Genomic DNA, 70,262 nt, shown 5'->3' with positions numbered 1-70,262 from the left:
AATTTAATTATGTAGATAATATTTTTATATATTTAAATCTATTAAAAAATAGTAAGCTCTTAATTGGACGGGTCAGGTTATATTGGGCGGGTTGATAATTATTTTCAACCCGCCCAATGTAACAATTGGGCGGTTTAATTTTTTGTTGGTTTATTCGGATTGTGTTTTTTGGGGGTTTTTTTAGGTTGGTTTGAGCGGATTATTCGGGTTGTAAAAATTTCTGCACAGCCCTAGTGTGTATGCTTGGTTCCATTTATTACTGTTAACCATGCTGTTATATTCTGTGAATTGTGAATATGTTTTCTTGCTGAGTCTTTTGGCTCACGAGTGCTTTGTGGTGCAGGTAAGGGTGAGGAGAAACTTGGTCAGCCATGAGTTGGAGGGCGATAGCGGTGATGTGTACATATGCAGTCCGCTTGACCGTCACGACCAAGATATCACAGGGGAGCTAGGGTTGGACCCTGTTTTGCCGCTTAGGCCCGCTTATTTTGTAGTCTCTGGGTTGTAACCAACTTTAAAACTTGTATTTTGGGATTCCATGTAATGACTAAAGTTTTGTTTAATGAAAATGTTTATGTCTTGACCAAAATTTTAAGGGAAATTTGAGTTTTTATGCTTAATGAGGTGTCCTAAATCAAAAAAATGTTCGACCTTCTAATAATTTTAAAAAAATGCCAAATCTTTTGACAATACCCAAAATACCCCTCCCATAATTTTTCCCATCCACTTTCTTTTATTTCTTCCCTCTCTCTCCCTTAACCCATTCCTCTCAACTCTCTCTCTAGAAAAAAATTCATGAGTAAAGTAAAATATAAGAGAACTCAATGTAATAGCAAGTATTTCTTACTTAGGATACTAAAATACTGTATTTCGAACAGATCTGGGCATGTTTTAGGACCCAAAAATCATGCTTAGATCTGTTTGAAAATGTAGTATTTTAATGCCCTAAGTGAGGAATACTTGTCGTTACATTGAGTTTTATTATATTTTACCTTACCCATGGATTTTTTTTCTAGAAAGGGAGAGAGAGAGGGAGGAAAGAAGATGAAGTGGATGGGAAAAATTATGAGAGGGGTATTTTGGGTATTGTAAAAAAATTGGCATTTTTTTTAAATGATTTAAATGCCTAGTATTTTTTTTTACTTAGAACCCCTCATTAAGCATAAAAAAAAAATATTCCCAATTTTAAATACTTGAACCCTTAGTGGCTTAATCACATGTTTTAGTCCAAATGACTTGTTTAGCAAGTCCAACACTAATATAAACACATGTGGTAAAAGACCCTAATTAGCATGGCGTTACAACCATGACCGAGGTTTCTCAGAAGAACTAGAGTCAAACCCTATTTTGCTGCTTAGGTCGGCTCGTTGTAATTTTTTTTAATAGTAATTAACCTTTTTAAATGTTAGTTTGGGATCCCATATATGGAAGTAAACGTTTTAGTGAAACAATTATACATTTTTACCAAACATTTTAACCCTAAATCATTAAACATGTTTAGTTACACAGTTATGGCCAAATGACTCGTTTAGCGAGTCTAGAACTTTTTAAAATACACAGTATAACAATCCTTGATTAGGAGGGTGTTAGAATCACCATGCTTTTTATTTCCATTTATTCTTCTTTTATTCCATTTTTTATCTTCTTCAATCAACATTTTCTCCCCAGTAATCGGTTACCACTATCAAAACAATTTTTTTTTTTTTTTGTGGTAGTAATCGTATGCCACTGTCAATTTTTTTTAGTGATGTGCAGTAACTAACCACAACTATAATAAAAATCAGTTTTATTTTTTAAGTGGTGTTGTAGTAACTGGTTACAACTATAAAATAATTTTGATTATCAAAATACCAACTGAATTGTAACTGGTTATTTAGTGAGATTTGGAAAAAAAAAATGATATGAGAAAAATAAACTAAATTGATCGTGAAGGTAACTGGTTACAGCTAAATCTGAAAAAAATAAATATGAAAAAAAGAACTAGTTGTGATTGTAATTGGTTACTTAGACAGTTAGGCAGACCTGGAAACAAATAGGATCCAAACAAAATAATCTAAACTTATCTTAATCGTAACTGGTTATGTTTACTGAGTTTTTCGGAAACGAATACAAACAGAATAATAAAAAGATAAGAACTGTAGAAGTGCTGAAATATAACTAAACAAACAGTGTTTTTACGTGGTTCAGGCGTTAACAAACCCTAGTCCACGAGTCGATGTTATTATACTTGGAAAGGATTACAGTAAGATGGCTGGTGTACAGGAACTTCACACACTCCCAGTGTTTCTCTCGGGTTCTCTTGAAGAAGATGAAGCTAGAGAGATTTTTGTAGAGTTTTCGCTATGTGATCTGTTGGTCCTCTCCTCCATTGTAAAATGAGGGGGTATTTATAGCTAGGGTTTTGGATTAGGGTTTTTCTCTACGTCCATGAGCCTTATTTACACCAGCCATAAATAGGGGATACAATTACTGTAGTCGCATGGCTACAAGACTCTATGTGGGTATATTTACGTGAAAGTATGGGGAATAGACAAAGTCAGCCGTCTTTTCCAAGTTGTCAGCGAAACAGTAGGCGAAAAGGTACCCTTAGGCGTGCTGGGATGTGCGCGGCTTTGACCTGTCGGGCGTGTCAGGCGGGATCCTGTGTCAGGTGGATATCATTCCAAATACGCCTCCTCCATGATTCGACCGCTTGGTTTTGTTTCGTGCGAGGCACGAAACTGTTTCCGCGAAGACCACTCGAAGAGCTTCTCCTGGAAGGGGCTTCCCCGAAGGATACCCCTTCGGGAGTCCGGGAGAGTTGACGAGTTTCCGTGTCGTGTTTGCTTGGAAGAGTAACCCGGACACTAAACGGGAGAGGCGAAGCCTTTCTGTCCATCCGCGAGCTCTGGTCACCTACCGTGAAAGACATTGGTAATTCTGCTTCCCCGAGGATATCGATCTAAACGCTATCCGGAAATCTGGATAACAGGTTACAACTAAGTTTGAAAAAAAACCAGATCCAAAGAAAAAAAAACCAATCACCATTGTACCTAGATACTTAGTCAGGTGCGAAAACAAAATCAGATATAAACAAAAAAATCTAACTTAATCGTTATTATAACTAGTTACAACTAGGTCTAAAAAAATCAAATTTGAATAAAATAAATCAGACACCATTGTACCCGGTTACTTAAACAAATATGGAAAAAAAAACATAAATCAAAATAGATCGTAACTATAATTGGTTACAATTATGTTTAGAAAAAAAAAATTAAATACGAAGTGCAAAATCAGATGTGAAAAAGAAAAAAAAAAAACAAAGATAATAAGAATAAAATGAGATCTAAAGAAGAAGAAGAAGAACTAGAGGGGTGGAATTACCATATTTAAAAATAAAATTCAAAACTTAATATATTTTGTATAGTTATTTTTTTCTTATAAATATAGAAAGTATATTTATTTTTCTCATATTTATGTAAATTTCTTTTTTTGGTGAAGGAGATGTATTCTCTATAAAAACTTTTGCTTGTTTCTCTGTGATTGTTGATAAGTTCAATAATATAGAACTACAAGGATGGCTAGTGGAGAACCACGGCTGCCTTGAAGTATTAGTTGTCCAATACAAAATTTGATATTTTTATAATAATTATATATAAATTGATATTTTTCTAAATTTGAGTGAAAAAACAATATTTTTCTAAAATTTGAACCTTTTTTACTTGGACCCTAAGACTGGCCCTGGCCTGTCTAATGATATCAAAAGCCATCCATTTCCATTTGTTCAAGCTACAGAGTCACAAATTTTTGCTCAACAAACGTGTCCACTACGCAGTCCCATTTGGACAAATTTGAAATTATTTATAGTGTGTTAATTTATGGATTGGTGGAAAATGTGAATAGGAAATTTATATCATAGGACTCACAAGCTTTTATTTTATTGGGGCAAAACCTTAAATAATTATATAAAACATATAAATTAAGAAGTAAAATGTACAATATATATGTAATGTAGAGGGGGCTAATTACCATGAGTAATGATATGTGTACCTAAAATATACACTCAAACATTACACACAGTGATGTGGTAGTTTGGCCTAGCCAATCACATTTATTAAAATTGGGACCCACTATTTTAAAAAGCAGTGATACGTCACTGTGTGTAATGTTTAGGTGCATATTTTAGATACATATATCATTACTCAATTAGTATACATGTACAAGTAAATGATTAAAGTATCTATACAATATTAAATGTATAAAAGAAAATTAAAAATTTGATAGAGGCAGCCCCCCTTCTAGTCTCCATATAGACAAAATGTTAAATAGTTGCAAAATTGGTTTTATGTTTAAAGATGTTTAAAATCTTAAAATTATTGTAATATTATATTATGGATTAAAAAAAACTATTAATTTACAATATATTATTACTATTAGAAAATATATTCAGTTGAAAAAATATTAGTTATGAGATTTTCTTTTTATAGGATTTTTTTTTTTTGTTGAGGTTTATATAGAGATTGAAGGCCTTTATTGCTAGAGCCATTAAAACTGTATAAATGTTTGTGCATGGTAGCATGATACAAGAATTACTTAGAGGAATAAATATTTAAAAACACTTTTGTTTTAACAGTTCAGGAATGTTGTTAGATGTGAACCTTCAAAGCTCAAAAGTTCTTTCAAATTTTATTTAACTTACATTTAATTTCTAGTTTCTTGAAAGAAGATTATAAAATAAAAACCTAATCCAACATGTTTCAATAGCTTTACAAGCCTATATTACCTGAACAATATCAATAACCAATTGTAAGAGATTTTACTTTTGTAACTTATTTAGTTTCAAGTCATGATTTTATATAGGTGACAATACTTATAAAATTAGTCTTCATAATTAATGTTAATACAAGAAACATGAAAGAGATTATAGAGATTTGGTTTGATGAAGGAGATTTTAACCAAATTTAGGGGTACGTATAATAATTGGCTATTTGCATCCCTCATTTTTTTTCCACATTTTTTATTAATTAATTATTATTAAATATATAATTTTAGAAGAATTCTCCTATAGGAGCTTCATTTTAAGTCATACCGGTAGGACTCTCAGTGTTCTCAACCCGTGAACAGTTTTCGGCGCGATTTTTTTTATGACCGTGTATATTGTAGCTATTTAGAGCATCCTGCAAATTTTCAGAAAATTCTGAATAGTTTATAATACCGAAAACTAGGTTCAAACATGTTGTTGCACGCGTGACTAATTTTTTTTATGCGAGTGGAAAACAACATGTTTGAACCTAGTTTTCGGTACTGTAAACTATTCGGAATTTTTTGAAAATTTGCAGGATGCTCTAAATAGCTACAATATACATGGTCTTAAAAAAAAGTCGTGCCGAAAACTGTTTACGGGTCGAGAAACACTGAGAGCTCTACCGGTAGGGCTTAAAGTGAAGCTCCTATAGAAGAATTGTCCTATAATTTTAATATATTGACATAATTGTCCTTCTTAAATATTAAGAATAATACAAATTCTTGATGATCCATTCTATTTCTTGATGGATCTGGTTTATCCTAAGGAATTCCCTTTCAAATTCTGTCTCGCCAGCTGGGTCAGGTATTTTTCTTATAGCTTTAACAGCCCTAACCATGCTTGGGCTCATGGTGCTAATTTATGAAAATAAACCATCAAAAATCATTATTCCACGTGTACAAAACATAACATAAAGTGAGTTATACTTACTTGGTAACGAGTTGGTCTCCTTTTTAGCTGGCGTGTGTATTTCATGAGAACGTTCGAGACCAATATAGTCGTAGCTCTGATTGCCATTTTATTGAAAAATAACATAAAGTAGAGGGGATCCCAGTTTTACAATAAAAAGATGTCTTTAAAACCAAAATCCAACAACATTTATTTAAAGAGATAAAAATGCTAATAAAGAAAAAAAAAAAAACCACAAGTCTTAGATCTTCCAGCAACTATACGACCCTCACGAATACACCAACAACTATCCAGGTCCAACTCGCCACCGACCATCTATCTCTTTAATTACCTTGATCTGCACAATTTCACTATAAGGAGTGAGCTTCTAAGCCCAATAAGGCAAATGCATTCATAACAAACATAATAGTTCATAATACCATAAAACTATATAATTGATATAATAACAATATTTTATAAAGAAACATTATCATACCAATCTATACAAACTTGCATTCCTAATCATAAACTTAATATTAGTCATAATGATAATAGCTAAAATAACAAATCAGTCAAGTATAGATAAAATGTTTATAAAGGGTTTTGGGCATTCGAGCCCTCCGAACATCGCTTAGGTCCGTCATACAATTTTGGACATCACTTAGGTCCATCATACAATCTTGGACTTCACTTAGGTCTAGCCACACTTATCTTCTTGTACCTGAAACGTTAGGATCATAACATTTACTTAAGATCATAATATAGTTCTATCTAATTTTTCTTATCTTGAGTGTGGAGAAAGAGAGTAGAGAGATTGCTTGTAAATACTAGTGAGTTGTGTCTAATACCTTATTCATAAAAATTAATGAAAAAAATTAGAATCTATAATAGTAACTAAATTCCATAATCTAAAACCTCATAGAAACCATACCTTCACCCTAGAAATGATCTTAATCTCCCGAGCCTCCGAGAACAACGGCTATCTTCAAAACAACTCGAGTTTGAACTTTAATATGCTTATGGTATTTCAGCTATATAAATGATTATTTGGGCTTGATATATTTCGGTCAAGTGAGGGATTTATGATGGTGATGGCGACGATGCTAGGTTTCAACTTAAAAGAAAAAGAAGAAGATGAATTGGAACACCACTAGTGTCCTTTGGAGGTTTCGACTATATGGGGATTTGTGAGAAAAATGGAAAAACTTTGAGATAGCACAATATTGCTTAGAAATTTTGAAAATATGAGAGTGCTTGGAAGCTTTGAGTGTGTAAAAAATGAAGAGCTATAAGGCTCTATTTATAGGTTGTAACCCTTAACCCATTTCCTTAACTTTCTCCACCATCCTTCAACAAGTTTTGTAAAATTTAAATCTTCCTCTCCCTTGGTGGTTTCGGCCAGCCCTTCCTCTACCCTAGTCAAGTGCTACAACTCCTCCCTAGTGCCACATAGCCTCCAATGAACCAAGATGAAGTCAATGTCCAAGTCTTTGCTCCTAAATAGCCTCCACGCCTATGACTTACTCTTTTCAAATTCAAATTTGGTCATTTCAAGTTCAACCAACACACTACTTTCTCCACTTAGTTTTTGTAACGCCCTAAACTCCAGGGACAGTTACGGTGTGCATTTTAAACAGTGCTAAACTCGCTAATCGAGTCATTTGGCCATAATCGTGTAACTAAGTATGATTAATGGTTTAGGGACTAAATTTTTTGGTTAAGATATAACGTTTCACTAAAACATTTACTGTATACATTGGGATCCCAAAAATATAATTTAAAGGTTCATTACAAGAAAATATTTACAACCAGCCGATCTAAGCGACAAAATAGGGTTTAACCCTAGTTGCTCTTTCAACCCTCGGCTGTGGCGGTCGAGCAGCCACATATGTACACATCATCACCTAAGCTCTCAAACTCAAGGATGGTCAAGCTTTCTTTTGCCTTTACTTGCACCACATAGCACCTGTGAGCCGAAGCCCAGCAAGAAAACTCAATATGCTCATGATCAGTAATATCATGTCAACAAATTATAAAGTGCATGCCTAGAAATAACAGCCTTAATCACACATGCAAATAAGTTCAAGTAATGATGGGGTATCCAGGATAAGGAATCCTGCCTTTCTGAGTGGATGACTATCAAGTCAATCCTAATTAGATAAGTGATTTAACACTGGTGGTTCCGATAACCATGCTAGGCTTATAACCCTAAATAGAAGATTGACAGTTGTAAGAGTCACTAAGGTGGGTTCCGTTCCCTTTACAAATAAGTGATCATTTCACTAGCTTAAACAAGATAGGTATCTGATGAGGTAGTCACCAACATAAACCTACCGAGTGACCATAGAGTCACTACCGTGGGATTCCGTTCCCTTAGCCATGTGACAAAACAGTCACCTAGGCCTTTGGCCTTGGCTCTGAGTAACTAGTCATAGACTAGACAAGCGCTTATAATTTTCATCAAACTTAGGGTCGGTCAAGCATTAATGCTCCATATGAGTCATTCAATGCAGATGTCGATTAGATCTAATCTTTTATCGGCTCTGCGTTCATGACGCTTATGCCGTTTCTGACTCTTAGGCCAGTAACGCGCGACCAGTGTCGGTTATGACTAATCAGTGCCACACACAAGTAAGCAATGCTACCAGGCATATATCATATGTTAAATATCTGAATATAGGGCATTCAACATGCTCACTTAACAATTGCTAGCATAGTTAGGATCATGCACAACCACAGAGACTCAATCTCTGATCAATCTCACATTTAACATTCACGGCATGCCCTAACCACATGTTTCTCGTGCATCACATGCATCACATTTCAACACTTGACATGCCTCAATAATAACCATGCATGTCATATACGGGGTGCAGTTTTCTTACATTTGGTCTAAGCACAGGTTACCAATAAACGAGCCACAAGCACGATCCTTATTCCAAGCCTCTAGTGATAACCTAGTCACAACCATAAACGGTGATTCAATGAGTTCAAGTTCTAAAACCCAATCCCGGAACCAAGACCTAGCCTCCGGGACATTGAATCCCACCAAACTAGGTAGTAGGAACGATCCCGAGGCCTAAGGTTTGAGTTCCCATGATCAAAACATCACTTCGGCCACAAAAGGCCCTCAAGCGCTGCGGCCCCAACTTACTAAGCCGTGACCCCCAGCCATAACAGAGGTGCCAGCATCAGGCACCAGCACCAAGCGCCGCGACCCCCAAACCCTTCAGCTCCACCACCCACCTGCAACAAGCTCGGGCCGCGGCCCCACCTCGTAACCCAGCCAAAACCACGATTTCTCCATTTTAAAACCTTCTAAAAACCTACCCAAACATCTCCAAATCCCAAAATCAAAGTTCCCAAACATCCCCATGATCCCAAGCCAACAAAACCTAAGCTCAAATCATCGAAAAACTCATCAAAATACAAAATCCAATTCAAGCTTAAAAACATAGAACTTAAAACTTGGATTACCTTCGATTAAGTCGTTTCCCAACTAAATCCTCCAGCTAATAAGCTTCTAATCTTCCCTAGGATCACTATGCCTTGATCCTCGCTTGAATCCGAGTCCTAGAACTCAAGTTTCCTTCGAAAACGGGACCGGGAGACGAAAATGGAACTTTGAGGGAGAGAGAACTTACTGAACGTTCTTTTTATTTCTTAACAGGTTACTTCAAGCTTAAGTAGCCTCAAACAAATCCTAACGCTCGGGGTCCCAAAAACGTCCCTGGGGGAAAAATAGTCAAAACCTCCAGAATTTCTCCCTGATCTTACTAACTCCCAATTTATCATCAAATACTTATTCCCATTACCCAATAACCCGGTAATGTGCTAAATACCCCTTGACTCACTCCGAGTCAAGAATAAATCCCGTTGTGACTATCCCACTAGCTTACCTCCTAGGATCGTCTCGTGCTGAGTAACCCTAGCATAACCAAATAATAATAAAGCACCACACACACATATCACATATATGCCAAATATGCCCGAAATGGCCAAAATATGAAAATCATTGAATTAATCAGAAATGGGTTCACATGCATATTTAATACACCTAAACATGCATATTATCATTTAATAGCATAATAAATCAATTATAGCCCTCCCGGCCTCCTAATCAAGGTCCTAAACTTTATTAGGGAATTTTGGGGCATTACAGTTTTGACTCCCATAAACATAGCTTTCTAGTCTCCACTTAACAAGCTTTCATTGACACACCGTTACTTAATTCAAACTAGTTCCCACACCACCTATACTTGGTCTCCAACCAAGTAAAACTTAATTCCTCACTACAAGCTTTTCATGCCACCTATAATTTAATTTTTGAAAAGAATTCAACTAGCTATTATTATATTTTAATATAATGTTTGATTGATTAAATAAGTGTTACAAAAAGTGATTATTTAATCTAGTGGGAGAATGTTATATTATTTTATATAATATAATATTAGATTAAATAATGTGACAAAATGTGATTTGTCACACCTTGTAACATATTATTGAGAGTCACAAAATTGGACACATGTGTGTGTCCAAATGTGACATATTTTGGAGTTACAAAATCAGTTACAAATTTGTAACTCCCAAATATTACCCAATAATGTGTAGATTTGATATTACACATTTTGATTTGAATTTCTTAAAGCCATATGTGAAATATGGCTGTTAGAGATGTGATTTTAGCTCCCATAATGTGTATGGAAGTTACAAAATCAAGTGGGAATGAATTTGGAACGTTTTGGCAAAGTTGGAAAATTTGTTGCTGAAAAAACGTCTTAGGCCGCGGCCTGAGTTTTTCAGGCCGCGGCCCAAGAGGCAAAAATAGGCAAAAACACACCGTGGGCCGCGGCTCGTGTTTTTCAGGTCGCGGCCTGAGCGGCTAACAGCATTTTCCAACTTCGGTTTTCATCCAATTTTGAATGTTTCCAACAGCCAAGTAACTCCCAAATCTCTATTTTAATTTCATAAAACATCCAATTAATCATTGGTAACAGCCATGGGGGTTGGTGGAATTTGAAATTCAAAGGGTGTCTCAAAACTCTATAAATAGGAGCCTAATGCTCACTTGTAAGACACACCATTTTTCATCCACAAAGCACTTGGCTGAAAATACACCTTGAGGCTTGATAATTCCAGAGAGCTATTTCCTAGAGAGATCCCTTAGTGCTTAGAGAATAGGGGGAAATAAGCTTTTGGACAAAGGTCTTGAACCTTGTTCAAGTTGGTGATCCCCACTACTCTACACTTTGGTTGTGTGAGAGTTTGTTTGTGTTTTCATTCTTTTGTTCTTCTTATTTACTTGTATTGTTATAGTATTGAGTTTGTAATCTTCTTCTTCTACATCTTTTTATTTACTTGTATTTTGAGCAATTGAGTTGTAATATTTATTTAATCAATTACCTTGTCTATTGTAATTTTTGCATAGAGTTGTATATTGGTTTTTCCATATTTCCATTGAGCAATAATATATATTCTCTAATAGCTATTCCTCAGTGAATTTCGGCCATGCTTAGTAATTCAAATAATTAGGACTTAAATTAATGCAACATGTACACAACATCTATCTTTAATAACATATGTACATGTTTTACAATTTCTTATTTTCTTAAAAAAGACTATATACTAATTTAATCATATGCTTCTAAGTTTCATAAAGTAAATAAAAACTCCATAAATACTAACCATAATAATTATAATTATCCATATTATAATTATTTACCAAGTCATAAAATCATAGTTTATAATAAAAATATTCTAAAGCAATCCTTCTAATTCCACCACGCAAGTATAAACTATAACTTAAAAAAAAACTTAAGGTCATAATTAAAGAGCTTATAAGAAAATAATAACCTTGGTTATTACACATAGGGTTGCATGAGCTTGCATTTGAAGTTGAAATGAGTTGCATGAATTGTGTAAAGATGAAATTTGCAAATGATAGTATTTTAAAGTTGCTTTAAGTTGCATGGGGTTTCGTTGGACTTGTATTTGAGGTTGTAGTGGGTTGCATAAGTCACATAAAGATGAAATCAACATATGAGTTTTTAAGCTGCCATGGTTGCATTAAGTTGCATGAGCTTGCATTTGAGGTTGTAGTGAGTTGCATGAGTTTCATAAGGATGAAATTAGAATATGCATTTTTAAGTTGCATTAGATTGCATTTGAGATTGCAGTGAGTTGTTTTAGGTTGCAATTGAGGTTGCTTTGGGTTGCATGAGTTACATAAAGATGAAATTAGCATATGAGTTTTTAAGTTACATGCATGGGCTTACATTTGAGATTACAGTGAGTTGCTTTAGATTATATTGAGCTTGCATTTGCAAATAAATTTTTTTAAGTTATTTTATGTTGCATAGGGTTGCTTTAGGTTGTATGGGGTTGCATTGGACTTACATTTGAGGTTGCAATGAGTTGCATTTGATTGCATAGGCTTGCATTTGAGGTTGCAGTGGGTTGTATTTGGTTGCATAGGCTTGCATTTGAGGTTGTAGTGAGTTACTTGAGGTTGCATTAGTTTGCATGAGCTTGCACTGCATGTGATGTTGTATTTGAGGTTACATTGGGTTACACTTGCATTTGAGGTTGTAGTATGTTCTTTCAAAATGATTTAGGTTGCACTGGGCTTGCATTTAAGGTTGATTTAAATTGTATTGGGCTTGCATTTGAAATTGCATTTGGTTTGTATTTGAAATTGCACTGGGGTTGAATGGCTTGATGTGTTGCCATATGTTGATTTAGGTTGCAGTAAGTTACTTGAGTTGCATAAGAATGAAATTTGACAAATGATTTTTTAAAATTTGCTTTAGGTTGCACTGGACTTGCATTTAAGGTTGCAATAAGTTGCATAAGGATGAAATTTGAAAATTAATTTTTAAAGTTGCTTTAGATTGCCTTGAGTTGCTTTAGGTTGCATAGGGTTGCATTAGGCTTGTTTTTTAGGTTGTTTGGGGTTGCATTAGGCTAACCCAATGCATCAGTCAGCAATAAAAAAACGATTTCTACGGTACCAAATGAGTAATTATCTCCAATGATCACATTTTTATTATTATTCTAACACTTGATGGCATGAAAATATTGAGATGTTACTACTTATAAATACTTTTGATGACTGTGATCGTGATCACTACTAACATGATCATGACTATTTGGGTTAAGAACTTGATGAAACAACACTTCTTGAGGCTCAATTAGCTTTGAGTTATTATTTAGCGACATACCCTTTCTCAACTACCCTCTAGCAGCCAACTCAGTCTTCTTCATACTAATTATTTTAAGGGAAAATACCAGTTTGGCCCCTGTATTTTTTCCAAATACACGATCGACCCATGTGTTTTACAAAATGGATCAAAATAGTACCTTATACTAATTTTTTGTAAAAAAAATTCAAATATAATATTTCATTCTCAGTCATCGACCACTTTCTTCACTTCTCTGAACCCGTTGCATCACTAACAACCCGAGAATTGATCTTATAATTGAAAATAGTTTAACCAAAATTGGGTCTAAGGTACTATTTTGATCCATTTTGTAAAACATAGGGTCCAAATTGTCATTTAACAAAATATAGGGGTCGATCGCGTATTTGGAAAAAATACAGGGGCCAAAATGGTATTTGCCCTTATTTTAATAAGAACAAGTTTATAATTTTTATTTTTTCAAAATTTTAATTATCTTATATATCTTATAAGTTTGATGATCCTGTAATACTGATTAAGAAAACAAAGATAGCTTACATGAATGTGTTTTATTATTATATATTGTTGAGCCATCTTTTATATCGGATACCCAAAGCTTCAGTGAGCATGAGGGAGGTGTGAGTTAGTTATTAGTTGGGTTTGTTATTACTGATCATTGTAACGGCCCGAGATTCTCAGGCAGTCTGTTAGACTACTGTTACTTGTAATCTCTTTCTATAAATAACATTGGCTTACCTCTCTAATGTGATATAGAAAGAGCTCTTCACTATCTCAAAACTTATTCTCTTTTTGTTATTCTATCTTGGTACCAGAGCCATAAGAATGGCATCCTCCAATTCGTCTTCCTCTGCTCAGGCAACTTCATCGACTCCGGCAGGTCCTTCCTCTGCGACTCGCCTGATGAATTCCTTTTTCACCCCGTCGCTGAGTTCAGTCATATTTGTCAAGCTTGATCGCCATAACTACATTGTTTGGCGATCTCAGGTTGTTCCAGCGATTCGTAGTTACGACCTTGGAGTTTACGTTTTCGAGACCAAACCTGTTCCTCCAGAGATGGTGAAAATCACCGATGAGAAAGGGGAGCTGGTGACCATCAAGAATCCGAAGTACTCTCTGTGGATCCGAGAAGATCAACTGCTCTTGAGTTGGCTTCGTTCGTCTCTTTCCCCTCCGATCTTGGCTCAGGTTATGCGCTACAAATCAAGCAATGAGATCTGGCAATCTCAGGAGCATTTATTCTATCCTCGGAGCAAAGTTCGATTGATGTAGCTCCGCACTCAACTGCAGACAACCAAGAAATGATCCATGACCATCTCAGAATATGTATCATAAATGGAGAGCACTGCTGATACTCTCTCACTGACTGGCTGTCAGATCTCTGAAGATGATCTGATAATGCATCTCCTTCAGGGACTTCCTGTGGAATATGATGCGACTATTTCAAGCATCCTCACGCAGCAGTCCGGCTCTTTGAACCTCCAAGAGGTCCAATCTCTTCTCCTAAGTCAAGAAAATCGGTTGGAGATGTGGTCTGCTACTCAGACGCTGCACATTTCCATTCCCTTGGAAAACTTTGCCCAAGCAAGTCCCCGAGGTCGAGGCTATTCCAACAATCATGGTCAGAATTCCAATGGTCATGCCATAGGTGGTCGATCTAACAATCGTGGTCGAGGATATGGACGCAGCAGCAACAAATCTAAGTCGATCTGTCAAATCTGTGGAAAGGTTGGGCACACTGCCATTGTGTGTTGGTATCGCAATGAAGAAGGCAACCAACACCAAACCTCCCCCACCTCCCAATTTGCTCAGACCAAGTCTGTCTTCATCGCCTCTCCGGAGACTGTTGCCGATCCTGCATGGGATGCAGACAGTGGAGCTTCAGAAGACATAACTGCTGATATCAACAATCTCAAGGTCACTACTGACTACCATGGCCATGAACAATTGATGATTGGCAATGGTAAGCTTAATCCAATCACACATACTGGTAGTACTTCTTTTCCTTCAAATTTTCATAGTTGTCATCTATATCTCAAAAATGTATTGTGTGTGCCTAATATCAAGAAGAGCCTTATTAGTATTTCTAAACTAACTTCTGAAAATAATGTGTTTGTGGAATTTCATTCCAACAATTGTTATGTGAAGGACAACGCAACCAAAGCTCTACTTCTGGTAGGACAGCTTAAAGATGGACTATACCAATTGTTCCCCGCTGGTTCCAGTTCAAGGAAAACCCCAATGTCAAGTCTAGGTTCCTCTACTTGTAATAATTCTGTCTGTTTTACATCAGTCAAAGTTGTACTTGTATTTGTCATAGGCGTTTAGGACATCCCAATCCCAAAGTCTTGAGTCAATTGTCTTCTCAATTGAATGGATGTAAAACTTCACACAAATCAAATAAAGACTTGTTTTGCTCTTCTTGTCAACTTGGCAAGAGACATGTACTACCATTTTCACTGTCAAACAATAAAAGCACTCAACCACTCCAATTAGTTTATTCTAACTTGTGGGGACCAGCCCCTATTCCCTCAAATGATGGCTATAGGTATTATATACAATTCTTGGATGATTATTTTAGATTTACCTAGATATATCCTCTCACAACCAAGTTAGAAGCACTATCCATGTTTAAAGTTCTTAAACTTTATGTGGAAAAACAATTTGGTGCACCTATTAGAATGTTTCAAAGTGACTAGGGAGGGGAATATAGAACTTTTACCATTTTTATCCCAAAATGGTATTGCGTTTTGAAAGCCATGTTCACATGTCCATCAACAAAATGGGCATGTAGAACGCAAACACAGACACATAGTCGAGTTTGGTCTAACTCTCCTTGCCCAAGCCTCTATGCCACTAAGTTTTTGGTGGGAAGCTTTTCATACATCGGTTTATATCATAAATCAGTTACCTACCCCAATACTCAAAGTCCAGTCTCCATTTTTCAAACTTTTGCATACTCAATCTAACTACAAGTTTCTTAAGGCCTTTGGCTCTTCATGTTATCCACATCTTCGACTACATAATAGAAACAAACTTTAGTTTAAGTCTTCCTTATGTCTATCTGTAGGATACAATAATGGCCACAAAGGGTACAAGTGTCTTCACCCCTCTGGCCGTGTATATATCACTAGAAATTGCACCTTTGATGAACACTCATTTCCATATACACAACTATTTCCCAATGAGTCAACCAGCCATATGTCAAGTCACGTGTCCCCCAATCCTTCACTCAAATTTACTTTGTCCTCTCCAAGTAACACATGGTCTTCACCAACAACTCATACCAGTTCTACGTCCATCTTAGCTATTCCAGAAGTATCTCCACCTGTAGCAGCCACGTCAACACCACCACATACATCTGCTGCCACACAAGACTCATCTCCTATAGCTGCCACGTTTACACCTGCTCATGAAAATTCAGGTCAACTCTCTTCAGAGTCAGCAAATAATACAAGTGCACCAATTTTGGTTGAGCATGTGTCACATGCCTCACCACGTGTCTCTCATTCAACTTCACCTGTTGCTCCAACAATAATTCCACCACATTATAGGCCTACTTCAGCATCAACACATCAGATGCAAACACGAATTAAAGCTGGTGTTGCAAAGCCAAAAGCTCTTCTGAGTTCCAAGCATCCACTGTTGATAGAAGATGGTCCTCGAGAACCTTCCACAGTTAAGCAAGCTCTACAAAGTCCCATTTGGAAACAAGCTATGCTCCATGAATATGAAGCTCTAATAAAAAATGGCACGTGGTCCCTGGTGTCTCCTCCTCAAGGCAATGTTGCAGTAGGCAATAAATGGATTTTCAAGACTAAATACAATCCTGATGGTACAATACACAAGCACAAGGCTCGCCTAGTTGCAAAAGGGTTCCATCAAACTCCGGGGATTGATTTTTATATTACTTACAGTCAAGTGATAAAACCAGCCACCATTAGAATTGTTTTGACAACAACAATTCATTTTGGATGGAAGATACAACAACTTGATGTTAACAATGCATTCCTCAATGGTATGCTACAAGAAACAGTGTATATGGTTCAGCTGGCAGGATTTGTGAGCTCTACACATCCAAACCATGTTTGCAAACTCCACAAGGCAATTTACGGGCTCAAACAAGCTCCAAGGGCCTAGTTTGAGAGACTCAAGTCCACTCTACTTGGTTGGGGATTCAAGAATTCGAAAGCTGATGTATCTCTTTTCATTTATAGTAACAACTCTCAACTCATATTTCTTCTTGTCTATGTAGATGATCTACTAGTCACAGGAACGAGTCATACTCTTATACAAAAGCTGGTAACTGACTTGAATGGAGAATTTTCCTTAAAGGAGCTGGGTCCTATTCACTACTTCCTTGGAATAGAAGCATTTCGAGACTCTACTGGGTTGTATCCATCTTAGTCCAAGTACATCTCGGATCTTCTCTACAAAGTCAAAATGATAGAAGCAAAAGGTTGTTCAACTCCAGCAGCACCCCTGTCTTAGAGTGAAGGGGAATCAATGGAGGATCCTAGTATCTATCGGAGCACCATCAGAGCTCTTCAATACTTGACCATTACCAGGCCTGACATTTCTTACATTGTATCTAAGTTGAGCCAATTTTTACAAGATCCTATTGTCACTCATTGGAAAGCTTATAAAAGAGTACTTAGATATCTAAAAGACACTATTACTTATGGTATCTATTTCAGACCTGGAAACTCATGCACACTCACTCTACAGGGCTTTACTGATGCAGATTGGGCTAGCTGTCCAGATGATAGAAAGTCAACAGGAGCCTATTGCATGTATTTGGGTTTGAACTTAGTATCGTGGAGCTCCAAGAAACAACATGTCATTGCTCGTTCGAGTACCGAATTAGAGTACCATGCATTGGCTAACGCTGCTACTGAAATGGTTTGGCTCAAAGCTCTGCTGAAGGAAATGAATATACCAGTTCAACGGCCACCAATTATTTGGTGTGATAACATTGGAGCTGCATTACTAGCTGCCAACCTAGTTTATCATGCTTGTACTAAGAACATAGAGATAGATGTGCATTTTGTGAGAGATATGGTTCTGAAAAAATTGATTGACATTCAATATGTGCCAACACAAGACCAAGTGGCAGATGTTCTCACTGAAGGGCTATCTGTGGAGAGGTTTCTAAAGTTCAGGAACAAGCTTAAGGTGGTGAGTTCACCTTTTCGCTTGAGGGAGAATGTTGAGCCATCTTTTATATCAGATTCCCAAAGCTTCAGTGAGCATGAGAGAGGCGTGAGTTAGTTGGGTTTGTTATTATTGATCATTGTAATGGCCCGAGATTCTTCGGCAGTCTATTAGACTACTGTTACTTGTAACTCTTTCTATAAATAACATTGGCTCACCTTTCTGATGTGATACAGAGAGTTCTTCACTATCTCAAAACTTCTTCTCCTTTTTTTATTCTATCTTATATACATATATGTTTATATTGTTGCTTGTACAATATCAAATATTTTTATAATTAGAACTTTATACATTTATTTTGGCTGCATCTTTTCCTTTATACAAAAAGTTGAAGTTGTATATTATTATTTGACATGCAAATGTAGTAATCTAAATGAAGATGACTTATTAGAGGTAATAACTCTTTTTTTTATACGTGTGTGTGTATATATATATCTTTGTATGTGAATGTTTTCATTCATTTATGTATAAAAAATACATTATTTTCTTTTTAATGATTGACATGCAAGAGAAGAAGGAAGTGTCGTGGGAGAGAGGTTTTACCGTATAAACCGTACTAGTAAAAAAATATTTTAGTTTAACATATTAATGAAATAAATATATATATATAAATAAAATTGAAATAAAATAAAACATAACATAAAAGTGTAAAAGAAAGACAGATTACTGTATTTATAGCAATTTCTTTAATTTTTTTTAAACAATAATATTTTTTTTTTCATTGAGAGTGCTAAATATATTTTAATTTTATTTAAATAATAAATTATAATGGTGAAAAACTAAAAAAATAAAATTATTTACTAATGGAAAATTTTGTACTAAAAATATTTAAGAAGTATGTGAAAAGAAATTTTAAGAATTTAAAGATTTCACGAGTACGTTTTGCTCTCTCTCAGCTCCTTGAGCTGGTGCCATGGCGAAGAAGGGTAAGGTTCTGGTGAAATCGGTAGGGAAGAAGAAGAAGAAACGAGGGCCGTCCTCGTCGAATATGGTAAAAAAAATGAAATCAATGGCTGAAGTACTCGGTGTGGGGGCTATTGATTTCTCTGATGGAGAGCTGGGGAATGGGACAGAGCCTCCTTCTCCATTGCCGTTGATACATGAGAATGAAGATCTGGTGCTTTCTCTGGAGGCGACGCTGGTGAGCTTGCAAAGACAGGACGATATTAGGCAAAGCTTTTCAAATTTCCTTTCTGCATCGCATCGTTGTGCTAAGGAAGTTAGTGAAGGTAAGAGTCCAACTCCTCCGGTGCTCAGATCTGGTTCTGTAGTTCAAAATCTGAGTGTTAAATTTGGTAATTCTGAGGTGATTTCTGAGGGGAAACAGGGGATTAAGATTGAATTAGAGGATATTGAAGAGGGGGTTAATTTTTGGAATTCTTCTCTTGTTGGCTATGTGTTGGGAGCAAATCCCCCTTTGTCTGTTCTGGAGGGTTTTGCTAGAAGGGTATGGAGAAACATAGGAGTTGATAAGGTGGGTGCAATCTCTCCTGGCGTTTTCATCATTCGTTTTGATACAATTGAAAATAGAGATGCAGTGCTGGAAGGAGGATTTGTTTTCTTTGATAAGAAACCAGTCATACTCAAGCCTTGGGATGCTAATTCGGATTTTAAGAAGGAGAATGTTTGCAAGGTCCCTACATGGATTCAACTCACTGATTTAGATTTGAAGTACTGGGGTGAACGCTCACTTTTCAAGATTGTTAGTCAATTGGGCAAGCCTTTAATGGTAGATCAAATTACTAAGAACCGAGAGAAGTTGAACTTTGCAAGAATTCTAATTGAGGTTTCAATTGATCAGGAGTTTCCTGAGATGATTAGATTTGAAAATGAGTTGGGGTATAATGTCTCTGTTAGTGTGCACTATGAGTGGGTTCCTGCTTATTGCAGGCATTGTAAAGGCATGGGACACAAAGCACTAGATTGCCGCAAGAAGGAGGGTAAAAAAACAAGAATGGGTTGTGAAAGTAGGGGAGGCCAAAGCAGCTTGGAAAGAACAAGGAAAACATATTGAGGTTGATGATGAAGGTTTCCAAGCTGTTTCAAAAGGAGGGAAACACAAACATACCGACTTGAACATTATGATGGTTACTAACAATAGTTTTCAAGTTTTAGTGGAAGAGAAAGGAGAATGTTCAATGGTTTCCAGGGAAGAGAATACTAGTGGAGGATGGGGAGTACCTCCTCTATATAATGGATAGAATTATGTCTTGGAATGTGAGGGGTCTCAATACCCATCATAAGCAGAGTGAGGTTAAGAAGTTAATCTCCTATCATAAGGTTGGGTTGATTGGGCTCCTGGAGACAAGGGTCAAGGCTCATAAATTGGGAGCTTTGTACCTTCATATGTTCTTGGGTTGGTGTTTCACTTCGAATAATGCGTGGCATAATGGAGGTCGTATTGTGGTGGCTTGGAATCCTATTATGTTTTCGGTCTCTATCATTAAGTGTTCTAGCCAATTAATTCATCTTTTGGTTAGGCCTCTTGATAAAGGAATTGGTTTTTATGTCTCATTTGTGTATGGTTTTAATGAAGAGGAAGGGCGGGTTGGGTTATGGAAGGAAATATATGACTGTTTCACTCAAGAGCCTTGGCTGGTGCTTGGAGACTTCAATGATATTTTACACAAGGATGAGAGGATTGGGGTGAAAAGTAAAGTACAGTAAGTCAGTGGCTTTCCAGCAATGTATAAAGAAGTGTAATTTGGAGGATGTCAAGTTCACTGGAAGTTTCTTTACTTGGACTAACAAACAGCAAGGAGATGATAGAATTTACTCTAAAATTGATAGAGTTTTGGCTAACCAGAGATGGCTTGACTGGTTTACTGCAACTGAAGTTATTTTCTTGAATGAAGGAATGTTTGATCATTGCCCAGCCATGTTGTCTGTTTATCCTACTGTGGGAAATGGTAAGAAACCATTTCGGTACTTTAAAATGTGGAACTCTGCACCTGGCTTTTTTGAGCAGGTTAAACAAGATTGGCAGGAGGTGGTGTTTGGAACCCCAATGTTCCGAGTTGTGAGGAAGCTAAAGCGATTAAAAATCTTACTTAAGGAGCTGAACAGGAAGGGTTTTAATGAGCTTCATTCTGCTCATATCAAGGCTTTGCAGGATCTCAAAGAGTGCTAGGACCATTTAAAAGAAGATTTGCTGAATGAGAGGTTGATAGTTAAAGAATCACAAGCTAGGAAAAATTATTCAGAGATACACAAATTATATTGCTCCTTTCTTCATCAAAAAGCAAAGGTTAAATGGCTGCAAGAAGGAGATGAGAATACATCGTTTTTTCATGCTAGTCTTAGGGATAGAAGAGGCCAAAATAGAATATACTTAGTCAAGGCTGAAACAGGTGCTTGGGTAGACAAGCCAGAAGATGTTTCTTTTGTTTTCCTTTCTTATTATCAAACTTTATTGGGGTGCAAGCTGGAAAACAGATTTTCAGTTAATAGGAATGTGGTTCGACATGGGCCGGTTGTGACTGATATTCAAGCTAGGCCTCTGCTGGAGCATTATTCTATGGAAGAGGTAAAGCAAATTGTATTCTCTATTCCTGGTATAAAAGCTCCTGGTCCGGATGGGTATTGTAGCTATTTTTTTCAAGACTGTTGGGATATTGTTGGGGCTGATATGAGTGAGGCTGTGCTGTCTTTTCTCCACACGGGCAGTATTTTAAAGGAAATTAATGCTACCACCCTTACTCTTATCCCTAAGAGTAAGTGCCCTAATAATGTTAGTGACTATAGGCCTATTGCCTGCTGCAATGTGATATACAAGGTGGCCACAAAATTAATTTTCTTTCGGTTAAAACATGTGTTTACCAGATCTGATTGCTAAGAATCAAGGTGGTTTTATTCATGGTAGGTTTATTGCTCACAACATTATGATATGTCAAGACCTAGTGCGCCATTATGGTAGGAAAAATTGCAAACCTAGTTGTATGATCAAGCTTGATCTTAGAAAGGCGTATGACACTATAGAATGGGGATTCATAGAAGAAATGCTTGATGCTTTGCAATTTCCTGGTGAGTTTATTCAACTTATCATGAACTGTGTTCGGACTCCTAGATTTTCATTGATGTTTAATGGTGAGTTCCACGGTTTCTTTGAATCCAAAAGAGGTCTAAGACAAGGAGATCCCTTGTCCCCTCTTTTATTTGTCTTAGGCATGGAATATTTGCCCCGAATTATGGGGAAGGTAGGGGAGAGAGCTGGTTTTAGATTTCATGATCATTGTGAAGAACTTAGGCTGAACCATCTTAGCTTTGCTGATGATATATTACTGTTCTTTCATGGCGACTTCAAATCGGTCTATCTCATCTTACAAGGATTGAAATTATTCTCCAAGACCTCGGGGCTATTCCCTAGTAAAGAGAAATCAGCCATTTATTGTGGGGGCATGGAGGAAACTAAGGTTTAGCGTATTTTAGAAGCCTCTGGTTTTCAGCGAAACTCATTGCCTTTCAGGTACTTGGGAGTTCCTATTTGTGCTAAAAAAATTTCTGCCATGGAGTGTTCGGTTCTCCTTGAGAAAATGACTGGGCGAATAAGGCGGTGGAGCACTAGGAACTTGTCTTTTGCTGGGAGGATCACTCTTATTAATTCGGTACTTATCTCTATTCACTCATATTGGAGTCAGCTTTTTCTTATCCCGAAAAGAATCCTGAAGGAGATTAATGCTATTTGTCGGGCTTTCCTGTGGCACGGGGCAGCAATTAGTTCTAACCCAGGAGGGGTTGCTTGGGAGAAAATCTGTTGTCCTAAAAGGGCTGGGGGACTTGGCTTCCGAAACATCCTGGCATGGAATAAAGCTGCTCTTGGGAAGTATGTCTCGTCAATTTCTTCTAAGAAGGATGACTTATGGGTTAAATGGATTAATTCTGTGTACATAAAGGAACAGGTTTGGTGGGACTACTCTGCCCCTGTGCAGAGTAGCTGGTACTGGAAGAAAGTTGTTGCTGTCAAGGACACTCTTAAATCTTTGGTTGATGAGCATCAGTTCTCAGTTGGGCCTTATAGAATCAAATAGGGTTATGAACTATTCTGGCCAGAAGGCGATAACTATCAATGGAGTAAGGAGGTTTGGAGTAGATTTAACATACCCAAACACAGGTTTATTTTTTGGTTGGCTGTCCAAGATCGACTAAAAACTAGAGATAGGCTGTTCAAGTTTGGTATAATGCAGGATTGTGCTTGTCTCCTGTGTGGAGTTGAGAAGGAATCTGCTGCTCATTTGTTGTTTGAGTGTAATGTTAGCAAAAGGTGTTTGCAGGAAGTCAAAAGCTGGCTCCATTGGCAAGCTAAATCTGTTTCATTGCAGCAGCTGGTTAGGTGGAATAATCGTTCAAAGATTAGCAAATTCAAGAAGCTCTGTTTTGCTGCTTGCCTTGTTGCTCTGGTGTATCATCTTTGGCAGTCCAGAAATGATGCCTTGTGGTCCTTAAAAGTAGCTAGATTGGATCTAATTGTAAAAAGGATAACTGAATCTGTTAAAAATAGAATCTTATTTGTTTGGCCTAAACATATTGGTCAGGAAGATACAAAATGGTTTGAGAAATTATAGGTTGCATATATGTTTATTTTGGTTTTTTGTTCTGGTGTATAGTCTGGTGCAGGCCTTGAATTAAGGTGCTGGTAGTTTGTAAATGGTTGTTTGATGGAATATACTTTCTGATTTCCCAAAAAAAAAATTTAAGAATTTAATATGGATTTATAGTTGGATGTGGAGAGAAAAAAGTAAGTATTTATAGAAGTACTCAAAAATTAAAGGGAAATCTACAAAAATGCACTAAATTTTGAAAAATATATGAAAATACAGTTCATTACAAAAATACTGAGTTTTTGTACAAAAACATGGAAGCGTAAAAGTGTAAATATGGAGTAGCAAAATTGTAAATAAAAACTGGTAAAATGTAGTGCTTTTGTGAACAACGTTTACAAACTTGTAAACATCTGTTACAAATTTATAAACACCTGTTACATTTTTGTAAACATCTCTTACAAAAATCAGTTATAAATATGTATTTTTGTAAACAAAAATTCTAGACAAATACTTAACTAAGTAAATTTATTTTGCAACAAAGTTTTACAAAACTAGTTTTATAACTAAAAAGTATATATTTGTAACTAACATTTACAAAAATAATTTATAATTTTAACATCAAAATGATTATAACAAAGATTTACAAATCTAATCTAAAAATATTCAAATAATAATATTGTGACTATCAACAACTATATTGTAACACACAATTATTAAACCAATAACTAATGTTACTATATTATAACAAGTAAACATATGTTACATTTTAGTAAATAACTTTTACATGTTTGTGAACAATTTTTAGAAAAATCAGTAGAAAAAAATGTCTTTTTGTCAACAAAAGAAATTATAGACTACTTTATAACTAAAAATAAAATTCATTTTTGTAACAATTTTTTTAAAACTAGAAAGTAGGAAATTTATTTTGTAGCTAAAATTTACAAAAATATTATATATTTCAATTAACATAATTATAATTTAGATTTATAAATCCAATTTAAAAATATTCAAATAATAATGATATTGATATTGTGATTATCCTTAACTATATCTCTTTTATATAATAAGTGTGTAGAAAATGGAAATGATTGGCTTTAATGATTTTTTATTTTTTTAATGTTAACTTTAACGGAATATTCTTATATTTAACAGAATATTCTTATATTTAACGGTAGTTTGTAAACACTCAAACTTAAATAAAATAAAATAACATAAATAATTGAAAAAAATTAAAATAGGATATTTTTGAGATATTTTACAATGATAATTATTTAAAAATAATAAATAATTAAACAAATTAAAATAGGATATTTTTGAGATATTTTACAATGATAATTATTTTAAAATAATAACTAATTAAACAAATTAAAATATGATATTTTTTTAGATATTTTACAATAAATAATTATTTAAAAATAATAAAACCATACGTTTTATAACTTAAACTCACTTATTAGAATAATATCATATTAAACATATAATATAATCTACTGTGAATTAGCAACAAATTATTTTTGAAAAAAACTAGCAAGAAACTTAAATTTAAAATTCACGTATAATATTTAATATTACATTAAACATATAATATATAATCTTTTGTTGTCACTCACAAATTCAAAAAATAGAACAAACATAAACATAAACAAAAATAAATAAATCATTTAATTAAAATAGGATATTTATTTCAAAATTTATATGACATTAATATAAATTTAATAAAAATAATTAATAAATTCTATAAATAAAACTAAGCAAACATGCATATTGCATGTTGCTTGTAATATTTCAATCAGAGGTAAGAAAACTGCACCCTGTGTATGTGACATGCATGATTGTTGTTGATGCATGTTGATTGATAAATGTGGACATGGATTGCATATTAAATGCTAGCGAATGTTGTTTACCTGTTGTTGACGCGGTTCTTCGCCAACAGGTAATTAAGAGAAGAAGAGAAAGGGATTAGTACTGAAAGTAGAACCGTCACAGATATGAAATCTTAGGGAATGAACTAGGTGACTCAAGACACGTTTTTTAAGTGGTTCAAAGGTTAAAATCCTTCTACTCCACTAGTCAATATTATTCATATATTCTGGGTATTTGGTTTACAAAGTATATTGCTCTTTTTAGACTATTTTTTCCAACCCCTATCAACTCCCAGGGTCCCCATATTTATAGGAGAAGGCACCTCGAAGTTGGTAGGGAGGTCATCCCGTGACCTTACCATTTGTCATATCAACTCTGTGACATTTATGATTAATTCCTAAACCTGACACATAAGTGTGGTCTAATCAGTATGTAAGGAGATAATGGGCCGCACGACCCAACCCAGCCGTGGGTGTCTGAATGCGCACGTTCCTGCTGCGTGTCCGAGAAGTCAGAGGGATATCGGACACATGATGTCAGATATATGCACGTTTATCTTGCGTGTGTTGACTTTACAAAGGGTCAGAGATCCATAGCCAGCTCGTACCACGAGCTGCTTCCCTGAACCTACCTTCAGCCTTCAGGCCTTCTGATGCCTTCCTCCAGTCTTGGGGGCCCTTGGCGAGTCCTTGAGGATCCCTCGAGCTAAGAGGGTACGACCTCGAAACCAGGAGCTCCGGACTAGGGGAATTTACGGACTAACCATGATTAGTTCGAGGCTCGACCTGCTAACCAGCCCGTGGTAAAACCAGGGCGTACATCTGCCCCCCAAGCTCCTGCTCGTGGTATACGACGCCATATATAGAAGACCACAGTAGGGGCTTTTAGACTTCCCCACAACCCTTCACCTTCCATTCTTTGTGCAGGCGTCTGATACGTGGAACGTCGTGGGTGGTGACGGTACGTTTTACGAGAACCGCATTTAATGGCCTAGCCTATTGCCCAGCCGTCGTTTCATATTTCGAGTGGAAGGCCTCGGATCCCTCACTAGGGCCATCCAAGAGCCTTCTTCACGTGATCCTTTCCTTATATAAAAAGGGGGTGGCCACCCTACGCACGGGCCATCCCTTTATTCAAAAATTTCCCAAATCTCTTTCCTTCTTCCTTCTCTGACTTTCAGAAGAACGAAACCCTCGACTCTACTGCCACCATTTTCCTTGTTCAAGAAGCTTAGGCGCACGAGTTTCTTCAAAGCTTTGGAAGCTACTGCACCGACGAGGCTCCTACCAACGCAACACTCTCGTTTACCATCCAGCCATATACTGTAAGTTTTCTGACCCTGTTCATTTTGAAAACATGCCACTGTAGCTTAGGTAAAAAATTTTACTGTAGCCGCATGCAAGGGTTTTCTGGGTTGCGCGGGTAGGAGGGTGACAGCCCCTTTTAGGCCAGGGCACACTTGTTGTAGGAAATCGCCTTAGAGTATGGGTTTCAAGATGCTTCTTCAGGAACAATTTTTGGTTAAGATCTTTAGGAATTTTGGGTGCAAAACCGAGTTGCTTAGGGGATATGCCTCAAAAGCGGTTTTGCAACGTTCTACCTGTTGAAACTTCCCCCCCAAGGAAAATTTTTACTCTGAACCCCCTGACACACGAATTCCGAGTAATCTGGGATCTGTTGGGAGCATAGGCGCGTGTTCATTGAACCGCGTGGTTCCACTCTCCACAGGCTGGGCTTACCTCAGCTCGTGTAAATAATAATTGCTTCGTCCTTCTGCTTGGGTCGCCTTTTCTAAAGTGTTTTCTTTTGTTCGATAGGCGACCAGATGGCTCCAAAAAGGAATCTACCTCAGAAGAACGTGGGAAGCTCGGTCTCCCGGCAAGAGAAAGGAAAGGCGGTGATGTCAAGCTCGCCGATCCCCCACTTCGGGCCGGCCGTGGAGAAGCAGGTCGAGGTGGCCCCCGACGCCTTCTTTGAGGCGGAGAGAATCATCTCGAAGATAACCGACCAGGCGAAGATCAACAAACTCTTCCTCACCCATAACATTCCACTGGGGAAAGCCTCCGTGATTGCCCGACCTGCTGCGGAGGGCAAGTGGAGCTGCACGCCGCTCGACGAATCGTTCGTGGCCTGGAGCGGTGAACACTTCAAGGCAGGGGCCTTCCTTCCCTTGGATCAGTACTTCGCTGATTTCCTGAATTATGTGGGGTTGGCCCCATTTCAGCTCCCCCCCAACTCCTACCGTCTGCTGGCGGGGTTGAGGTATTTATTCAAGAAGCAGGAGTGGGAGGTCCCCACTCCTGCGGATATTCTATATTTCTTCTGCCTCAAAGCCAGCCCGGACCAGCGGGGGCGAGGTGACGGGTTCTACTACTTGACCCGTTTCCTTAATACGGCGACGGTCATCGAGCTTCCAAGCCATCCAAATGACTTCAAGGACCAGTTCTTCATGTCAACTGGGTTCCGGAATTGCGAGCACCATTATTTTAATCGCCCTCGTAAGTGATCCCTGACCTTAGCTTGCCTTTTAAGTGTTTTTTTTTATTTTAGCTCCTCCCGTATTCCATCCTGACTCCAGCCAATCTTGCAGCCATCTACGCAAGGACCGAAAAGTCTGCGACCCTCGGTGGTCAGTATGACACATTGGCGGGCCTGCCCCCCAGCGAAAAGGACTACCGCGTGCTCGTGACGGACGAGACGATGGTGTTCTGCAAATTGATCTTTCCAAACCAGACTCTAAACCTGAAGAGGCCTCGGGGGCCGCCCCCAGCCCGCGACAACAGGCCTATCACCGTGGAGGAGGTCGCGGCAGAGGAAGACGAGGAGGACGAGGTGGCTGAAGTTCCGCTCGTGAGGAATAGAAAGAGGACCTTGGAGGTCACCCAGGGGATGGACGAGGAGAGGATCCAAACCGAGGCAGCCGCGGGTCCTTCCGGCCAAGGTAACCCTTGTTTGTTTAAGAATGTAGATAGGGCCACTGCAGACCCCCGACTGGTTAGGTTCAATCCTAGGCAAATCGTTCATCGTCACGGGAGAGACCCGGACCTGAATACACTCCTGCTCCATTGTGTTGACCGGCTCGTGCTGGATCACCAAGAGAGCCGGCCTAGGGGAACCGTAGTAGTAGATAACACCCTAGCTTTTAGGTCGATCCTTTTTGAGGAGTATGGGACCAACTTACGCACATGGCCATCACTTTAGAGGGGTGTCTATGCTCCGGGGCTTAGACAGTATGTAGAAGAGTCCAGCCCCGAGTCAGAACTGGACCTAGAACCTGCGCCAGTTCGTGAGATAATTGTCCTAGGCTCTTCCAGCTCGGGGGGTAGGGCTCCCTTAATATTCGTATACTTTTTGCTTTTAACCTCTGCATGATTGCTAACTTGCAATAACCATGTTTTTGTTTTTGGCAGAAGAGATGTCTCAGCCCGGGGGTAATCTGCGGGGTGTAGTCTTCGGCGGGAATCCCCCAGCAGGGCCAAGGTTGAAAAGGCTCCGAAAGTCCAAGAGCGCGGCCGGGGCCTCCACCAAATCCCCGACTAAGGAGAAGGAAAAAACCCCGCCATCCCAGGTCGAGGGGGCAATCCTTCCTGCTGCCGGAGCAGGACACATGCCCCCGCCGCCCCAGCGATCTCCATCAGCCACCCAGGACGTGGTACTGGAGGTCGGGACTCCGGCTGTGACAGCCCCGGGCGTACGCATCTCGGTCGACCCCCAGGATCTGGAAAAGATCCCAGAAGCATTCCGGGGGACGGTGTACGAGTCGGCAAGCTATGCCGTCAGCCATTTCTATAAGCTCAAAGAGAGGGAGCTCCGGGCTATCGAAAAAACGAGCCCGGCCCGAGTCATAGAGTCTTCGATGGACATGACCCTAACGGTAATCTGCCCCATTCTTTTAAAGCTTTAACACTTGCACAATGCCTCGTTTTTCCACTTAGCCAACTTATCCTTCCTTTCTTGCAGGGCATTGCTACCGCACATCGAGGTATCGCCAGGACTAAGGCTCAGCTCGCGGAGATGGAGGCTGAGCGCCAGACCGCCCTTCAGGAAGCTCAGGCGGCGAAAGATGCGCTGGCGGCTTCGGAGGCCGAGCTAGAGAGGATCCGCTCAAAGAACCGGGAACTTGAAACCTCCCTTGCCACTTCGCGAACAGACCTCGAGGCAGCGAAGACTGAGGCCCAGGCCGCTCTGGAGGCCGCCTTGGAAGCCGAGCGGGCCATCTCAGAGCAGTCCATGCAGGACCTGTTCTATCACTACTGGGCCCATAACCCGGATGCTGACTTCTCTTTTATGCCGCCGGACCTCTGGGCTTTTTTGCTGCCGAAGCTCCAAGCCCGCCTAAACAAAGAGGTACCGCCCTCAGAGACTGGGGAAGCCTCTGGCGCGGCGGATCAGGACGAGATCGCGACCTCCAAAGGGCCAGCTGATGGGGCTTAGGGCACTTCTCCTTATGCATTTTTAATTAATTTATTTTGTCTTTGTAACCTTTTCATGAGGTATTTTCACCTCGAGACGATTTACTTGGCAATCTTAACTTATATATATATATTTTTATATATAAGCTTAGTTCATGCTAACCGTTATTTATATCCCGAGCTCTTTAAGAAAGAGCCACGACCAATAAACTTAAGTTAACTTCCAAGTTTTATGACCCGGTTAAAACCAGGAACTTATTTTGAAAACTTAGTTCGTGTTAACTTTTATCCATATCCCGAGCTCTTTAAGAAGAACCACGATCCATAAATTTAAGTTAACTTCTAAGTTTTATATGACCCGATTAAAACCAGGAACTTATTTTGAAAACTTAGTTCGTGTTAACTTTTATCCATATCCCGAGCTCTTTAAGAAGAACCACGATCAATAAATTTAAGTTAACTTCTAAGTTTTATATGACCCGGTTAAAACCAGGAACTTATTTTGAAAACTTAGTTCGTGTTAACTTTTATCCATATCCCGAGCTCTTTAAGAAGAACCACGATCAATAAATTTAAGTTAACTTCTAAGTTTTATATGACCCGGTTAAAACCAGGAACTTATTTTGAAAACTTAGTTCGTGTTAACTTTTATCCATATCCCGAGCTCTTTAAGAAGAACCACAATCAATAAATTTAAGTTAACTTCTAAGTTTTATATGACCCGGTTAAAACCAGGAACTTATTTTGAAAACTTAGTTCGTGTTAACTTTTATCCATATCCCGAGTTCTTTAAGAAGAACCACGATCAATAAATTTAAGTTAACTTCTAAGTTTTATGACCCGGTTAAATCCAGGATAGGATTTAGTTCGCGTTAACCCTTATCCATGGATAAGAGTCAACATCTAAGTCGTTAAGGAGACCTGGTTATATCCACGCACCATATGCCCTCCAAGTAACTGGGAAAGGGCCTTTCGTGGTTACTTTAAAATCACACTACAAATAAAAAGAAACATTTGATTTTTATTTATACATAGAAAGTGGCCTTCCAGGCCTTACAAGTGGATCATTGATAGTATTTCTTTAAGTGGATGGCATTCCAAGTCCGCGGGATCGCCCCTCCATCAAGTCGAGCTAACTTATAAGTTCCTTCCTTGATGACTTCGATGACCTGGTATGGTCCTTCCCAGTTTGGTCCCAAAACCCCATCTTTGGGATCTTTTCCGGCCAGGAAAACTCTCCTTAGGACCAAATCGCCAACGCTAAAGGCACATTTTTTGACCTTAGTGTTGAAGTAGCGAGTGATCTTTTGCTGATAATAGGCGAGCTGGAGTTGCGAATCCTCCCTCCTTTCATCAACTAGGTCTAGGGAATGGCATAGGAGTTCGTGGTTCCGATCTTGGTCGTAGGACTAGACTCTATGCGACAGAACTTTAACCTCCACGAGGAGGACTGCTTCACTCCCAAAGGTTAGGGAGAAAGGAGTGTGACCCGTGGGAGTCCGATGTGAGGTCCGATATGCCCTCAGGACCTGGGGGAGCTGTTCTGGCCAGACCCCCTTTGCCTCATCTAGCCTCTTCTTGAGGCTTGCCTTTAGAGTTTTGTTCACAGCCTCAACCTGGCCGTTCGCCTGGGGATAGGCCACGGACGAGAAGCTTTTCACAATTCCGTGCCTTTCACAAAATTCGGTGAACAGATCGCTGTCAAATTGAGTGCCGTTGTCGAAGACGATCTTCTTAGGTAGGCCAAATCGACAGATGATGCTTTTCACCACAAAGTCGAGTACCTTCTTCGATGTTATTGTCGCCAACGGCTCTGCTTCGGCCCACTTGGTGAAGTAGTCAATGGCTACCACGGCGTAACGGACCCCGCCCTTTCCGGTGGGCAGGGCGCCTACTAGATCTATTCCCCAAACGGAAAATGGCCAAGGAGCCGAGATCATTTTTAGCTCGACCGGAGGAGCTCGGGCAACCACAGCGAATCGCTGACACTTGTTGCACCTTTTCACATACGAGATTGAGTCTTTGGACAGAGTCGGCCAATAATAACCTTGCCTGAGAACCTTTAAGGCCAGGCTTTGCCCCCCAGTGTGGTCTCCGCAGAATCCTTCATGAACTTCCTGCAGGATGGCCTTCGCTTCACTTGGAAGAACGCAACGGAGGAGATGTAGGGAGTGCCCACGTCGGTATAACACTCCCTCGACTAGCGTATATCTAGGAGCTTAATAAAGGACTCGCCGTGCGTCGTTACGTTCTTCGGGTAACCTGCCCTCGACGAGATACTGAAGAATGGGAGTCATCCAGGTCGGCCTAATATCAATCATTTCGATCTCTGCCCGATCTCCTTCTATGCTCGGTTTTTCCAAGAATTCTATTGGCACCAACCCCAGGGTTTCTGTCTCTCCCGAGGTGGCGAGTTTGACGAGAGCATCTGCGTTGGCGTTCTGCTCCCGAGGTATCTGTTCGATCGACCCTCGCCCAAATGCAGACAGCTCGTCTTTTACTTTTGCCAAATAGGCGGCCATCTTGGGTCCCCGCGCCTGATATTCTCCCAGAACCTGGTTCACCACGAGCTGGGAGTCACTGAAGCACTGGACGGAGCTCGCCTTTAGCTCACTAGCTACCCTCAGCCCAACCAACAAAGCCTCGTACTCTGCCTCGTTGTTAGACGCCCTGAACCCGAACCTTAGCGCCGAGTGGAATCTATGTCCCTCGGGGGATATCAGGATGATTCCGGCCCCGGAGCCGTTCTCGTTAGATGAACCATCAATGAAGATCTTCCACGACGAAGGTGGGGAGGCGACTTGAGGCAAGCCTTCTGATGGATTCTCCTGGAATCCCGTGCACTCCGCCACGAAGTCAGCCAAGGCCTGAATTTTTATGGCAGTTCGTGGAGTATAGAAAATCTCGAACTGACTGAGTTCGACCGCCCACTTTAACAAACGTCCCGATGCTTCAGGCTTTTGCAAAACCTGCCTTAAAGGCTGATCGGTCATGACGTGTACAGAGTGGGACTGGAAGTACGGCCTGAGCTTTCGCGAGCCCGTGATTAGGGAGAACGCCAATTTTTCCATCATTGGGTATCTTGATTCTGCTCCGAGGAGTCTCTTGCTGATGTAGTAGATTGGCTTTTGAACTTGGTCCTCTTCTCGTACTAGCACGGCGCTAGCTGCATCCTTAGTGATGGCCACGTAGAGGAAAAGAGGTTCTCCCGCCTTGGGCTTGGATAGCACAGGCGGTTCAGCCAGATGCGCCTTCAGGTCGAGGAATGCGCTTTCGCATTCTACTGTCCACTCAAACTTCTTGTTTCCCCGGAGCAGGTTGTAGAAGGGCAAACACTTGTCAGTTGATTTGGAAATGAACCGGTTGAGCGCTGCCACCCTTCCTGTGAGGCCTTGGACATTTTTTCGCGACCTAGGGGAAGGAAGCTCGAGCAGTGACCTGATCTTGTCGGGGTTTGCCTCGATTCCTCGGGTATTGACTATGAAACCTAGGAATTTCCCCGATGCGACACCGAAAGTGCACTTCTGAGGATTTAGCCTCATGCCATACTCTCGCAGTATGTTAAAACACTCTTCCAGGTCGGAAACGTGGTTGTCGGCAGTCTTTGACTTGACCAGCATGTCATCGACGTACACTTCCATGTTTTTTCCGATCTGGTCCTTGAACATTCTGTTTACTAGCCTCTGGTAGGTAGCTCCGGCATTCTTCAGGCCAAATGGCATGACCTTATAACAATAGACATTGGTCGGGGTCATGAAGCTGGTATGTTCCTGGTCTGCCGGATTCATCGCGATCTGATTGTAGCCTGAGTACGCGTCCATGAAGGACATGAGCTCGTGCCCCGTCGTGGCATCCACCAGCTGATCGATCCTTGGCAATGGAAAGCAATCCTTGGGGCAGGCTTTATTCAGGTCGGAGAAGTCAATACAGGTCCGCCACTTCCCGTTGGGCTTTGGAACCAGCACGGGATTAGCGACCCAAATTGGAAATTTGGCTTCACGGATAAAGCCACACTTTTTGAGCCGGGCCACTTCTTCTTCAAGGGCTTCGGCTCGGGTCGTTCCTAAACGCCTCTGCTTTTGGGATTTGACAGGAACACTTTTATCCAGGTGGAGTGTGTGCATGATGACACTCGGGCTGATCCCTATCATGTCCTCGTGCGACCAGGCGAACACGTCCAGGTTTTTCTGCAGAAACGTAGTCAGCTCCGCTTTTCTTTGGTCACAGAGGTTCTTCCCAAGCTTAACCGTCCGTGATGGGTTTTGTCTATCAATGTTCACCTCCTCGAGCTCTTCAATAGCCTGGAGCTCGGATCTGTCCTCGCCTACACGGGGGTCAATGTCCTCACTTAAGGCGAGCTTTTCCTCTGCGAAAATCTGAGGTTTTTCAATCTCAGGAGCCGCCTTGGGTCCTTGAGATTCCTCTTCGCCCTGAATGGCCATTGTCAGCTGCCCGGGTTTAGATTTTCCCTTCATGGAAATGCTGTAGCATTCCCTGGAAGCGAGCTGGTCACCATTGATAGTACAGACTCCTGTTGAAGTAGGGAACTTCATGGCGAGGTGTCGGATGGAAGTGATAGCCTCGAAAGCTATGAGCGTAGGTCGGCCCAAAATGGCATTGTAGGCAGCGGAGCAGTCAATGACCACGAACTCGAGTAGTTTGGATACTGTCTGAGATTCTTCTCCTAGGGTGATCACCAGCTCGATCGTCCCTATTGTTGCTGATCCTTCTCCCGAAAAGCCATATAGCATCATCGAGGTTGCCTTTAGCTCGGCGACGGTCAGACCCATCTTCTCTAAGGTGGATCGGAATAGGAGGTTCACCGAGCTCCCATTGTCCACCAACACTCTCCTTACTTTCCGGTTGGCGAGCTGGAATGCTACGACCAAGGGATCGTTATGAGGGAATTGGACATGGCCTGCGTCTTCCTCCGTGAAAGTTATCGGATGTTTCTCTAACCGTTGCTGTTTTGACTGACGTTGCTCCGGCTTGAACTCCGCTCCGTTGTGAGCCTTTAATTCATTCACATATCTCTTCTGGGCGCCTCTACTCGTGCTAGCCATATGCGGTCCTCCAAAGATGGTGGATATCTCTCCCTCGACCGCGGGGGGAAGGACGTCCTGATCTATTCGAGGCCTGGGCTGGCTGGCTGGGACCTCTGGAACGGGTCGACTTGCTGGGACCCTGTTTCGCGAGTATTGCGCCAATGGGCCTGCTCGGATGAGAGTTTCGATTTCATCTTTGAGATGCCTGCAGTCGTCGGTATTGTGGCCGACGTCGTTATGGAAATGGCATAATTTTGAAGTATCTCTCTTTCCCTTGTGGTGCTTTAATGGCTCCGGCCTTTTCCAAGGGACCCGAGCAGCGTTGGCCAGGAAAATATTTTCCCTGGACTGGGTGAGCTCGGTATATGTTGTGAACACGGGCTTGAATTTATCCACAGACTTGTTCTTCTTTTGACCGTGATGGCTGTTTTCACCATTCCCCTTTCTTTTGCCACCACCGGGCTGGTTGTTCTGCGCGACGTCGGGAATCGCCACTACGATCTCTGTCCCCGTTCCAGCGGGCTTCTCGGGAATCTGGCTGGTCCCCGCGGCGGAAGCTTCAGCTTCTTCTAAGTTTATCCACTCTTGGGCTCTGTTAAGGAATTTGCTAACCGAGCTGACTCCCCTCCTTTGAATATCTTTCCGCAGGTCTCCACCGACCAGGATTCCGGTCCTCATGGCCATGAGCTTGGAGCTATCGTCAGCGTCTCTGGCTCGAGCAGCGACATTCGCGAATCTGCTCAAGTAGGCTTTTAGCGTCTCACCGGGCTGTTGTCTCATGTTAGCTAGGGAGTCGGTCTGGACTCGGGCGGCCTGGGAGGCGCGGAATGCCCTTTTGAAGTCAGCAGAAAAGGTCTTCCAGGAGCTGATTGACTGCCTTTTACTCTGCTTGAACCACTGCCTGGCAGGTCCAGCCAGGGTGGAAGGAAAGATCAAGCAACGCAGCTCCGGGCCGATGTTATGGGCCATCATTAGGGTGTTGAACATCCCTAAATGGTCCGACGGGTCTCCGTCCCCGTTGAACTTTGACAAGTGAGGCATACGAAAGCCAGACGGGTATGCCGTCGCTGCTATGTTGGGGGCGAAGAGCTCCATTTCGTCACCCGAATCATATTCATCTTTTTCTTTTTCTGATAGGAGCTTTCTCATCAGTTCCTCCATCTGAGTTAGGCGCTCGAGGGTTTTGTCCTGAGATCCTGGGTTATTCCGGGGCTATTCAACAGCTCCGGACCCGTTGTACATATTAGGTGGGTTGTTGCCCCCCTATCTTGAGATAGGTTATTTGGGACATTCCCTCCGTTATGTACTTCGGATCGGACTCCCACTGAACGGGCCTGGCTACCATTTCTGGTTCGATCGTCTCTGTGAGAGTTGAGGCGATCTCGGAGGTCGCCTCCCTGGGTAGTCTGGTGACTTTGTGTCGAACTTAGTCGCTGACGCAGGTCTCCTCCCGAGAGATCACTCCGGCGACTACCGGTCCAGTGGCTCCTGCTGGATAGGCTTGGAGTGCGTCTTTGGCGGTTACGATCTGATCCTTCCCCTGGCACCCTGCTGCGCCAGGAAGGCCCAGCCGACGGCGGGTCTCTCCTACTACTCCCGTAGGCCGGGATGTCTCGGACGGGCTGAGGAGACGGGTATCTGATTGGAGAAGGAGGATGCCTGACTGGGGAGGCGATCCTAGTTCCGTTCGGACGGATCAAATTCGGTGGGGGCCTTTCGGCCCTGCCAGCTTGCTGGTCTCGCTCTGGGCGAGCTGGACGAGGCGCAGGACGGTCTTCGGGGACGGGCTGACGTCTCTGGCCCTCCCCGGATCTTCTTCGGGAATTTCCTCGATCTCTCCTGGGCGCCCTCGAGGAAGGTTGAGAGCTAGGGGTTGATGTCCTAATCGAACGGTTGTATTGCTGTTGTCCGGTTCTAGGCATTTCCCTGAAGTTTGCCTCCTGGTGGTGTGATGAAGGGGTAGAGTTGGCTGCAGGAAGTCTATCCGAACGGCTACGTCTGGACCGATTACTCCGGCGAGACTTAGGAGCCTCATCTTGCCTCTCTCCAACGTTAACGTTGGTTGTGAGAGGGGGTAGTCGGTTCAGAATATCCTGGATTTGCTGACCAGCTGCTGCTAACTGGCTCCTCAGCTGAGCATTCTCCATCTCCACCGCAGTATAATAACACGGATTCAGATTAGGTGGCCGGGGCGCTGAACTACCAGTGTCGTCTTGGCCCGCCAGCTGCTTTCCTGGCCTCTGCTGGACTTCAGGAATTTGCTCATCAGGGATGGCAACATGGTGGGCCTCCTGCCCATCATGCTGTTCTATTTCGTTGCCATGTCTGGACCGAGTGGTCACCATAGTTGGACGTTTGTGGTAGTACTAATCGAACTAGCTCTCAATGAAAGCACCAAACTGTTGACGCGGTTCTTCGCCAACAGGTAATTAAGAGAATAAGAGAAAGAGATTAGTACTGAAAGTAGAACCGTCACAGATATGAAATCTTAGGGAATGAACTAGGTGACTCAAGACACGTTTTTTAAGTGGTTCAAAGGTTAAAATCCTTCTACTCCACTAGTCAATATTATTCATATATTCTGGGTATTTGGTTTACAAAGTATATTGCTCTTTTTAGACTATTTTTTCCAACCCCTATCAACTCCCAGGGTTCCCATATTTATAGGAGAAGGCACCTGGAAGTTGGTAGGGAGGTCATCCCGTGACCTTACCATTTGTCATATCAACTCTGTGACATTTATGATTAATTCCTAAACCTGACACATAAGTGTGGTCTAATCAGTATGTAAGGAGATAATGGGCCGCACGGCCCAACCCAGGCATGGGTGTCTGAATGCGCACGTTCCTGCTGCGTGTCCGAGAAGTCAGAGGGATATCAGACACGTGATGTCAGATATATGCACGTTTATCTTGCGTGTGTTGACTGTACAAAGGGTCAGAGATCCATGGCCAGCTCGTACCACGAGCTGCTTCCCTGAACCTACCTTCAGCCTTCAGGCCTTCTGATGCCTTCCTCCAGTCTTGGGGGCCCTTGGCGAGTCCTTGAGGATCCCTCGAGCTAAGAGGGTACGACCTCGAAACCAGGAGCTCCGGACTGGGGGAATTTACGGACTAACCATGATTAGTCCGAGGCTCGACCTGCTAACCAGCCCGTGGTAAAACCAGGGCGTACACCTGTATATGGCACTGACTAGTCAGGGACATTGACCTAAGAGTTAGAACCGGCATAAGCGTCCTGAACGCAGGGTCGGATGAAGATTAGATCTAATCGATATCAGCATTGAATGGCTCTAAGGCATTAATGCTGGACTGACCCTAAGGTCGATGAAACTTATAAGTGCTTGGCTAGTCTAAGACTAATTACTCAAAGCCAGGGCCAGAGGCCTAGGTGACTGCTTGTCACATGGCTAGGGAACAGAGTTCCATAGTTATGACTCTAGAGTCATGAGGAAGGTTATGTTGGTGACTAGTCATCATGCACCTATCCTGTTTAAGCTAGTGAAAGGTTCACTTATCCGTTAAGCCCTGGTGACCCTATCGTCACAAGGCTAAAGGGAGCTATACCCAACTTAGTGACTTTTGCGACTGTCACTCCTCTGTTTTGGACTGCAAGTCCTGAATGATTATTATGATCATTGTTGATATTATATCATGCTATATTGTGTTTTCTTGCTGGGCCTTGGCTCATGGGTGCTATGTGGTGCAGGTAAAGGGAAAGAAAAGCTCACCCAACCTTGAGTGGAGAGCTTAGGTGGTGATGTGTACATATGCGGCCGCTTGACCACCACGGCCAAGGAGTTCTCAGAGGAACTAGGGGTTTACCCTATTTTTGCCACTTAGGTCGGCGGGTTTGTAAATTTGAAACAGTAATGACCATTTTGAGTTGTAAATAACTTGTAAATATTTTTATGGGCCCATGAACAGTTTTATGTATTTAATAAAATATATCATTTCTTTTTTATTGTTTTTCCACCTTAGCCTGTTAATAACACTTAGAAGCACGTTTTTAACCAAATGACTCGGGTAGCAAGTCAAATTTCTGGTTCACCGTAACTGTTTTGGGGTAACCAGGGCATTACATATAATATTTAATATTACATTAAACATATAATATATAATATTTTGTTGTCACTCCCAAATTAAAAAAATAGAACAAACATAAACTTAAACAAAAATAAATAAATTATTTAATTAAAATATGATATTTATTTCAAAATTTATATGACATTAATATAAATTTAATAAAAATAATTAATAAATTCTATAAATAAAACTAAGCAAACATGCATATTGCATGTTGCTTGTATCTAGTATTGTAATATATAGTTATTAATATTAATTTCAATTAATTATATATTGTAATGTATATAAATTATAATACTCTAGAAAAATATAAATATTTATTTTAATATTAATAAATAAATTTATTTTAAATAAAAATAAATTAATGTATTTTATATTGAAAGTAGTAGCAGTAATTATTATTACTTTTATTATTATATTATTTATAGTATATGAAAATTTTGTTCCATTAACCAAAAAAAAGCAACGAAAATCAGCGTGGAAGGGAGGGAGACAAAATTGAGAGTGAAAAGTTTACCGTATTATTGTAATTTACTTAAGTGACCGTATATTTAGATTTTTTTTTACCAAATGCAGTCCACTTCGTAATTTATATATAGTTTTTATAGTAGGTAGCATAGTAATTTCACATAAGAGGAGAGTTATTAACCATTATAACACTAGCATCTATTTTTTCTTTTCATAAACTAGCACCAATATCATTAAATGACAAAGGTCAGTAGATTACATATTTAAGCTCAAAAAGATATCCCCTAGTCTAAGGTGTCCACACAAGGCTTGATTAACTAAATTACAAGAACTTGAGTTACAATGGCTAGGAACAATAAGAAGGAGCAACCCAAAAAATTGCTCAGATTATAAATAAGGAACAATGATGACTAAGGTCAGTAGATTACATAATAAAGTTATCTTTATTTTTTTAAATTAGGTTCTCAAATTTTATTTTGTATCACTTAAGTCTCCAAACATATATCATATAAGTTTTTTTTTTGTTGAAAAATAATTTTCAAAATGCCTAGTAGAAATCAATTTATGAACTAGTTAATTACAAAAAAAATATCGGATCATAAATACCTATACAATACATATTTAGTAATTTTAGGGATATAAGTAATACAAAATAAAATTGGAGGACTTAAATAGTATTTTTTAGAAAATATAAGGACTTGTGCTGATATAAACCCAATTGTTAAACGTGAATTCCAACGGTGCTATGATAGAACAAGAAAATCAATTTAAAGATGCATAAATTGGTAATAGGAAAATCTCATGTTTTTTTTTTGAAAAGAAGTAACTTTATTCCAAACCACCAAAATGAGACTATTATATAAAATGAGATTTTTTTTTTTTTTACAAAAGTACTCTTGCAATTTTTATATTATCAGAAAATCTAAACCAACTAACTAAATATAATAAATGTTTAATTAAGAAAACATCATCTTACTTGGGCCAAGAGATTTAGCAATAAAAAAAAATAGTACAATAGTCTTTAATAAAAATCACCTTGCCTCCTAGTATTAATACTAAAACACCCACAAGATAGTGATAGCTAACCACAACACCCATATTGTCAAAATGTTTATTTTCTTAGGGAACAATGTAAGGAAGAAAGGAAACTGACCAATTATTATTATTATTAGTAATAGTAGTTTTGAGAGAGAGAGAAGCAAAGATATTTTTCTTTATTCTTTTCCAAAAGAGAAGAAAAATGCAATGTGACTAGTCCTAGTCCTACATTTGGGGCCCTATAACAGCTGTAAACAAAGCGCTCTTACTACAAACCAAGGAAGCCAAAGGGCATGCTTTGTTTTCTTCCCTCATAATTTTTTATTTTTTTGCTTTATTTTTTTCATTTTCCAATCTCATTGCACATTGAGTCTTCCCCACAGTCCTCAATAATAGTCCTTTTCTCTTTCTTCTCTTACAGCTCTATAGTTTTAGGACATTCTACACATTCCATTATAAAGAAAATCAATAATATGATATGAATGGCTATAACAAAGAAATGGCAAATTTCAAAGGTCATCTTCTTTCTCTTGATAACACCATAAAAAGCCCATCTTGACCATCCACTTCCTCAAGAACAGAGTGAACTAATTTGAATAATCAAACAAAAAACAAAAATCCACCAACAATACATACATTATACATACTATTTTGAGATAGATTGAGGAATGAAGGGTAATTTAGTAATTTCATCTCAACAGAAGACATTTGAAGGTGTTTCAGGCTCCATGAAGGCCTCAAAAGCTTTTTCCCTCTCCTCCATGTGTAAAAAAGTTGGCTATACTTTATTTATTTCCTCTTTAATTTTTTTGAGGGCCCACATAATGAAATAAACAGAAGAAATTCATTATAGAAGAAGCTAAAATATTTCTGAATGATTGGATTGACAACCAAACATACCACCTAGATTAGCATCAACTAGGGAATTTTCATCAACCTTGAAGAAGGTGTAGTCATTAGATTTTTTTTTTTAAAAGCATTTTCAAAAGAAAGAAAAAAGAATGTTATGTTTTCCATTTCACTTCTAATGTAGTTGAAATAGTTTATGTTATTAAAGAATGACTAACTCCTACGCTATATGGCTAAATTTTCTCATGAGTTTCAACGCTCACTTCCCTGACTATCATTAAAAGTGGTTCTATAGTTCCCAAGAGCTAGCTTTATCTTTTGGATGATGGAGTGGTTATATTCTTATTTATTGGTTTTGATTTGATTCAAAGAGAATCACAAGATTTAAGGCAGATGGGTAAGTGTTAGAGTTAGACTACCTTTTCTTTTTCTGGATTATTTAATAGTATCTTCATAGAATTTAGCATTTTTGAACATATGTTTTTTTTTCTTTATTTCTTTCCAGTTTTGAATGATCTACAAACCCTTTTGATATCTGGCTTTGTAGATCAGATTTCATTCCTTGTTTTCACAATAAAATGTTATGGTTTATCTCATTTTCTTGTTATGTGGTCCAATGACTAACTCTGCCTACCACACAATATGTTTTCAGCATAACTCCAAAACCCCATATCAGATCTTCTCAGATCATCTTTTTCTTCAATGGCTAAGAAGAAGAGCTGGTTCAGTTTCAGTCTAGTGAAGAGATTTTTTTCTTCAGATTCACAGTCAAAACAAGAAAAGGTTAGCTCTTTTTTCAACTTCAATCTTCATTTAATTATATATATATATGTTTTTAAAAAATCAGATTTTTATTTTGTATCAGAAGGAGAAGAGAAGAAAATGGATATTTGGGAGGCTCAGGATCAAAAGACTAGCCTCATTGGCTGCACCACCACAAGCACAAGTGATGGAATCAACACCAAGTGAAACAGAGGAAAAACAGAGCAACTCTGCTCTGTCTGTGGCAATTGCCACTGCTAATGCTGCCTCGGCCGCAGTGGCAGCTGCACATGCTGCTGCCGAGGCTGTTAGGTTCACCGAAATCCTCGAAGAAACCGGTGTCGAATCTCGGGCTCGGCATACTTCTCAGAAGGAAATCCAAGAATTTGCTGCCATTAAGATTCAAACTGCCTTTAGAGGTTACCTTGTAAGTTCATTCAATCCAAAAATTTGATTAAAAAAAAATGGTCCCAAACTGTTACCTCTTTCTTAATCCATTTTTAGTGCTGATTGACTCTCTGACTTAGATCGCTCTGTGAGTGGTCCAACATTGTTGTACAACAAGGTTTTTTTTTCACTATCTTCAACACATTTGCAGGCCAAAAAGGCATTGAGGGCACTTAAGGGAATAGTGACACTTCAAGCTATTATTAGAGGCAGAGCAGTGCGGCGCCAAGCTGTCACTACTCTAAAACGCCTGCAATCCATAATAAATATTCAGTCACAGGTTTGTGCAAACAGATTCCAAACCACTGAAGGTACTACTACTTATGATTATGATTATGATGATGGTGGTGATGATCAGCTTCAGAGTTTAAGGAACAAAATATTAAGAGTAAGTACTTTGTTCCATTTATCTTAATTAATTAGTAACTGTTGAAATAGACATTTCTTAATGTTATTTTGCAAAAATGACATTTTTTTTATAACTTTTGATAATTCAAGAGGGTGTTGAGTGTGTTAGATAGCTTGTCGTGTGTGTTATGCCATTTTGTAAAAAAATTATTCATCAAAATGACTGTATAAAAAAGAAAAAAAAAACTATTTTGTTAAACACCATTTTGGGGACACGTTATATTGTGTATGAATAGACTTTTTTTTTTGTTAATATTACTTTGCAAAAATGACATTCTCTGCAAAATGATTTTCTAAGACAGAGTATTGAGTGTATCTGAAATGGGGGCAACGGGCAAAATAGCCTCCAAAACAACTATTATTTAGATAAATATCTCAGTTTTAAAAAAAATCAATAAACGGCCCAATACAACAAATGAGTATAGCGAAATTCCACATTTATCCTTATCCTCTTTAGCCTTAGGTAAACCATAATATTCACTTATGGCTTAGTGCAAAATAATAACTTAGGTAATCAGCAATATAAAATAGTCATTTCTCTACAATTTTAAAAATGAAGATATTAGCTTCTTCATGCCATTATTTTGGGTCATTTACTATAATTTCTCTCTGAAATGTGATTTTGTAATAAATTATTAAAAATAGAAAATTGTGCAAAGTGAAGACTTTTCCTACTTGAGTAATATTTTTTGTGAACACATATTTTTTTAGATGGATTCTTACAATCAGAAAAGTTGGGATGATAGCCTTCTGTCAAAGGAAGATGCAGATGCCTTGTTTATGAGCAAGAGAGAGGCTATGCTTAAGAGAGAAAGGATCAAAGAATACTGGCATACACATAGGGTAAGCTTGTTTATATCATTTTGGTTACGAAATTTAGTTCAAGTTACTGAAATTCTATAGTTGGGGTTACAGAAATCAGCAGAAACAGATAGAAACAAAGTAAATGGAAGATGGAGGTACTGGTTGGAGCAATGGGTGGATACCCAACTCACTAAAAGCAAAGAGCTAGAAGATTTGGACACAGATTTGGGATCAAACACAAGAAAACTTAGGATGAGAAACCTTCAAAACCCGAACAATAATAGTGAAGAAGGAGGTGGAGGAGGATTCATGGAGTCACCACCAATGTTTGCACCAAGAAAATCATTACACAGAAAACAATGCTCATTGGGTGATGAGAACTCATTTGCAGGCTCTCCAATTGTTCCAACATACATGGCGGCAACCGAATCGGCTAGAGCCAAAGCAAGGTCCTTAAGCTCACCAAAACTAAGGCCAGAGAGCTTAGATGGCTGCTCACCATGCAAGCACAAGCTCTCACTTGTATCTTCCATCACTAGTGAAGTTCCAATAAGTAGTAGTAATAGTACAGTTGGAAGGCCTGGTGGTGGTGACTATTTTCATCAAAGATCTCCAAGCATGAAAGGGGTTAGAGGGCCTGTGAAATCAAGCAGGAAGATGGTGAATGATCTGAGTATTGATTCAGAGTGTTCTTTGTCTCATTGGCATAATGCTAGATGATGATGATGATGAGTGAGTTGGTTAATTGTTAGTTTTTTTGGGGTTGGAGTTGGAGGAGTGAAAGAAGAAGTAAATTGAATTTGTGGGGTTTTATTTGAAAATCCAAATTATTTTCAAGGGTTCAAATGTTTATATGTTAACATAACTTACATGCCTGAACAAGCAATATTATATAGTATGGTATATGAATTATTTAAAGAATGTTTTAGGAGTAGAAGAGAATAAAATTATGGAGTTTCCAATGCAAATATATTTTGTAGTTTGGTATATATGAAGAAAGTGATATTTTTCTAAAATATATATAAATATTGCTATTTTTAAAAGTATTTAGGGTTCTTATTTAGTTAGGAGCCTTAAACCTCTGCTGCTATGCCAACTACCAGGACCGTTAAGAAGAGGTGGTTTGATGATTGATTGAGTGATCCATTATTTTTGGCCTTATTAACTTCAAATTACATCACTAAACTAACTTTTGAGATTTTCTTTTTTCTTTGGTAAAATAGTGTCACTAACTTTTGGAATTCAATGTCATTATGTCATATAAATTGGATACTTGGCAACATCTAGCCACGACGTGACACTCCATTTTTTAAAATACATAATCAAAAATCTATTTTTTAGATTTTTCCTCAAATTTTTATATTACACTTCATAACTTCTCTATTCAATTTTTCTTTATATTTTTTTAATTTTTTTTTTTCATTTCAAATATGACATAATGAGGAAAGAGAAGAGAGAGTGAGAGATAGGAGAGGAATGTTTGAAGAATGAATACTTATATCTCTCTAATGAATAGTAACAACTTTTGAGATTTATCAATTATTTTGATATATTTGACCTAAATATATTCTTATTAAATATTAAAAAATTATTTTGTATTATACCTCTAAAATATTTAATATCACCTATATGTTAATTAGTTTATTATTTTTAATAAAAAAATTTACATCTTTTAAATTTTAGAAATATTAAATTTATCAACGATGATTCTATTTATAACATTTTTTTTTCTCAATACACACATTTCTATATTTGAAGTGGAATTTATTTTTAACAATTTATGAGGAGTTTAAATAAAACTGTGTGTAATGGGAAAAAAAATAATGTTATAAATTGAAACACCCTTAATAAATTTCATACTTCTAAAATTTAAAGTATGTATTTTTTTTTTTAATTATTTCTTAATATTTCAAGAGAATATTTAAGTCAATTACCAAAATAATATATTTGATAATAATTAATTAATTAAGAACCGTTCAAAGAGAAAAAAAATGGTACTATATTTTTTATTTTTTTGTTAAAATCTTATCTTACCTTTATAAATTAAAATTTATTTAATAAAATATAACATCAACCATTTATGTGAATAGTGACTTAAAATATGAATCATAGTCCTATTTTCAAGTCATTATTTACATAAATATAAATGGTTGATGTTAATGAGTCACATTATATCTATGATAGTGTGAAAGCTGGTTCAATAAACAGTGTGAGCTTCATTTTTTTTATTAATAACAAAATGTCACGTTTTATATTTTAAGTCTAAAAAAATAAAAATTGAGGAACACTTTTCTACCATGATTGACTTCAAAAATTATGATTATTAAAATCTATTGAATCATTATTCAACATTAGTGTTGGAGACCTTAGCACTAATCGAAATCTAGGGCTGTTTTAGGTTTTAGCCACATGTTATACATACTTTTCAAAAGTTATTAAATTATCATGTTCACACTTGTAATATTTGCACTAAACTAATCCTCTTCTTCTTTTTTTAATGAACTCTTCTCTCACTTTTCATAGAGAATTTAATACAATAATTAGATATTTTGGAAAATGAGATTGGATGGGATATAATTGAATTAAAAAATATAAAAAAATAACATTAAAAAAATTTAAATAATTGTAATACAAATATATATTAGTAAAAAATTATTAGAACACAATAGTATAAGTAAGGATAAATATAAATATTGCATATAAAATTAAGTAGAAATATAAAAAACTATATAAGAAGGATTAAAATATAATAAAAAAATTCAAAAGGTGCATGAAAATAGACGATTAAATATGATAAAATTATATTGAGTTTATAATGGATTAAATTATCTCATAGTAAATGGATTAATTAAGTTGTTTATTATTTGAGAAATTATAAGAAATGATCCAAAATAAAGGCATCAAGAAGCTAATGTTCTTATTTTTTAAATTGTAGAGAAATGATCATTTTAAATTGTTGATTACCTAAATGGATTTTTTTTTTAATTAATTTATTTATTTAGGACTGTATGACGTTAATATAGTGATATTTTTATATTAGTTTTTATTTTAAAGTTATATTGATTTTTTAAGTTTTTTGTAGGTTGTTGGTATATTACTTTCCAATTAGTGTATATATTTTTTGTGATATGGTATATAATTTTTTTTTTGTGATATTTAGTTTCTATTTTATTATACATAGTAGTAGTATATAATTTTGTATCATAGTATATACATTTTAATGGTAGTATATAATTTTATTAGCATAGTTACATTTTTGAGAAATAATTTTGTAAGTTTTGATAGTATATTATTTTTTAACTTAGTATATATATTTTGTGGTATGGTATATCATTCAACAACACATAAAAAATGAAAAAAAATCAAAATAATTTTAAAATAAAAACTAATTAAACAAAACTAATATACAAATATCATAAAATTAAAATATTTATAATAAAATAGTAATTTGTTAAACATCATATATTTGGTAATATGTAATATTAAAGAGATGATTAGACTATTTTACTACAAAATTAAAAATATTGACATTTATTTACTTTCATTATTAAAGGTGATCTCGTATACTCTCTCTAATTACATATAATAAAATCATAAGCATACTTATCAAAACTTGACCTTATTATTTAAAAATGATTTACTTGGATATCTTCACTGTTCTAACAGTATTTCTACTGTGCAGGCCCATTTTTAAGACCACTAAAAGAAGTAAAAGCCCAATTGTTGACTTTTTTTTTTTTCCTGAATTGGAGAATCCATGAATCTTATACTAATTGAAACCTTCGACAACATTACATTGGTCGACATTTTATTTATGTAAGTAATGATTTATAATTATTAGTATATTACTGCTAATTATTCAAAGTTCAAACAATTAGAAGAAAGATATACAACGAAGTCAAAGTCAACTAATTCATAAAGGGGTAAATATACATTCGTACCTTGTGTTTTATCGAAACATATACTTGGTATTTTATATTTTCAATAATGCTCATATAGTATCTTGTAATTTAAAATCATACATATTTAGTGCTATGAATTCAATTTTGATTAATAAAATTTATCAATATAATCAAACTACCCTCAATTATGAGTTTAAAATTCAAATTTAATTCATTAATTACATATAACTCGGACAGTTTGATTATATTAATAAAATTTTATCATTCAAATTTGAATACAAAACACCAAATATGTACGATTTTAAATTACGGAGTACCAAATGATCATTATTGAAAACATAAGATACCAAATATGTATTTCGATAAAATAAAGAATACTAAATAATTATATACCCTTCATAAAGCCAAAACAATAGAGAGTTGTAAAATTTTTGTGTTGAATATTTTAGTTTTATAATTACCATTGTCCTAGTTCGTTTCACTTATCAAATAACTTCTTAATTCTCACATATTTGAAGTGTCAAGTATCCACCAAAAGATTTTAGGGTGTGTTTAGAAGTTCTTATGTAATTACAGAGACTATTGATGATTACACTCTTTTCTAAATTATAAGACGTGTTTGAATGTCAAATGGTAATTATATATAATTTCTTAATGTCATATTTGACAAAACAGTTGGTAATAATTATTGTTTAAAACTGATAGTTATTAATTATCACACTATAAGAATTTGAGAGTGTAACTGAAGCACTTCAATTACCTGTAACTATTTGGTTGCTGCGAAATTATTTGGTTAAACAAGCATGCTAAATCTAATAATTACTTCAAATTATACTTAGTTCTAATTATAAGAAGGTTTTCCAAACGCACCCTTACATTTTCCCAAAATTCCTAAGTAATTTATACTAATTCTCATAGATATATGAAATTTATATTTAAAAATTAAAAAGATCATTGTCAGATACTCATATAAAGTAAAGCAACTATAGAATCGTGTAGATGTTTCAATGTAAAAACATTATCTTATATATATACAATTGAATTTATGTATATATAAGGAGCTTATTTATTCGAAATTGAATTTGTTGTTATTTCATTTTTGGTAAGTAATAAACTCATTAATTTTGTTTATTATAGTGTCATATTTAATTTTTTTTTATTCAATTTGATATGATTAATACAATTGAATGACTGGAGATATATTTATTTTTATATTTTGTAATAAAAAGTGTCATAATTGTTTAATTAATTTTGCGTTATTAATTTGTAATATTGTTACATTAATTGTCTATATATGTAAAGATCTTTTTCTTAATTTATACCTAAATTTGGAGAAGAGCATAAAATCCATGCATCTTATACTAATTGAAACCTTCAACAACATTACATTGGTCAATACTTTATTTAAGTAATGATTTATAATTATTAGTATATTAATTACTAATTTGTCAAAAGTCAAAAAATTTAGAAGAAAGGGTTACAATGCAGCAAAAAAGTCAACTAATTCATAAAGCAAAAACCATAGAGAGATCTCACCCTATTAATTCTAGTTTCATAATTACCATTATCATAGTTCATTTGACTTATCAAATAACTTCTTAATTAATTATCACATATTCAAATTGTGAAGTGTCCACCAAAAAACTTACATAATTTTCCCAAAATTCTTTTCTAATCATCATGATCAGTTAACGGGATCGATCGATGTTATGAATATATAAACACTTTGCATTGTGCTCTCAACAAAATGCCAAATGTTATTCAAAGTTGTTTGTTTGACATAATAAGCACTAATATTAGCAAAGGCAAGCTCTCATGCACTTGAAAACCCTAGTTGTCACCCACTTAAAAACTTAAAGTGTGTGATTTTCAAGTAATTAATAAAATGGTCTCAACCAATTAATATTCAAAACATTGACCATTGGGGTTGGACCTAACCAATATGTCCATATGTGGCACATATATTGGGCTTCCTAGGTGAATATGCGGCCGACAATCTTAACTTAAAATAACAAGCAAAAATTGACTTGGTCGAAAGTAGAGAATGTAAGAATGAATGAAATTGGAATAGAAGTTTACACATTAATATTGCGATTACCTATGATTAGTTATTAAATTATTGGAGATTTGGATTTGGAATTAGTTATTTACTTGACTTGCACGAGTAAGAATCGGAATCAAAAGTATTCTTATTGATGTGTTTACTTTACTTTGAAATAAGAGTAAATTATTTATAAATTACAAAAATAATAATCTTGATGAAAATTTTATATGTATATAGTAGTAATAGTATTTAGATAAATATCAACTTTTTTTATTTTTATATCAAATTTTAACAATGAAATATACTATAAGTAAATAAAAAAAATATATACTAATTTCACATACTATAAGTAGAAAAGAAAATTAACAAATATTTAATTGATGAATTTAAATATACTATTTTTTATTGAGTCAAATAAAAAAAATATAAATATTAATTAATATTTCAGTTATTAATTTATTAGATTATGTATGTTGTTATATATAAATATAATATTAAATTAGAGAAAATATCATTTTAGCCTATGTGTTTTTGTCAAATACGTGATCGGCCTCTGTGTTTTGTTAAATGACAATTCAGACCATGTGTTTTACAAAATGGATCAAAATAGTACCCTAGACTCGATTTTGGTCAAAATATTTTCAATTATAATATCAGTTCTCGAGTCATTAGTGATGCGATGAGTTTAGAGAAACAACGAAAGTGGTCGAGGAGTTGATAATAAAATATTATATTTGAATTTTTTTTTACCAAAATTAGGTATAAGGTACGATTTTGATTTATTTTGTAAAACACAGGGTCTGAATATCATTTAACAAAACACAGTGGCCGATCGTGTATTCGGGAAAAACACAGGGGCCAAACTGGTATTTTCTCTTAAAAAATCATATATAGAATTTTTTTTAATTTTTATTCAATAAGAATAAATGAGAATAAAAATGACAATTTATAATTGGATAAGGCATAAATGGTAGAATAAAATGTATAGTTAGAAAGAATTTGATCTCAAAATCAATTGATAGTGAATAAGAGAATTTATGTTGTTATGAATAGTTGAATGGTCCACACATTTTTCATATTGGGACAAGAAATAAAAAAGTTGAGACTGGTCACAATGAGATCCCAATATAGTAGAAGTTCTAATGAGGGGATATTATATATAGTAAACCACCTTTAAGAAGTTGGTCAAAGCTTGTGGAGAGAACATTTTGACTGGGATATGGGTCTATGTGAGTTAGGACAATATTCATATAATTCTTCAAGTTGATATATATATGTATAAAGAGAGATCCTTATATTATATTTTTGAAAATGACATTCAAAGGGATTGAATTAATACTATATACAATCATGTTTTGAGTTGTTGAATTGGGTCCACTCTTTATGTCCGTTCATTTTTCCGCGTGATGAAGTCAAGTAACAATCAAACTTATATTACAAGTTTTTTTTTGGCTCATTATTAATATGTCTTTGTTGAGAAATATATATACAAAGACATTTCCACCAAAAAATAGAGAGAATATAATGTTCAAAAACTCATGACCTAATTAGAAAATTCAAACTCGTTATATATATATATATATATGATGAATGGTTGGTTTGGCCTAAATTAACTATTAATTTATGATGATGATTTAATGTATAATTTAAAACTACTTATTGGGTTTTTTCTTTTGGCATCCAAAGAAGCTATTTTTGTTTTCTTTTAATTACCAGTCACTTCCATTCTATATATATAGTCACTAAAATAGATGTGGAAAAACTTCATCTAAAATTAGGGTTTCTATTTGTTTATTTATATCATTTTCGAGCTTTCATATGAAAGGGACTAATCATCTACTAGTGCATTATGTGATAGAGATTAAAAGATAAAAGCTAGCTACTATCTATTTTAGATTTTGGTGAGCACAAGAAATGAAATGGGGTTATCCTATTGACCAATTAGTCTCTATACATATCATTTTCATGCATGATGTGATTGATATATATAAATATAAATATAAATATATGATAATTTTTTTATAGGGAGAGCTTCATTTTAAGCTATATCGGAAGTATTTTTTAGTGTTCTCGACTCGTGAATAGTTTTCGGCGAGATTTTTTTTATGACCGTGTATATTGTAGTTGTTTAAAACATCCTGCAAATTTTCAGAAACTTCTGAATAGTTTACAGTACCGAAAACTAGGTTCAAATATGTTGTTTTCCACGCGCATAAGAAAAATTAGTCACAGGTGCAACAATATATTTGAACCTAGTTTTCGGTACTATAAACTATTCAGAATTTTCTAAAAATCGCGCCGATGCTCTAAATAGCTGCAATATACACAGTCATAAAAAAAATCGCGCCAAAAACTATTCACAGGTCGAGAACACTGAGAGTTCCACCAGTAGAACTTAAAGTGAAACCCTTATAGAAAAATTCTCGTATACATAAATTTTTGCTGGTTCTTTGTTTGTTCGATCATCACTAATTTTTTTCTTCAATGAATTATATAACTCTGCCGACCGTTTTGGAGGGATTTTTACGCTTGTAATAATTGAAAGTTATTTCTTCCTTAATTCACTAGCTAATAATATATATATAGAGTGCAATGCACCATATTGTAAAAGTAATATTTAAGGGATTAATAAGAACAACATCTTTTGAGTTATGACCAAGTTAGAATAAGAAAATTAAACTTTGCTACATTCATGAACCCAACCCTTACCTAGTTTCTAATAATATAAGTTTGAAAAGCATTTGTTATCTACGGTAGTTAATAAGTTTGTTGATCGAAGGATATTTATTCCATATCTTTTGACTGTGCCACGATGCTGAGATCAGTCAAATATCTATCTTTTTTCATCATGAAATACATATTTTTTTTATTTTGAAAAATAATTATTAGGGTGGAATAATATGATATTAATATTCTATATTCCATGCACATGCTAAATAAGTGTAATATTCTCCAGATAATTAATTACATGCACTACTAGAAAAAAAAAAAGAAAATTATATTCTCGATATATATGAATGAATAATATGTAAGTTTTTTTTTAAAAAAAAAAAAAAACCACTAGCTATTATATTAATTGATCACTTTTTCTCGACAGTTTCTAGCCACCAACAACCGCCGTACAAAATGGTGTGGATTCATACATAGATAGATCTCTTAGACCTTCTAGAAAAATGCTTTTTAATAGCAAAACCCCATAAACTCAAAATTTAATCATTTAATTCTAGTAGAATTCCATAAAGTCAAATTAGTATGTTATATGTTATAAACATTATAAATTATATGTATTTTTGTGTGTAATTTGATGCTTCAAATAATAATAATACACATATTTTTTGAACTAAAATCTCTACAATCATATTTATTTGAAAAAATTATAATATATCTATCAATAAATAAGTCATATAACTAATAATACTATGTATTAAACATATAAACATTTATATAATTGAAAAAAAAATTATTTGTTTAAAATTTAAACATATAAATTTTATTTTTTGTATTTGAATACATGTGAAGTTTTATCAATTAATATATAAATGTTAATAATAATTTAGAGATTTTTGTAAAATTAAATTAATTTATAAGTGATAACAAATCACTTGTATTTAAACATATAAGCTTTATATCTTGGAGTTTTAATGGTATAAAATTCATGTATTTAAATTTAAAAATAAATTTATAATATGCATAAATTGTAAATTTTAAACTCATAAATTTTGTTCTTCAATTATATACATATTTATATGTTTAATATATATTATATTAATGCATAATATAAATATATATATATATATTTCAAATAAAAATGATTTTATAGATTTTAATTCAAAAAATAAGTGTCTTATTTGATCATCAAATTTATGTTTTTTTTACACATTAAAATAAATATAATTTACAATTTTTATAACATATAATAGATTAATTAATTTGACTTATGGGTTCTGCTAGAATTAAATGAGTTGAGTTTAGGGGGTTTTGCTATTAAAAGCCCTAGCAAAAAAAAAACCGACAAGGATTGATGAACACAATATAGGATGCTTCTTAGGTGCACCTTCCATTTTTAGGTGTACCGGTGGAGTCCATCTTGTTTTTGGTATATGGATGATTTTCAACTTAATTTTTTTTTATATAATCATAGTTATTTAGAGTAATACAATTTTTTTTAAATTTTAAATAATTTATAGTGCCAAAAATACATAGTTCAAATTAATTATTTTTCACATGCATAAAAAAACAGCCATGAATGTAATAAACTATTTGAACCCACACTATACATTATATATATATGAAATTTTCTAAAGTTTATACAATATTCTAAATAATTATAATGTACACAATCATACAAAAATTGCGTAAAAATCATCTAAATATCGAAAATAAAAAAGGGTACACCAAAAATAATAGAACATGCATTGTATAATTTCCCCATAATATATATGTATTTATAAAGCTGTGATAATTAATATTTTCAATTTGAAGGAAAAAGTTAAAGAAAATAGCATTCTTTGATGGTGAGGAAATAAATTAGTTTTATGGAAACATATATTGGTTCATATATCTCAAGATATTGATGAGACCATTTTCTCAAAAGATAAATTTATTGAGATATAGTTAAAGATATAGTTTTATTCATATTGTTATTAATTATCAAATTTGGTCGGTCAGCTCTACTCTTGGGCAGAATATATCTATAACATACATGATATGTGAAATCAAAAGATTATGTTCTTTTTGGTTCATTTTTTCAGATCAAAACATAATCATTAATGTCCGGAGTCGGTTATTGATTTTTTTTTAAAAAAAAAAATATATATTTTTCTTCATTTTTTGTTCACCATTTACTTTCTCTTTTTTTATTTTTTTATTTATACTTTCTTATCCACCCTTATATATAATATATTTTCATATGTAAAACGATATATACAAAACAAGTTTTTCTTTTTTAAAGAATATACTTAAATACTTATTTGTTTATTTTACTTTATATATGATTATAGGGGGTACTCAGCTGTAGTCACTTTTTTTTTGGCTTCACCGATGCAATAATTTTTTATTTTTCAGTTATTTTCAGCACCTAAATAGTTATAATTTAAATATTTTTTATATGACGGTGTATATTGTAGTCATTTAAGATATTTTGCAATTCTTCAAGAAATTTCAAATAATTTAGACGGTCGAAAATAAGGTTCAAACAGCTTGTTGTATGCATGCCTATTTTTTTGTATATATACGCGTGAAAAATTCAACTGTTTGAACATTATTTTCAGCATTGTAAATTATTTTCAATTTTTTAAAAATTTGCAGAATGTCTTAAATAAATACAATATATACTATCATATAAAAAAAATTAGAGTTATAATTGTCTAGGTGTAGAAAATAAAAAATAGTTGCACCGATACAGTAAAAAAAGTAGCTGCACCGAAGTGACCCCTACATATTTATGCTATAAAAGTACAAATATGTTACATTTTTTTAAACATGTATAGTGAATTAAAAATATACATTGTTGTTTTTAAATAAAAAAAAATTTCTTAATTTTAAATAGTAAGTACCTTTATTAATAATGTATTTTTAGGTATGACTATATGTATAAATAAAACTAAATAATTTAGCATTTTAATGAAATCATTAAATATATAAATTAATTAAATATGCATTTTAGTATTACAAATGTCTATTTATTTTAACCACAATCATTATACACGTAAATAATTCATTAAATAAATGTATTATATATTTTAATTTTAATCAACTAAAAAAACTTATTAAATTTTATTAGAGGTGGCACCTGCCATATTTGGCACGTGTCTTTACTAGTTTATATATATAGGCCATTGCTTAAGACACCAATTTTTGAAGGATATTTTTAATTGTTTTTTTATAAATATTTTATATATTTTAAGAATTTTTGTTTGTTTTTCAAAATATAAAGACCTCCAGTTTAAGGAAATTTAATTTTAAAATGAAAAAAATATCTAAAAGTTTAATACTATTAATTTAAATTAAAAAAAATATTAATTTTAAAATTTTCAATACCCATTGAATGTAGTCTTTAATAAAGAAAATAGTAATGGGATTTTAGTTTTATTAAAAAATATATTCTATTACTTCTAAATAAACTAACATTTTTGTTCTCTTTTAACGTTTTTACTCTAAAATATTACTTTTTTTTTTTATCAATTGAATATATTATTTAATATTTAAAAAACTATTTTTTTTTTCACCAAAAAAAATTTCCATTTCAAATTTTTGCTCATAAGCCTCTCGAAAAGTACTTAGAGAGAGGACCTTGGTTGCCAAATGTAGGATTTGTTGTTATTACACACAAAAATTCCCCTCATTTGATAATCTAAATAATAAATATATCAAATTCTCATTAATTATTTTGTAGTTTTTCATTATACGTATATAACTTTACTTATTCTGAGTTCTGACATATTTTATGGTATGCACAGTTAACTAATTACCTTCTGAGTTACTATGAATATAAACCCACCTCAAGCACTAAAAGATTAATTGATAATCACCAACTTAATACTTAATTATTGAGTATACTAGTCTAATTAATACTTTACTATACGTAATCAATGTGAGTCTTTGTTTATAGACACCTAATTAATACTTTGTATATTTAATGTATTTTGGTGGTTTTGAACGTATAAATATCAACAATAATTGTACTTTTCCTAGTGAAATTTGTGCTTAGCTCGGATGCACATTTTTAATGCCAGAACCTATCCCCATTGAGATGAGAATTCTTCGTCCGAGTGGAGAATATGGCGGGGATAGGAATTGCACAACTCACTGTTTGATAGACTCATTAAATTATCTATTTATTTTATATATTTTTAATTTTTGTAAATGTATTAAGTTTTATTTGATCATAGTATTTTAATTTTATGTAATTAACTTTGTTTTATTATATTTTTTTTTGCATGTGGGATTCCCCGCCCCAACATCAACATGGGATTTGCATAGACAAAACAAGAATGCGGATATCAAAATGGTTAATAGGAACGAGGATGAGGGGAGCACTTCTCGCTAATTCCTCATTCTGTGTGTATCTCTATTTGTGCAACTATCGAGAAATTTGCTCGAAAACATAAGCACAAAGCCAAAAAAGTCTTTTTTTTTTTAAATAATAATAAAGTAGTAATTCATCCCCATTTAAAATTAAAAACTACACATATATAGCCTCCTTCATCATAAAACCAAGCTCCATCATCCTTGCTTGGAAACATACATTTTTTTAGTGATGAATTAAAACCGTCAAGAAAGAACATGGTTTTTGAATATATATACATACATATATATATATAGTCCGTGAAAGTGTGACTTTTTTTAAAAGCATTATTGTAATGATGCACCACTTTATACGTACCACACTGCTAGTAATTAGTGCAACTTGTTTTGATTTTGTGAGTAAATATATATATATATATATATATATATATAAGGTTTATATATAGTGGGCCACGTATACATGTGCGGACACTGTCTGATATATAACTTTGTATATATATAGTTTTCAAAACCACTAGTAGTGATCATCGATATATATATAGAGGGGAATTCGGCTTCACTTTAAATCCTACCGGTAGGGCTCTCAGTGTTTTCGACCTTTGAACATTTTTCAGCGCGAATTTTTTTTTATGATCGTATATATTGTAGCTATTTAGAGCATCAGTGCGATTTTCAAAAAATTCCGAATAGTTTACAGTTCCGAAAACTTGGTTCAAACATGTTGTTGCACGCGTGACTAATTTTTTTTATGTGCGTGGAAATTAACATGTTTGAACCTAGTTTTCGGGACTGTAAACTATTCGGAATTTTCTGAAAATTTGCAGGATGCTCTAAATAGTTACAATATATATTATCATAAAATAAATTGCACCAAAATCTATTCACGAGTCGAGAAACACTGATAGCCCTACCAATAGGGTTTAAAGTGATACCTACCTGTCAAAAAATTCTCCTGTATATATTAAGTCCTCTACTGTTGATAGTACGTACCATCCTCTATAAACAACTGTTATTACCATATGTTTCCATGTGGCTCGACATAATATTGCATGTCATACTATAATATATATATATATATACTATGACTTTAACTTATTATTATTATATATATGATGACTAGTACAATATTACTAATTCTGACCAAAGCAAGAGAATCTAGATCATCTAGATTTGGAAGAAAAAGAAAGTGCACGAAAGATAGAGAGTCATAGAAAAAAGACAAAACTACATAGAATGTTAATTACATAAAAAAAATATAAAAGAAAAAAGAAACCCTAGAATCGGTCCTTCTGATCTCTAGGTTACAAAAACAATTATATTACTTTGACTACAAATTTATAAAAATACAGATTAGGTAAGATATTACTCATCTTCTAGAACTATTAATGGCAGCTGAGTGTGTGTATATATATATATTTATATACATTTATGAATATAATCTATATTTTAGTTATTATTATTTTTTATTTTTGTAATATGGTCAAATATTGAGGATAGATAAGTTTAATTCCCAAAATTTACACGTACGCTACTATATATGATGGGAGAAAAGTGTGTAAAAATGTATGTCTTTCTCCATCACTTAGGGCATTCCAAAAAATTGATAGACTTGGTTAGAGATATATAGAATTACACACACAGTTTTTACATAATTTTTAATGATTAATTGTTTAGTATTTTTTTTTAAAAAAAAAATCGTTATGGAGGTAGGTGCGTTTTTCATCTATTATAATTATGTCATTGTGAAAATCATGAAGTTTAAGATCTATGAACTAATGATGGTGCCTATTGATTTTCTTACAACTATATATATATACTATTATTATTATTATTATTCAAGTGGATATTCACTAGTACAACATTGCTACCAAACCCAAGACTACAATCTAGATTTAGAAGAAGAAAAAAAAAGAAAAGTGCAGAGAGAGAGAGAGAGAAAACTACTACGTAAGTACATAGAATGTTATTACATTAAATAGAAAACCCTAGAATCGATCATGATTCTCTATATAGGGTTTAAAAAACAACTATATATATTTGACCACAAACTTATAAAAATAAAGATTAGGTAAGATATTACTCTTCATCTAGAACTATATTAATGGTGGCTGATGAGTGTGTTTTTAATTATATAACTTTATATATTACAAGTGTGAGATTAATGGAAATTATTTTATACTATTAGATTTAATATTTTTTTTTATTCTTTTCTAACACTTTTAGTATTAAAATTATCTAAATAAGATAAATAAATTATGTTGGCTTTAAAACTTTTTACATTAAATAATTCAAATTTGATTTTTTTAATTCATAATCTTAATTTAGAATTTTTAAATATTTTATTATATTAAAATACATATGTATTTTTTATATAAAAAAACATGTATTTAATGGATTCTTGATAAATAATTTTTTTTTAAAAAAAATCTTTTCTTTTAACGGTTTTTTTAAAATAAAAAATATACATATTCAAGATTTATATAACGATTAAATAAATACATTGCAAGTTTTTTTTTACATAGTAATAATATAAATATATTTTTTTCTCGTTAAAGCAAAAGCAAACTACAACAAAGACAGACGCAAAAGTACTTTTATACTCATTCACTTATATACTAAAATAAAATACTATATAATAAGAAAGAAGACAAAGAAACTTAGGAAAAAATATAATTTTAGAAAAAGGAAAATAATTCTGTTCTAGATGTCATGAAGAGGAAAGTTTAAGATGGACAGCTAGCCAACATTTCATCACCCAACTGCTACTTCTGTCTTTTGTGTGAAAATAATAATGAAACTATTTCATTTTGTTGGTTTGATTATATTAAATCATATAGGTTATGGTGGCTACAATGGCTATCATTTTCTTAGCTATATAGGTATGAATATGATTTAATTATATATGTGATGTGAGCAACAAAAGTAATTTAATTATAAGATTTTACCATATATAGTATACTGTATTATGCTATAAATATAAAAAAGTTACTTTTATTGAACAATGTTTGTCTTTTAGTAAATTTAATATTGAAAGTGAAAAACTTTATTAAACTAGCTAGCTAGTAATAATAGAGAAATGCTATATGTCACACTTGAATTCTATTCCAAGCCACATGGTTAGTACTTTTTATTTTTTTAATTGCTCGTGGTTGTACTACAGGACTAAGTTTAATTTATTTAATAACAGAAAAAAAAAAACAAAAACAAATTCTCTGTTACTATATTGTCCTTATACACATATATTATTATTCTTTTTAGGGTATTCTCCGCCGACCGAGAATAAACAGGGATGAGAACGAGAATGAGAATTAAAATTGTAAATGGAAACAGGAACGGAGAGAATTTCTCGCCAATTTCTTGCCCCATATGCATCACTGGTCCTTATACACGATATATATATATGTAACTAATGAGTTTTTAGTAGACACATCTCTTATTGCTTTTCTTTTTAGAGTTTATGAATTTTGTAAGGGGTAGGTAACCATTTGGTATTCTGTGTTTTTGCAAAGTATCATTTTGGTACTCTCTGTTTTCAATAATGTTCATATGGTACCCTGTATTTTAAAATCGTACATATTTGATACCATAAACTCAAATTTAATTAATAAAATTTTACAAATTTAATCAAACTGCTGTCAATTATGTAAGTTCCAAATTTAAATGTAATTACTTAATTACATATAACTGATGACAGTTTGATAATATTGACAAAAGTTTATCTATCAAATTTGAGTCTAAGGTATTAAATATGTATAATTTTAAAATACAGGGTACCAGATGAGCAATATTGAAAACAGAGGATACCAAAATGATACTTTGCAAAAACATAGGGTACCAAATGAGTAAATTTCATTTTGTAATATTTAGGGTTTATGAACTTTGTAAAGCCTTGGTTATAGCCTAATTTGTAGGGGTCAACTCCTTTGGGAGACTTAGTATTTGCCCCTTGAGTATTTCAAACCTATAAAAGGACTTTTGGTTCTTCTTACCAATAAATAGAAATTTCATTTATCGTTAAAAAAAATAGTATAAACTGTGTTCTTGTTAGTTTAGTTTCATATGAGAAAATGAGATTTATTGAAAATGTGTTGTTGAATAAATTATCAATTTATTGCAACTAATGGATCTCTTCATATTAATTTTTAATTTTCTTTTATATGTGATTTATTTATTTTAATGGGTGTTCTTGTAAAAGTTTCATTAGTTATATATATATATTAGTTACTATCCATAGATGGTTACTTTAATATTAACCATTAGATTAAGATCAATGGTCCATTAATTAATATTTCTAAAAATAAATTTTGATTTTTTCAAATTTTTGGAAGGATTATCTGATGAAAAATATGTATTTATTATAAAAATATAATATTGTAAAATTTTCATTTTTCAAATATATGTCAATTTTTAAATATAATTAGTTTCTCTTATTAGTTGGAAATAATATCAATTATGACAAAATAAAAATAATTAAATTCAAAATTAACGTAGACAAAAAATATTTACCTGTTGGTGACTTACTATATCTAGTCACTACACTACCACATCATCGCAATTATTAGTATTCAATAGTATCCAATAAAAATTCTTTCATATATATATTTATTCTGTTATTAAAATTAAACTCGGAATAAGATATAAAAATTCTTTCATATATATATTTATTCTGTTATACACGTAGTATAACATGTGCAATTAAAAATAGAAAAAAAGTATTGCCACGTGGCTCGGAATAAAATTCCACCGTGTTATATATCACTTCTTGTAATAATATGTACACATGGATGGATTGGGAATATTATTCAAAATCTTATACCTGCATTAAGATTAATAACTAGTAAAAGTAAATATATATTTTTTTAATATTATTTTTTGTAAAATAATGTTTTTTTCATCACAAAAATAACTTTTTAGATAGAGTATCGAAAAAATTCGATAAAGCATCAAGCGTGTTGGGAATACTACTTTACAAAAAAATTATTAAATTAAAAAACAAACTTACTATTAATTTCTTTTTACCAAACAACTATTAATTCGAACCACACATATATATATATATATATATATATATTATGCACTTTAGTTTCTGTATATAAGATAAATGAGCACAAACAAACAAGTTGTATATATAAAACTTAAAATAAAGATTTCTCAACAATGAATTTATATTGGGTAGCTTAGCTTCATTAATTCAAATCAAAAGAGATATATAGGCACTATTTTTGTTTTGTCATCTTATGAATAAGCTGATTTTATATGCATGTTTCCCAATATCTTGCTTATATATATATATATATATATATATTATATGGGAAAAAGGTAATACATATAAAAAAACTAGTGAGGACAAAATGAGTAAGTAAGATTCTAGCTGTAATATATTTATCGGAGGCATTAGAAGGGACAAGAAGACATTGATTAAAGTGGAATAAAAGTGGGATAGGGAACATGATAAGAATAATTAAAATTGATAATCTTATAGGGTTATGAGCATCCTAAATCAATTTTGTACCCTACCAACCCTTCTAACCACATTTCTTTTATCTCAAATTGCATGATGTTGATGATGGTGATGAGGATATGACTATAGCTATAACTATAGGTCGTAACGTGGCAAACCCACCTAAGTGTTCTTATGCCTAGTGGACATTGATTCCCACTTGCCGAATTCTCATTGGCTAATCCCCAATCCCCGTCCGGCCAATCAAATCGCCCGAGAACATGCTGACATGGCGACCCACATGTCGATACCGAAATCAATGATTTTACTTTACATGCTGATGACCATGGAAAGTGTAGTGCATCCCTTTTTCACCGTCCCTTAATTTAGTTCCCTAAAATTGACACATGTTTAATGATTGAGTTTGCCCTAGTTTAATTTTTTTTCTTCATTGATTGGATGAGTGTGCATTCCACAATGTATATAAGAAAGGCCCCATATCGTTGCCATGATTCCACATTATCACTGCCAAATTTAATGAATCAAAAGACTTTGATTTCTTTATTAGTGGTCGGTCTTCTTTCTATATAAAAAAAAAACATGGTAATGAAAAATTAGGTTTTTCACCATATAAAAAAGGAGACTTGCTCACTAGAGTTCACACCTAGTTGAAAAAGCTTCATTTCATATAATAAATTATATTATATAAATAACCCTTTATTTATTTTTCATTTCCTTAATAAAATGTGACAAGAAAATAAAACTTTGTACCTTGATTATTAGAACACACTCAAAACGACAAATCAACACAAGTCACCAAGACCCATTCAAAGTGTGCCAAAGAGTGGATTTTATCATGTTGTCGCTGGCCATCGATCGATCTAGTATAATAATCTGCCCCATGTTCAAGATTTTCAACGAATCTATAATTAGATTCTTTGTTTCTTTATTTTTTCTCTTTGTTTTAACTTGTTAACTCTAGCACAGCCAAATCAGATTTTTCTTCTGTACAAGGCATTTGGTTTGTACTAGCTATGTGATGTTGTCTCAAGTACAGACAATGTTAAAACTAATAATCTAGATTTTTTCTTGTAATCAAAATCTTAAGTACTTGGACATAGATATTATCATCTCATAACTTATTTTGTAACACGTGAGATTCTTAATAATATGAAGATTAGATTGATTGATCGGACTAATATAACACGCATGACATTATTATTTAACTTTTTGTTTGGTTTTTGGATTTTAAATTGGATTATTTTTTAGTTTTATTTTATATCTTTATATAATATAAATATAAATGTGACTTTAGTGCAATAGATTTGACATTTTTGTAATGAAAAATTACTTATTTTAATTACTCTAGCTATTGGCTTTGAATTTTTTAAAATTAAATAATTGAATTTTGATCAAATAAATTTTTTACATTTATATTTTTTAATATTTTATCATATTGAAATTCATAGTTATTTTTCCTAAAAAAAATTTATAAAAAATATTTAATTTTAAATCTAGATTTCACTATATCTTTATATATAAAAAGTATATCTAAAGAATTATTTATGTAATAGTTTTTTATTTTTTAAAAATAAAATAAAATAATCTTATTTTTTATTTTTTATAAAGTATAGACAATGTTTTAATTTTTTTAATATATTTATGTCATTATTTTATAATATATACCATTGTTTATTTATATAAAATTTATAAGATAATTAAAAAACATAATTATAAAAATAAATGAATACATTTTCTAAATAAAACTAAATAAACGTTGTTGCTTTTATCTAGTATATAATATGTGTGTTTGGATTCAAACAAAAAATTAAGAATTTTTATTCCAAAAAAAATAAAAAATAAAAGTAATACAATTATCTTACAAAATTTTAGAAAATATTTTCCTTAATTATTTTTTTCTATTTTTTTTCCTCATAAAAGTTTTCCTTAGTAAAATCCAAGATCCAAACAAAACCTAAATGGATAATGTCAGGTGAGTTGATCAAACTCATAAGAATTATTTTGAAACACGTGACAATGCTAATAATATGAGAACCGTATTGATTGATCAGACTCATACTATTTTACAGCACGCGTGACATTATTAATATTACGACAATTAAGTCGAGTTTAATTATGAGTATTAGACATCTCAAAAATCTTTCAAGCTCAAAGATTAAAGGGGGAATCACACAACAATTTCCCACCTTAGAAAATGTGTTCCGATTTTTAACATATACTAGCAAGTAACATATGGTCCGACATGAGAAAACAAAACTATGTATGATTAAACACCTAGTTCAAATAGAGGGATCTTATCTCACAATATATTCAACATAAGTCTACAATCTTTGAGACAAGTCATGACCATTGTCTCTCTATAAAACAAATACTTAGACTAAGATTTCATATCAAATTATGCTGACTTTTTTGAGGACCACAACAAACAACTATTCTATATTAGCTAGTATACTAAATAGGGTTTATACATTTTTAGACCAGGTGTTTTGTTTCATTACCTGTTTGGACTTTGTGTTTTGACAAATTATTTTTTGGATCCTGTGTTTTCTCAAATAGTTCAAATAGACCTTTAAACCCGATTTTGATCAAAGTTTTCTGAACAAAAATCACAAATAATTCATCAAACTAACAACTCAGAACAAAAATATAGTCATTCTGCCTAAGAAATGTGTTGTTATACTTAATTTGTTGTTCATCAAAATCAGGTTTAGGGCCCTATTTGAACCATTTTACAAAACACAGGGTCCAACAAATAGTTTGTCAAAACATATGATCCAAATAGGTAATGAGGCAAAACACATGGTCTATAAACCCTACTAAATATGGCTACTATAGAGCTAGCTAGCTAGCTATGACTCATCAGAACTTGATGCAAACCAGTTATATCAAACTACATATCAATAGAAATATGGTTCCCTTAGAGGCTGCAAATTTCCAATTGAAAATACCTCCCAAAAATCCCAACAAAAAAAACATACAAACAAGAGAATCATCCAAAGAGTCAGTAATGTAAGGTAACAATAAATAACAATGTTTGTATATGGGCCAAAAAGGAGGAGTCTCTCTCTTTGATTTTTGGTGGCATTAGTTGAAAGAGAAGAGAAGAGAAAAGAGAGGGGTCCCAAACATAGCCAATCATACTGTACATGGCTCCCCACAAAGAACACACAAACCAGTTAAAATTCACGTGCCACGTGGACCCATCTAGAGACCCCCACACTATGAACAAGTCCATCTCTCTCTCTTTCACTCCCCACTGAAAAATGAATCCAAAGAAAGGCCACACCACAACGATCGATCTAGTCTTCTCATCCGATCTGAAAGCAGATACTCTGTGCTCATATTCTGACACCAATGGGGTTGAGCCAAACAAAACACAAGCTCATGATATCATGATCACGATCATGGCATAAGCAAAAAAATAAAATAAAATAAAATAAAATATACATAGATACGTACATACATACATACATACGTACACCATTATGGCCAAAAGAACTTAGTTTTTTTATTTCTTGGTTTTGCTAAAAATGGGAAAGTATATCCTTAACAAGGTTAATTGGCAGTATTTTTTTAATTTATATTTTCATAACATGTTTCTCTTTGATGGGGAAAAAGAAGAAAAAGGGTGGGGTTTTTGTGTTGTGGTTGTAACTGTTACAAAAAGTGCAAAAGATTTTCACAATCTTCTTTTATTTTTCTCTTGTGACTTTCTTTTTTTATTTATTTTTTATTAATTTTGTTTCTGTTCAACTTGGTGATGTGTGTGATGGCTTCAGCTAAACTAAAAAGCCTCCTCTAAAAGAAAAGAAAGAAAGAAACTAAAAAAGAAAATCCTAAAACTCTTCCACCAAAGTAGGCAGTCTTCATACGGATTCTCATGACTAATGCAGTCATGAGTTTGGTTGACTAAGCCACCCAAAATCTTCATTCACTTAACCCTTTAAATTCCCTTCTCAAACTCTTCTTTTTTCTCATCCACTCTTGCTACTTCTACTGCTCCAAGTTTTTTAAACTTCTTTCACCTTCATCAACTACCCTTTTCTCCATTCCCATATCTCTTCTAATAGAAGAGATAAAACAGAAAAAAGAGAAAGATGAATCACTCATCTAAAGCTAACATCTCTGTCATCATTAGATGCTTTATCATCTTACTCTTAACCTGCTTATCTGTTAAGATAAGCCTTTGTTTCTCCAACACTCTTCCACTCAAAACACTTGTGCTTGATGGGCATTTGAGTTTTGATGAAGTTCATCATGCAGCCAAGGATTTTGGCAACAGGTTTCAGTTCCTCCCAGCAGCTGTTCTTCATCCCAAATCGGTATCTGACATAGCCATTACTGTCAAGCATATTTGGGGAATGGGCACCAGCTCAGAGCTGACTGTTGCAGCCAGAGGCCATGGCCACTCTCTCCAAGGCCAGTCACAAGCTCATAGAGGTGTGGTCATCAACATGGAGTCTCTCAAAAACTCTGATATGCATATTCACACAGGGAAATTCCCTTATGTTGATGTTTATGGTGGTGAGCTTTGGATAAACATACTGCACGAGACTTTGAAATTTGGCTTGACACCAAAATCGTGGACAGACTATCTTCATCTGACCGTTGGTGGTACTCTGTCCAATGCTGGGATCAGTGGACAGGCATTTAGACATGGTCCCCAGATCAGCAATGTCCATCAACTAGAAGTTATTACAGGTTTGTTAAGAAAAAAAAAATATTTATATAATAAAGTAGAGTTGACAACAAAAAAAACCAATGTTGAGGTGACTATTGCAGGGTCAAGGGTCAGACGTGGAAAGACAATTGGGAAGTTATTCATGTAATGATAACTTCCACGTTGTATTGTCAAACAAAACAACCAAAATTGTCTGGACTTGACCTTGGCTTGCTCAAGCTTTTTGTCTAAAGATTTGTTCTTTCTAATGCCCGCAGGTAAAGGAGAGGTGGTAAATTGTTCAAAGGAAGAGAATGGTGACCTGTTTAACAGTGTTCTTGGTGGACTTGGCCAGTTTGGCATCATAACCCGAGCAAGGATATCTTTGGAGCCAGCTCCTGCAATGGTCAAATGGATTAGAGTACTCTACTCAGATTTTGAAACGTTTACAAGAGAACAGGAGAGTCTGATATCAGCTGAGAACACTTTTGATTATATTGAAGGGTTTGTGATCATTAACAGGACTGGACTCTTAAACAATTGGAGATCATCTTTCAATCCCCAGGACCCTGCTCAGGCTGGCCAGTTCAACTCAGATGGAAAAACTCTTTTCTGTCTAGAATTGGTCAAGTACTTCAACCCGGGCAACATAGATATGGTAAATCAGGTGAGCATGCAGACCAGACCACTTAGATTAGTAAACAGGACACAATAAATGGTACTCTCTTCTCATCAATGATCTGTTTTAATATGCAGGAAGTGGAGAAAATGTTAGCCAAACTAAGCTATATCTCATCAACACTCTTCATATCAGATGTCAGTTATGTGGATTTCCTGGACAGGGTTCATGTATCTGAAGTCAAATTAAGGTCAAAAGGGTTGTGGGAAGTACCACATCCATGGCTTAATCTTCTGATACCCAGAAGCAAAATCCAAACTTTTGCTGAAGAAGTATTTGGCAATATCATAACTCAGACAAGCAATGGTCCAGTCCTCATCTACCCAGTCAACAAATCAAAGTAACAATCTTTATTCCTTTTTATTTTTATTTTTCTTTCAATAAACATATCCCACATCTTTTCCTAATTTGATTGATTGATTTTTGTGATTATAGGTGGGACAACAGAACATCTGTAGTTATCCCAGAAGAAGATATCTTCTACTTGGTGGCATTCCTTACCTCAGCTGTTCCCTCATCAACAGGAACAGATGGCTTAGAACATATTCTAACACAGAACAAGAGAATTCTGGAGTTTTGTGAAACTGCCCATCTTGGAGTAAAGCAGTACCTACCCCATTATGCCACTCAGAAAGAATGGAGAGCCCACTTTGGGCCACAATGGGATGTTTTTTCCCAGAGAAAATCAGCTTATGACCCTTTAGCCATATTTGCTCCTGGCCAAAGAATATTTCAAAAAGGCAACAGTAGACAATTCTCATGACAACTGCCAAAGCCTTGGACTTTAATAAAAAAGAAAGAAAGAAAGAAAGAAGATGACCTTGGTGGTGGGCTGTGGTTTTAGCCGCAAACACTGTTAAACTTAAACTTATTATAATTATTAGCTAGTTGAGATTTTGTAAAGGGGTCAAGTGCGTATCAATCATAGTTGGAAAAGGGACTGGACAACAGCCGTCCTTCCTAGAGAGGATGTAAATAAATACCACATATATATATATATATATATCATTTTTGTAAAGTTTAATAACAAGTATTAATGTGTCAATTTCTATACTTTCTAAATATACCATTCTCCTGCTCATTGATACAGTAGTCAATCACTCCCAGCTCAAGCTTCACTTTATTAATGTATCTTTTTTAGACCAAACTATGAATCAAAGATCATACCACTTCCTATTCCAGCTTCAGTTTTTCTTTTTGTTTATTTATAAAGATGTGTTCTTATTGCTGTAGATCTGCAATTACAACTTTGGAAATAAAGTGTGAATACTAATCACTCCACACTTTATTCTCAGAAAGATGATTTGCATAAGATGGGAGACCATAGGCCACCATGTTTCCATCTCCAGAAACATGATGACAAGAGCACAACAAGTTGGATTAATAAATAACAAAGTTTTCTCAGAGCATAGATATGGACCACACAGACAAAGCTAACTCTACCCCAGTTTTGAAATGTTCAAAAAACTATTAATTTCCCCTTACCATTAGGCAGATATGAAACTTGGACAAATCTTTCTTGGAAAAAACTACTGCAGGATATTGTTGGAAAAAGTAACATCAAAATATCTGTCAACTGCAAAGTATATGGATGGGCTCAAACTAAAAGAGACCTCTATCATGAGAAAAATGACTTGGACATTGGAAAATTTGATCTTGCTAACTAGCAATGATGGTTGTTCTAAACACAATAGCCTGCTACAAAAAAGGGCCATAGTTTGCATTAGTGCCATTGTCTGAACCTGATGCAATTCCAATATTTTCCCATGCATATGAAAAAACAGATGTTCTTAACTTCACTGGGATTCAAAGATGCCAAGAACAGTAGATATCTTTGAACTTTCTTAATGGAAACTTATTAGTTTTCCTAGAAGATAACCAAAACAGAAGAATATTAAACTGAATTATTGATGAGCCTAAGAAGGTATAGTTAGCAGAATTCATTTAGTTAACCACACATGTCATTATTTTTCTTTTGAGATATATATATAACCACACATGAATCTAATCAATCTGATGTAGTTCTGTTTTGTTTTGTTTTGGCTTTTGTGCTTTTTTATGGTACTGCTGCATTCTGTGGATGGCATTTGTAACTTTATTTGCTTAATGAATATTTCCTATTTAGATCCAACTTTTGAACATCCAATAGGGAATCATATATCAAGCAACTAACCTAAAAAGGAAAATCTTTTTTCTGTTCAAGAGATTCTCTAAAGCAGTTCATATATTCTGGTGTACCATATTAAATTTAAAAAAAAAGTCATTATTTCAAAACTAGCCGTCATCATGATTCGAAAAAGAAATTTTTTCTTCAGTTTTGAAATGATTTGAATCATAGCAACCCTTCTGAGGCTGTACTTACCATACTATGTGGTGATGCTATGGTTTTTCTTTGAACAATATGAACCATTGCTTATTCAAAATATCTCAAGTAAAGGAACATTATTAACAACATGAGGCTCAAGCTTTTCTTTGAACTATTCATACTACTGACAGTGTTCAACTACATTTGAATAAATACTAAAGAAAATCCATTCTTCCCCACTAATTATCAGTTTAGATACTTCTTATAATTAAGTAAACATGAACAAAAATGTGTTTTTGAAAGGAATCTCAGCTCGGATATACACTGGCTGAATCTCAAGAAATCACATGCCACAGTGAAAAGTCTAATCTTGTTGTTGGCCC

At 34.9% G+C, this 70,262-nt stretch overlaps 3 protein-coding genes across 5 annotated transcripts; all 3 read left to right on the top strand.

The window, feature by feature from the left end:
- The first annotated feature begins 17,373 nt into the window (after positions 1-17,373).
- LOC133831816 (secreted RxLR effector protein 161-like) lies at positions 17,374-18,138 on the top strand. Its single transcript, XM_062262228.1, has one exon. It carries the CDS (start codon positions 17,374-17,376, stop codon positions 18,136-18,138), a length of 765 nt encoding a protein of 254 aa, XP_062118212.1.
- Positions 18,139-41,329: 23,191 nt separating this feature from the next.
- On the top strand, positions 41,330-44,714 carry LOC133829819 (protein IQ-DOMAIN 11). Of its 3 annotated transcripts, none has more exons than XM_062259625.1 (6): positions 41,330-41,778; positions 42,034-42,164; positions 42,250-42,570; positions 42,742-42,978; positions 43,710-43,841; positions 43,914-44,714. In XM_062259625.1, the coding sequence occupies exons 2-6, from the start codon at positions 42,084-42,086 to the stop codon at positions 44,520-44,522; spliced, it is 1,380 nt and encodes a 459-aa protein (XP_062115609.1). In that variant the 5' UTR covers positions 41,330-41,778; positions 42,034-42,083; the 3' UTR covers positions 44,523-44,714. The 3 variants fall into 3 exon arrangements, with proteins under 3 accessions (XP_062115609.1, XP_062115607.1, XP_062115608.1); XM_062259623.1 differs by having other exon boundaries at positions 41,340-41,778; positions 42,247-42,570; XM_062259624.1 differs by lacking the exon at positions 41,330-41,778 and having other exon boundaries at positions 41,833-42,164; positions 42,247-42,570.
- A 21,327-nt stretch (positions 44,715-66,041) lies between these two features.
- Positions 66,042-68,643, top strand: LOC133829818 (cytokinin dehydrogenase 6-like). Its single transcript, XM_062259622.1, has 4 exons — positions 66,042-66,936; positions 67,174-67,562; positions 67,652-67,914; positions 68,010-68,643. Exons 1-4 carry the CDS (start codon positions 66,333-66,335, stop codon positions 68,335-68,337), a joined length of 1,584 nt encoding a protein of 527 aa, XP_062115606.1. The 5' UTR covers positions 66,042-66,332; the 3' UTR covers positions 68,338-68,643.
- Positions 68,644-70,262: the final 1,619 nt, after the last annotated feature.

The sequence above is a fragment of the Humulus lupulus genome, chromosome 4 (assembly GCF_963169125.1).
Source record: "Humulus lupulus chromosome 4, drHumLupu1.1, whole genome shotgun sequence".
Classification (NCBI taxonomy): domain Eukaryota; kingdom Viridiplantae; phylum Streptophyta; class Magnoliopsida; order Rosales; family Cannabaceae; genus Humulus; species Humulus lupulus.
This window is presented reverse-complemented; position numbering and strand designations above follow the sequence as displayed.

What these genes read in the sequence shown, in the direction of transcription:
- LOC133829818 (XM_062259622.1), top strand. Translation starts at nt 66,333, where the DNA reads ATGAATCACTCATCTAAAGCTAACATCTCTGTCATCATTAGATGCTTT. An exon ending in TCAACTAGAAGTTATTACAG is followed by an intron (nt 66,937 to 67,173) that starts GTTTGTTAAGAA and finishes TAATGCCCGCAG; the next exon opens with GTAAAGGAGAGGTGGTAAAT. An exon ending in ACATAGATATGGTAAATCAG is followed by an intron (nt 67,563 to 67,651) that starts GTGAGCATGCAG and finishes TTTAATATGCAG; the next exon opens with GAAGTGGAGAAAATGTTAGC.
- LOC133829819 (XM_062259623.1), top strand. Translation starts at nt 42,084, where the DNA reads ATGGCTAAGAAGAAGAGCTGGTTCAGTTTCAGTCTAGTGAAGAGATTT. An exon ending in CACAGTCAAAACAAGAAAAG is followed by an intron (nt 42,165 to 42,246) that starts GTTAGCTCTTTT and finishes ATTTTGTATCAG; the next exon opens with AAGGAGAAGAGAAGAAAATG. An exon ending in TAAGGAACAAAATATTAAGA is followed by an intron (nt 42,979 to 43,709) that starts GTAAGTACTTTG and finishes ATATTTTTTTAG; the next exon opens with ATGGATTCTTACAATCAGAA.
- LOC133831816 (XM_062262228.1), top strand. Translation starts at nt 17,374, where the DNA reads ATGGAGGATCCTAGTATCTATCGGAGCACCATCAGAGCTCTTCAATAC.